A 72,089-nucleotide genomic window follows, 5' to 3' on the forward strand; every position below is an offset into this window, starting at 1 on the left:
GGATGGCCCTAACTAACCCCTCAATACAAAGGTATATAATGAAAAAAAAAACAAACCTCTATGCACAACAGCAACACTTGGATCCCTAAAAAATCAAACATCAAAGGATCAAGAGAATTGTAGCTTCACATGTACAACATGCAAGCACAGTAGCTCTCAAAGATCCCCATAACTTTCCAGCTATTTTTCTTGGGATCCAGGCCGGGTTAAATATTTCATTTAAAGCAAACAAGGGCCTTTTTTGTTCAGGTCCTAACAGTGTTCCAGACAGAATGTACAACAAAGCTAAAGAACTTGAAAATAAAGACACTTGACCAGGATCTCCATGAACCAATCGGATTCAGATCAGTTTGATGAAGGAAGAAAAAGTCACACTGTGATGTCAAGAAAAATCCTGCAACTGCTGATTACATCACATTTGTATGTATCCAGAAAATAGCATCTTGAACAGGACAACCATGCAATTTTTTTTCTTGTATTTACAGAGCACTTTGTAAGAATGCAGATAGCCATGCAATTTTTCTTATATTTACAGAGCTTTGCGAAGGCAACGCACAATCACATGTCTAGGTCATCTGAGAAAACCATCAGGGGTGCCTGATGTTTGGTGATCAGGTGGGTCAAATCATCAGGTAGAGTGATAAAGCAATTGATGGTGTCAAAAATTGCCCAGTCCACATTAAATGAACATGTACACTGATGAGTTTGGTGACTGTTTTATACCAAAATCTACCCAATGCCTCTGAAAAGCAAAGAGATCTCAGGTCCATTTAGACATTTGACTGAACATTCGATAATTCCAGGGGTCTGAGGAAATGAGATCCTCTTTCCCATTCTTTTCAGTATTGTGGTGGAAGGTTGTATTGTAAACAATGCTATGACTGGTCATGTTCGATCCATTTCTGCTGTCCTATCAGTTGCCTCAATGGATAGGTACCTCCTTTTTCTTTTTCTTTTTGAGAAATGAAATTTTCATTGCTGATTAGAAAAAAGAGAAGAAGAAGAAGAAGAAGAGCTAACTCAAGATTCTACAGCAATTCTTCATGGGGATAAAAAACAGCTCAAATCTCCTTGCTTGCAACAAAATCCAATCATATCAGGGAAAACATGAATAACCAACAAGAAAAACAGCGTATTAAGAGAAGCACAGTTCATTTTTTAACCAAAATCAATCAAGATATTAACACAAGTGATGCCAATCAGCAAAATCTGTACTCATTTCCTTAACCAAGGCAATAGAATGAGCAAGGAACGAGTATACAACAGCAGAAAATCAATATCATTTGCAAATCCTCATTTCCTACAACAAAATCCTTGGAAACAGTGGTAAAGAAAAAGCAATGTAGGAAGTACATGCTAATGTGGCATGCTACATCAGCTAATTGCATCACTGGTCCAATGGGCTTTGTTTTTCTCTTTGCATCCAATAAGATTTTATATGTATTTTTATTTCGTTCTTAAAGGATGAATAACAAAACAAACATTGTATAGTTCTTAAAATGTCTGATTGGTTAAGACCTAGTACACTAAATCTGTGTATGCTTCTTGTTACAGTGTTTTGCAGATTGCATTGAAACAATGTCGCGAAACTCATTGCCACTTCTGCTTCAATGAATTTCCAGCAAATAGTATACCATGTTCGTCATGTATGATTTCAATGTATTGCTCCCAGCATTGCCAAGAATAGGCAGGAGGAATACAATCTTGGAACAGTCAGCTCAAAGATACTATGCATGAGCACATATCAGACAAATTTCTGCAGAAGTGCTTGTACAAGTTCTACATCTCTATTAATGTCAGATCCGAAATGTGAATTACATAAACTGAATTTTAGAGTGTAATCCAAGTTCATGTAATTATAAGATATGAATTAGAGATCGACTAAAAAGATATGAATTCATTTTAAAGTGGAACCCAAACAGGTCCTTAGAATTTACATTCAAAAAATCCTCCAGTCTTTTTCCTATTGTGCAGGAGAACCATCTATGCACATAAAATTGCTGGCAACTATTTTTTTTTTTTTTGGTGTATTAAAATCCTCTCACCCCAAACAGGTGACTTTCCTCCCCCAAACGCCAACTGTAACTACGTCACCTGTAACTTACTTACATTGTAAAAAGGAATCTTAGCTTTAGTTGCATTCTGCTTCAAACGATCAAAAGCACCAGCTCTAATTTTTGGGATAAAGCCCTAAAATGATCTGTAAAAATGGATGAATGGCATGGATAAAATATATACATCATGGTGGGGCCATAGATCATGGTGGTGCTGCAGACGAAATCGGATTGCATACTGAGTTACTCAGTACGCTCTTATTGTACTGAGTAAACTCAGTAGGGCCCACCTTAATCCCAAAATCCCTAAATCCCCATATCCCAAAATCCCTAAGGGCCCGTTTGGCCGGTCGGATTGGAAGGGATTGGATGGTATTGGAAAGGATTGGAAGTTAAATCCCGGGATTGGCCTGGCGTGCCAAACAGAGTCGTGATCTAATCCCAATCCCATGGGTCTTAAGACAATCCACTGACAAAACCATTATTACCTTTAAATCCCATCCAATCCACCCTAATCCGTTCAAATTTGCCAGGGACGTGTTTGGCTCCAGGGATTGGAAGGGATGGGAAGGTTTAATCCCGGGATTGGCCGGGCGTGCCAAACAGACTGGATATAGCAATCCAGTGATATAGCAATCCCATGGATCTCAAGACAATCCACTGACAACACCATCATTACCATGCCATCCACCCTAATACCATTCAATCCCTTCTAATCCACCCGGCCAAACGGGCCCTAAATCCCCAATCCCCAAATCCCTAAATCACCAAATCGTTTCAATCGGTCTTGAGATTGAGAGAGAGAGAGAGAGAGAGAGAGAGAGAGAGAGAGATACCTCATGTGGATGTACGAGAGAGAGAGCACCGAGAGAGACAGAAACAGAGAGAGGGCGCGGTGGAGAGCGGACCGAGAGAGAGAGAGGATGCGCGTGAGTGAGAGAGGGCGGCGAGGAAGGGAGGGCGGCGAGGGAGAGAGAGAGAGAGAGAGAGAGAGAGAGAGAGAGAGCCCTCGCCAAGGGAGGGCAGGGGTGAGAGAGAGAGAGACAGAGAGAGAGAGAGAGAGACGAGGGAATGTGGGCGCGCGCAGCTCTTTTGAGCGTGCGCCCAAATTTGGGCGAGATTGGACGGTGCTGTGGGCCCCACCATGATGTGTGATTTTCATCCATGCCGTCCATCCATTTTTACAAATCATATTAGGCTCTATGCAGAAAATTAAAGGGAAATAAATCTCAGGTGGTCCACACCACATGAGAACAATAGTGATTGGATATCCACCATTAAAATCCTCCTAAGGCCCACTGTACTGTTTATTTGACATCAAATCTGTTGATTTGGTCATCCAGGACCAGATGAAGGGAAAAACAAAAATAAGCTTGATCCAAAACTTTTATGCCTATTGATCATATTTTTAATGGTCGACGCTCATTCAACACGTTTCCTGTAATGTGGTCCACTTGAGATTTGCATATATCTCATTTTTGGTCTCATAATGTAAAATTATCTGTAAAAATATATGGACAGCATGGATGAAACACATACATCGTGGTGGGAGCCATAGAGCACTGAACACTAGTCATTGGTTAGTGTCAGGGGAGTAGTCAATCCGTTCTCAAGCGTACAGAGTAAATCCTATGGGGGCCACCATAATTTATTTATTTTATCCACTCCATCTATCCATTTTAACATGTAAAAATCATTGTATGGTCTATTGAACAGGTTGGATGACAAATAAAAATCATTGTAGGCCATAGGAAGATTTCAACGGTGGAAATCATTATTCCTAATGTGTTCCTGTGGTATGGTCCATTCCCATTCGGGCCTTCCATCCGAGAGAGAGAGAGAGAGAGAGAGAGAGAGAGAGAGAGAGAGAGAGAGAGAGAGAGAGAGAGGATAGAGAGTGAGTCTCTCTTACGAGCGGTCATGGGTCACATGGTCTGTGCTCTGTGGGCCCCACCATGATGTATGTGCATGTTTCATCCTTGTCATCCATCTATTTTTCATTTTATTTTATGGTATGAGACAAAAAATGAGGTATATCCCAATCTCAACTGGACCACATTATAAGAAACAGTGTTGAATGAGCGTCGACCATTAAAAACCTTTTGGGGGCCATATAAAGTTATGGATCAATCTGATATTTTCTTTCCCTTCATCTGGGCCTGTATGACCTAATCAACAGATAGGATGTCAAATAAAAGGTACAGTGGGCCTTAGGAGGGTTTTAATGGTGGATATCCAATCACTATTGTTTTCATGTGGTGTGGTCCACCTGAGATTTATATATCCCTTTCATTTTTAGTATTTTGCCCTAATATGATTTGTAAAAATGGATGGACAGCATGGATGAAACACATACATCATGGTGGGACCCATAGAGCACCGACCAACATCCAAAAACGGTTACTCGCCTCGAACATATTTCGTATGAGAAAGATATTGGGCAAACAAGATTGATTAACAATTTGAGTGAATTTTGATTTAAACATCTGAAGTTATTTACTTTTCATGTTTGGACTGATCAGATTGTCCAAAAACAATTAAAGGTTGTTCATAATATCAAAAATATATAAATGAATAGAAAACACAAACATCAGCTTGATCCAAAACTTCTATAGCCACCAAGAAATTTTAAATGGTAGAGGTTCAATCACACTATTTCCTGTGGTGTGGTCCACTTGAGCTTTGGATATGCTTCCTGTTTGTTCTTTAGACCTCAAATTATCTGTTAACATGGATGAATGGAGTGGATAAAATAAATAAATAACGGTGAACCCCACAGAGTTTACTTTGATAAAGGTAACGAGTAATTCACTTAAATGTAGTGAAGAAAGGTTTCCTTAAAACATTCATAATCATATATTGGGCCTGCCTAAATGTGATTCACATATCCAACCCACTCATTATGTGTGTCCCACTTGGATGAGGGGTCAGACCAAGTTTCAACCGCATCCAAAACTCATGTGGGCCCCACCAAGTGCTTTTATATTTTTTAGGATGTCTTCACATAGTTTTAAATGGTATGGCCCACTCGAGTTTCGTTTACCGATGATTTTTGAGATATCTCATAACTGTAAATGGGACACATCAAATCCACGATGTTGATGTTCGACACACATCATGATGAGGCCCACAAAACTTACTAACATCAATTCTTAGGTTCTCACAAGGTCAGTTATAAGTTGGGTCACAATTTTAACCAGAATATTTGGCCCATTTCACATGTCTAGTTCATTCACTCTATTTTACTAATTAATTCTCAATTTGACTAGTTACTCGCCTCAATCAGGCTAGATATATATGAGAAAGATATTGGGCATACAAGATTGACCAACAATTTCAGTGAAATTTGATTTAAACATCTGAAGTTATTTACTCTTCAATTTGAACTGATTAGATTGTCTAAAAACGATTAAAGGTTCAATTAGTGGATGTGCCTAATAATTTAGTAATTTTATTTTTCACAAATAAATTTAACATTTTTTTTTTCAAAATGTATATATTTTTTCTCTTTTAACTAAATATCATTTTTATTATAAATAAATTTAACATTTTTTTTTTACAAAATTTAGTTTTCTTTTTAAAAAAAATATATATTTTTTTACAATTTGTCAATTTTTTCACAAATTTGTTTAATTTTTTAAAATTTATTTTTCAAAATATTATTTTTTAAATCTCACTTTTGTTATAACTTTTTAATTTTTCTTGTCAAAATACAAAATCTGATTGGTGGACTTGGTATGATTTGATGGATGTCGGTCGTCTTTTTTTTTTCTTTTTCTTTTTAGATTCCATTTGGCTTAAACTATATTCCAATTCCTTTTTAATTAACAAGCAGCTTAAACTATATCTAAGCTGTGCAAGTTTACATCTCATTGCTTTGGAGACGAGTTAATAGCCGAAAAATGATAACATGAGAATGGCCTATACTAATGTATGCATTTGGTACCAATTCTTAATGTTGGCAACACCTGACATACATGTACCTCTCCAAAGGTCACACTGATTGAATGATCTTAACTGTCTGAAATTGCCGTTGGATTAATTTGGACCATTTTCTTTTTGACTATCCTGAAGAACATTGACTTGTACTATTCTTTTTAAACATCTATATGCTTCAATCTCCTTTGGTCTGCACTTGTGTTGAAGGGCACATCTATTATGTTGGGTAGAACACTTATTTTAATATCACAATGATTGGATAATCTCAACCATCTGATATTACCGTTGAATTTAGACCATTTTCTTTTTTACCAAGGTATTGAGGAACTTTGATTTGCACTCCTCTTTCTTAAACGTGTATATTTTTTTTTAACCTCGAGTTAACACTCTTCTTCTTCTTTTTCTTTTTTCTTTTCACGTTTACATGTTTTTAATCCCACCTTGTGTATTGTAGGCCACATCCATTTAATTTGGTATAGATCCTTTTTTTTATTCAATTTTTCTTGTCAAAATACAAAATCTAGTTTTCTTTTTTAAAATATATATTTTTTTTACATTTTTTCAATTTTTTCACAATTTTGTTTAATTTCTTTTTTTTTTTTCAAAATATCATTTTTTTAATCTTACTTTTGTTATATAACTTTTTAATTTTTGTTGTCAAAATACAAAATCTAGTTTTCTTTTTTAAAAAAAATATATATTTTTTTACAATTTGTCAATTTTTTCACAATTTCATTTAATTTTTTAAATTTTCTTTTTCAAAATATCATTTTTTAATAGTAATGTTGTTATTTAACTGTTTAATTTTTCTTTTCAAAATACAAAATCTAGTTTTCTTTTTTAATATATATATATATATATATATATATATATATATATATATATATATATATATATATATATATATAAAATTTACAATTTGTCAATTTTTTCACAATTTTGTTTAATTTTTTAAATTTTCTTTTTCAAAATATCATTTTTTCAATATCACTTTTGTTATATAACTTTTTAATTTTTCTTGTCAAAATACAAAATCTAGTTTTCTTTTTTAAAATATATATTTTTTTACAATTTGTCAATTTTTTCACAATTTTGTTTAATTTTTTAAATTTTCTTTTTCAAAATATCATTTTTTAAATATCATTTTTGTTATATAACTTTTTAATTTTTCTTTTCAAAATACAAAATCTAGTTTTCTTTTTAAAAAAATATTTTTTTTTTTACAATTTGTCAATTTGTTCACAATTTTGTTTAATTTTTAAAATTTTCTTTTTCAGAATATCATTTTTTAAATATCACTTTTGTTATACAACTTTTTAAATTTTCTTTTCAAAATACAAAATCTAGTTTTCTTTTTTAAAAAATATATTTTTTTACAATTTGACAATTTTTTTACAATTTTGTTTAATTTTTAAAATTTTCTTTTTCAAAATATCATTTTCTTATCGAAATTTTTTTTTTCAAAATTATCAACTTTATTAAAAGTTCTTAATTTTTATTTCAAAATCTAAATTTTTTTCTTAAACATTGTTAGTTATTTTTCTAAGCTTTTTAACGTTTTTTTTTTTCGAAATTCATAATTTTTTTTTTTGTTTTTAATGTTTGAGTTGAGCATTAGTCTAATGTAGACGGTCTTTGACAGTCTCAAATAACCACAATAAGACGGCTAAGGACCGTCTCTAATAGAGACGGTCATTGACAGTCTCAAATAGGGACTGCTAAGGACCGTCCCTAATGCAGGTTATTTTTCACAGTCCTAAATTACAGGAAAAGACGGCCAACGACCGTCTCTAATTGAGACGGTCCTTGACAGTCTCAAATCACCAGTAAGAGACGGCCAATGACCATCTCTAATAGGGACGGTCTTTGACCGTCTCAAATTCCAGCATATAAGACGGTCAAGGACCGTCTCTTATTCTAGACGGTCAATGGCCGTCTTTTATCTGTAGTTAACGACGGTTTTCGACCGTCTCAAATGATTTGTGGATGTTCAAATTTTCAAGACAATAATAAGGACGGTCAAGGGCCGTCTAAAAGTTTAGAGACGGTTTACAGCCGTCTCTAAAGTGTCTTTAAACCAAGCAATTTTAGAGACGGTCCAGAACCGTCTCTAAATCCGTCATTTTTTCCCATTTTTCACGTAGTGATCTAAGTGGAAGATGAGCCAGGCCATAATAAGTAATATGCACCACTTAAAAACATCAAAATGCGCTTGCAGCTTATCTTGTGATTCAATCAAAAAAAATTTCATCCCTGTAATTATTATGCTGAGTAATCATTATAGTTGGTTGTAGATGTTTGACAGACTTAGGTGTCATATATACATACCAGATGGGCCACAAAATTTTCTAGCTTCATTACTTATTAAAGAAAAACAATATACCAGAGTACTTGGGTAATTTCCATTCTCCAAAAGCATGAACTTTCCCATAAAAATCCCAAATTAGAACTGGTTTATGTTTAAAATTTTAAACTATTTTTAAATTTATAATAATATTTTTAGTTTTAGCAAAATTTTCCTAACAATATCAGAGAAAACCTCGATGTTCAAGAACCTCTTTAGAAATTCTAGAGCCAAGAAGTTCCCAAGAATGAGATTTGTCACTATGAAGAACTATAAATGGACGAGGGCCAATCTTAGATGCATGGGAGAGATGGTGACCATCTGCCATCCAAAATGAAGATTGCAAATGGTAAGGACGGGGATTCCCTGTGAAAGCTGATGGGAAGCTAGGTGGGGCCACCATGATGTTTGTGAGAAATCCACCCCATCCAGCTATTTTTTGCATAACATGTTAAGACATGGGCCCAAAAATGATGCAAATCCAAAACTCAATCGGACTACACCACAGTATTGAATGTCCATTGTTGAAACATTCGTGGGGTCACGAAAGTTCTAGATCAGGCTAATTTTTTGTGTTTTCAGTTCATTCAAGTAGGAATGATCCTACGGATGTTATGGATTGCATATAAATCATGTTGGACCCTAGGGAGGTTTCAACAGCGAGCATTTACCTACCCACATTTTCTTATCATATGGCCCACTTGAGTTTTGGATTTGCATTATTTTTTGGGTCATGTCCTAACATGCTCTAGCAAAATGTATGGACGGAGTGAATTTCCCACAAATATCATGGCGGGCCCCACCAGCTTCCATTGGAAGGAAGTTCTGTGAAAGCTCACTTGATCTCATCGAGATAAATCCATTTTTTTGGCCTTTGATCACTGGACAATTTTTTGGTCCAAATCGATCCGATCAAAGATGGCTTCGATTCCATTGATGGGTTGTCAATGGAATCGATCTGATCAAGGATTTAGGTTGGTAATCGAGGATTAAGGTTTTGAAAAACATGTTTAAGGCTTTTGTGAGTAAAGAAAAATCAAAGGTAGGGTTTTTTCTATAGTTTTTGAGGTTTATTCGCAGATAGATAATGTCTTTCATCTCTTATAACATTGATTATCATAGTAGATTCGTTGTCGCTTTGTGTTGTGGCTTTTTCCCGTAAGGGTTTTTTCATGTGAAACCTTGTGTTCTTTGTGTACTTTATTTATTTGATCTCTTATTGTTTGATTCAAACTCGGGGTTGCTTCCATGGATCTCCTGAAAAAGTGGTATCATAGATAACATTGGGGTTTTAAGGGGTGTTGTTTTTTTTTTTTTTTTTTTTTTTTTTTCAATATGAAAATATGACTTTTGAGGGATTTAATATTAAGTATAAAATGGAGAAGTTCACCGGAAGAAATAAGTTTGAACTATTGAAGGTTAAGATGAGAGGCATCCTAATTCAATAAGAATTGCAACACACTCTCCTTGACAAGGCAAAACATCCTGCATTTATGATTGATGAAGAGTGGGATTAACTAAATGAGAGGGTTACAACCTCGATATAATTGTACTTAGTGGACAATGTCCTGGATCAAAAGACCATCGTAGGGGAATGGACAAAACTAGATAGTTTGTATATGAAGAAATTCCTAGGTAGCAGTCTATATATATATATATTCTTTTTGGAAAGTGGACTCTTGCCACGGAAGTTTCATTAAACATGAACATTTACAAACATTCAGGTGGGATCCAACAAAAAGGCTCCAGACCGCACTTATCATAAGCCACAAGCTATATTATTTTGGGCCTTATAGCTTGAGGATGGAACTAAGAAAATTAAAAGGAAATTCTATAATCTTAAGATGACAGAGGGGCCTGACATTAATGAACACGGACACTTTTAACAAATTTTTATATAAACTAACAAATGTGGATGTTAAGATCGAAGAGAAATATCTTGCCTAGAATATTTTAAATTCACTTCCGCTATATTTCGCGCAAAAAATATGGGAGACACACTGATCCACAGTATGGATACCATCGATGTAGGGACTATCATCTTAACCTTTCATGAGAAGCAGTTAAGATAGAAGGACAACAATAGAGGTACCTCTATGGATGCATTGGTTATTGGGAGAATGAATACTAAAAGGGAGAAGTGTAATTCTCAATCGCGATCCAAATTGAAAGGGAAGGATAAAAAGAAGTACTGGAATTGTGTAATGACATGGCATATGAAGAAGGACTATGGGAACCCTAAAGCTCAAAAGGAAAAAATAAATAAATTAGAGAATGTGCCAAAAGAGGCCAACACAATGCAATCATGCGAGGAGGTGGATGGAGGTGATATCTTGATCACATCCAAATTTGGTTAGCTTAGTAATGACTGGATTTTGGATTCAATGGCCTCATACCACACGACTTGTCACACGGATTGGTTCACCACATACAACGAGTACAATTGTGGGCATGTTTTTATGAGAAATGATAATGTTTGTAAAGTTATTGGAATCAGTTCAATGCGCATGAGAATGTTCGATGGGGTGGACCATATTCTAAAAGATGTTCGACACGTTCTTGAGCTTCCAGTGGGGCGTAAAGCGATCGGTTATAAGCAGATTTACAACAAGAAGTGGGATAGATATAAGGCCATTTTGGTTGCGAAAGGGTATACGCAAAAGGAGAATGTCACCTTTAGTGAGATTTTCACACCTGTAGTCAAGCAGGTGTCTATCATATTTGTATTGGAGATAGTTGTCCAATACAACCTGGAATAAGAATAGATGGATGTGAGAACTACTTTCCTACATGGGGAGTTGGAGAAACACATTTACATGAAGCAACTAGAAGGGTTCAAAGTGAAGGGGATAAGAATAAATTTTGTAGGTTGAGAAGGTTTTTATATGGTCTGAAATAGTCACCTAGGCAGTGGTATAAAAGATTTGTTACTTTCATGATAAGTTATTGATTTACCAAAAGTGAATATGATCATTGCATCTATTACAAGACATTAAATGATGGAAAGTTCATCGTATGAGTATTGTACGTAGATGACATGCTCATTGCTAGCCATAACATATCTGATATCGAAATGTTGAAGACTTAGTTGTCAAAGATATCTGATATGAAAGATTTGGGGGCTGCAAAGAAGATTCTCGGCATATATATTTATATAGACAGACAAAGGAGCAGGCTACAGTTATCACAGGTATAATACCTTGAGAATGTATTTATTAAGTTCGGTATGGACATGGTGAAACCAATTAGCACACCCTATGCTGTCACTTTAAGAGTTCTCATGAACAATGTCCTACTACAGATGAAAAAAATTCGGTGATATCTCGTGTGCCCTATTTGAGCATTGTTGGTAGTCTGATATATGCCATGGTCTCTACGAGACGTGATATTTCATATGTAGTAGGTGTTGTGAGCAGATACATGTCTAACCCCAGTAAACAATACTTGGAGGTAGTTAAATGGTTACTTAAGTATTACAGTAGACTACGTCTTGACATTTGAAAAGTCTGAGGATAAGTTGGTAGGCTATATACGAGGATGCCGATTATACAAGTAATGTTGATAACAAGAGATCAACTTCCATCTACTCGTTTGTACTAGCAGGAGTGGATCGATCAATTGAATGTTGAAACTTCAGTCTATGATAACTCTTTCCATAAAAGTATAGTATATGACGGTGATGGAAGCTTTCTAAGAAGGTGTTTGCTAGAGAGGGATGATAAATCAGTTTGGGCTTCAGAAGATATCTGTGCCAATAAATTGTGACTACGAAAGCATGATCAATTTGGTGAAGAACTCGATTTACCATCCTCGTACTAAATATATTGATGTTTATCATTATTTTATACGACATGTGGTTAAGGAAGGTGAAGTGACTCTTAAAAAGATCCACACAAGCTCGAATCCAGCGGACATGCATACAAAGGTGGTTCCCACAAAGAAGTTCAAGTTCTATGCGACTTCTCTCAGTTTCGCGAAGACTTGACGAAGACAGAGTGTGCATGGGAAGCAACGACAATATTGGAATTATGACGGAGGCAACTAGAGATACAGCTTGAAGCTGTAGTTTGTCATTATTGAAGACATGATGGAGATTGTTATTAGATGTCTTCAATCTATCTGTAACTGGGTTTGTCGATGACATCGACAGACCACTAGATCTCATCGAGAATTTGTCGATCCCTTTAAGAAAATTTCATTTTTTGACCTTTGCTCGCTAGACAGTTTTTGGGTCCAAATCGATCTGATCGAAAATGGCTTCAATCCCATCAATGAGTCATCGATGACACTCGATTTGATCGAAGCTCCCATTAACCGACTTGCACAATTTTGTGGAATTGCATGTTTTGTTTCCTAATTCGATTTTAATCCTATTTAAGGATTTGTAATCGAGGATTAGGGTTTTGAAAAACCTGTTTAAAGCTTTTGTGAGCAAAGAGAAATCTATGCTAGGATTTTTTTTTGTAAGGTTTTCGAGGTTTATTCTCACATTGGTAGGCTCTTTCATCCTTTGTAACATTGATTATCATGGTGGATTCTTTATCACTCTGTGCCGTTGTTTTTTCTCATGACAATTTTTTCACGCAAAACTTTGTATTATCGGTGTGCTTGGTTGATTTAACCTCTTATTATTTGATTCTAACTCAGGGTTGCTTCCATGCATTCCCCCAGCATGCACAAGACAATTATAATTCTCGGATGCATCCACCGGAGTCGATAGAGCTTTAATCTTATTGTTGTTTACACCCACAATAGAATGAAAAGAGGCCAAGTTCACTATTGGTTTCCAAGCTTGATTGGTAGGTGTGGGGCCGTGGCTAGTCTATCTAAGCCATTGATATGACGTTCCCAATCATGTATGGACCATTCCCAGTATATCTTCTCAATTGGTCAACTCTAATCTTCTCTCTGTTAGCATGCAAATACATGGTTAAAAGAAATGAACAAACAAACCACATTCACTGGAGGAAACGCGAAAGATTTGATGGCAAGGATCTTCCACTTTGAGAGTTTTTGAGGGAATTTTCCTTCCATGATAAGGGCCAACAGATCAATGGCTTGGATAGATCAACTATGAATCCCACGTCTATAAACTAATTCCTAACCGGGAACTCAGGCCTCAATTAAAACACACTCTGGCTTCTTCTACGGTTAAGAGTGCCAAAATTGCTTTTGATTGTGAAAAAGAATCCTCTCTTCCATAAGACGTCTCTTTCTCTCTCATGGAAGGAAGCATCTACCTTTCTATTTTCCTTTCCCTTTCATGCAAGAAGGAAGCATCCACTTCTTCATTGCCTTCACATCTATCTCTGGGTAGCATATATAAACATATGCAGTATGAAGCTTTCGGGCTTAATGCAGCACTTAATGCCTCGTTAATTTTAATTGAGTTGCTACTGGAAAGTCACCAAGGAGCCAAATTTCAGGTATGTACATCTATTGAAAAATTCCTCTTTTCTCATATTAAGAGATTTTTTTCACCATGCATTCTCATAAAGTGTGCGAGTGAGATGATCTAGTTGTGTAGGGTTGAGGTGAGCTCCGGAGCCCAACCGGTTAATTATCAGAAATGATTATTTACAAGCACCCGCACCACTCCTTATGGTATAGGATATTTTTAGCCATTGAATGCATTAAATTTATTTTATTTTTCCATCACAGCCATTCAACGCATCCAATGACTGAAAACGCCCTGTACGACGAGGTGTGGTGCAGCCCCCTGCCTGCAGATAAACAGTTCCCTTGGATAAGTGGGTCTGAGTTTCAACCTCGGACCCAATCCACCAGCGTATGGGTTGGATCTGGATCGGTTCCAAGTCCAAATAAGGTGGGTGTGTACAATTTTTAGTATGGTTAAAATTTAGATAATTTTATTAAATTGAGATATTTTCTTTTTCTTAAGAAGTGAATCCGTTAAGATCTTTACCAATCCCTACGTATCTCCTATCTTTTATGTGTTAATAAAATAAAGAGATTTTTATAAAATAAAACCTTGTTAATATAATATTTTTACATCCCTATACCTTTTGAAATTAAGTTTTCATAGAGCCATTTCATTATTTGAGTTATTTGTGAAACAGGTACCTTCCCTTAATTTTCTCTAACTTCACTTTCAAGTATGATTTTTTCTAAAATAACGAAAATGCATGTGAATATAATTAATTCGGTTTTATTATAAAAGAAAATTCCTAAGAGATGAAAAAAAACAAAAAAAAAACAGAGCTTTCTCTTGACCCCATTCAATGGTTGTAACAATGTGGCTGCTGGTGGACCCACTATGATGTATTTGTTTTATCCACACCGTCCATCCAATTCTCCATGCCATATTAGGTCGCCCAAAAATCAAAATTCAGGTAGATCCAAATATCAGGTGGAGCACGCCATAGGAAACAATGGTGATTAAACCCCACCATTAACAACTTTCTAGGGCCCATTGTAATGCCCGCTATAATGTTTATTTTCCATTCAACCTGTTGATTCAGTCACACAGACCTGGATGGAGGGAAGAAACAAATATCAGCTTGATCCAAAACTTTTGTAGCACACAAAAAGTTTTTAATGGTGGGTGTTCATAACCACTCTTTCTAATTGTATGGTGCACTTAAGATGTGGATCTGCCATATTTTAGGGCTTATGCCCTAAAATAATCTAGCAAAATAGATGAACGGTGTGGATTAAACACATACATCACGGTGGGCCCCACAAAGCTTAGTGAGGTCAACACACCTAGGAGACAGGCGGTCTCTAGCACACCACAATATCCATTTCCCCAATTTACTCTTTCCTTGCTAGATTGCCCGCTCCTTGACAAAATTTATAACATTTGAAACTTCTCTATCCCCACCATGATTTATGTGTTAGGTCTGCAGCATCCAACAATTTTACTAGAATGATCTCAAAATTAGGCATATACAAAGCTCAAGTAGGCCACAAGACAGAAAGCAGCGGGGATTGAACAGGTACCGTTGAAACATTCTTATGGTCCTTAGTAAGGTTTACTTGCCATCTAACTTGTGGGTGAGGTTACCTAATAAAGGGAAAACACAAATATAAACTTGATCCTAAAGCCTTTGGTGGCCCCAAAAAGTTTTCAACCCTGTTTTTAGATCTGACACATACATCATAATGGGCTAATGGAAGTTTTATATATCTACTCGGTTTGCTTCTCTCCTTGAAATGTACATCAAAAGTTACAGAATTTCTTATGTGTACCCCATTATGATGTATTTCTTAAATCCACACTGATATAGCATTTTTTTTTTTCAAATTATTCTGAAATATGAGCCTAAAAACAAGGCAAATCCATAGCTCAAAGGGCCCACACCATAAGAAGCAATATGAATTGGATGTTTACTATTGAAAACTTCTCGAGGCCACGAAAGGCTCTGATCGAGCTGATATTTGTTTTTTAATTTCATCTGGTCGGTGTGACCTTATAAATAGGTTAGATGGCAAATAAACATCTTGTTTAGCCCTAGGAAGGTTTCAACTTAGTTCAACCTCCACTGCTTCTAGTGCAGTCCAATTGAACTTTTGGATGCAGTCTGATTGAACTTTGGATGCGTCTCATTTTTGGGCTTATGTCCTATAATGATCTGAAAAATTGATGGACAGTGTGAATCTAAAACATAAATCATGGTGTGGCCGTAAAGAATTTGATATGTTAAAAGTTGTATTGGACACAATCTACACGAATGGGGAAAATCGCCGTCTTTTGTGAGGTAGAACCAGGAATGGATTATTGTGGGGCTCAGTTGATATTTGTATTTTGCATCCATGTTGTCCATCCATTTTTTTAGATCATTTTAGGGAATGGGGAGCAGATTCAATTATCAGTAGAAACAGTGTCGATTGAATGCCCTACCTTAAAAAATTAATTTGGGCGCAACTAAATGCTTCATGTACCATTTATTTGACATCTATTCTATTGACAAGGTCACATAAGCCTGGACAAAGGAAACTAATAAATTTCATCTTGATCCAAAACTTTTGTAACCCATTAATGGTCAATCACCACTGTTTCCTATGATATGGTTCACTTGATAATTGGTGGATCTGTTTCATTTTTTGGGAGAATAATGCTCTAAAATGATCTGCTAAATGATGGATAGAGTTGATGTAGAATACATATATTAAGGTGGGCTCCATTGTCTTGGGTGAGCCTAAGGTCTCAACTAATCCACTCCCCTATTGTCATCGGCACTTGTGTGTACCAATGAGAAGCTTCGTGGTGGGTGGGATCCCTGACTATGGGGCCACCTTGATGCATGTTCCTTAAATCCCTGGCCGTCCAATCACCTTGACAGCTCATTTTAGGGCACAATCCGAAAATTGAAGCATATCCAAAACAATCAGTTGGACCATACCATAGGAAACAGTGGTGATTGGCTGTTAAAAACTATTAGTGGGCACAAAAGTCTTTAAAGTCTTTGATGAAGTTGATATTTGTATGCCCTTCATCTAGGTCCTGATAACTTTATATAAAGGTTGGATGGCAAATAAATGGACATGGATTAAGACCAGGTCGTATCTTTAAGCGTCCAATCAAATCTATGTGAGAGCCCATCCTGATTAATTATCTATTTATCGATGCTGTCCATCCATTTTCTAAGATCATATCAAGGTATGAGGTAGATCTAATGTTCTACTGGACCACACCAAATGGTAAGCTGGACACAGATTTCGTCCGACTCTAGTCAAACTTTTAAGCTTTCGACCAGCTCTGTTTGGGCCCACCGTGATGTATCCATTTATCCACACCCTCCATCACTTTTCTAAGATGATACCTTGAGGCATGGGCTTAAAAATGAGGTAGATCCAACGCTCTAGTGGACCGCACCAGAGATGACTCTTACATTTAATGCAACTTGTCGTTAGTGGCTTTTGTGCATTTAATGCGACCCAAGTTTAAACATGATCTTAGAAAAGAAATGGATGGCGTAGATAAGCATAAATTCATGGTGGCCCCACGTAGCTCTGGTCAGACGCTTAAATGTCCGATCAGACTCAAATAAGCATTTCGGTAGCCACCAAGATGTTTTTAATGGCGGAGATTCAATCAACATTGTTTCTGTAATGTGATACAACTAATATTTGAATCTGTTTCAATTTTGGAATAATGCACTAAAATAAGCTTTCAAAAAGAATTGACGGTGTGGATGTAAGTTGCTAAAATCAAGGTAGGCCCCACAATCAGGGATCCCACCTGATCCCCGGAACCACCGAGGCGGAGCCCGCGTTCTACGCCACGGTCCGTAATAAAGTAGTGGCTGGTGGAAGCGGATTTCCTGCGCTCGAAACCAAAGTGGAGCCCACCCTGATGTTTGTGAGAAATCTATCCCATTCATCCGTTTTGTGAGATTAATTTAAGGCTTGAGACAAAAAAGTGATCAGGATCCATGACTCAAGTGGACCGCATTGAAGGAAAAGGTGGGTAGGAAAATTTCAACCGTTGAAACTTCCCTGGGGCTGACAATTATGTTTACATGCCATCCATACCGTTCGTAACGTCATTCCTACTGGGATGAACTGAAAACACAAATATTATCCTGATTCAACAATTCCGTAGCCTCATAAATATTTCAACTGCAGGCGTTCAATCCTCACGTTTTCAGCACATTTGAGTCTTAGATCCAGTTCATTTTTGGTTTCATGCCCTGAAATGAGCTCAAAAAGCGGATGGGCGGGGTTGATTTCTCAAAAACATCACGGTGGGCCCCACCTAAGTTTCGAGCGCAGGAACTTCCTGCAAAAGGATTTCGCAGGAAATTCGCGTCCGTGGCTGGTGTAATACACCCCACCGACCTGGCCTTGTGTGTTGACATCAGCAAACTTTGTGTGGAGTCCCATCATGAGGCATGTGTTATATCCAAATTATCCATCTATTTATTGAGCTGGTAGGAAGTCTTGAGTCAAAAATATAAAACATATCCAAAGATTAAGTGAACCACATTGCAAACAAAATGCCATGGGGGATTGAACGTCTACCATTGAAACCTTTCTGGGTCGCATAAGTTTTGGATGAATATGATATTTGCTTTTCCTCATCATCAGGTCAGTGTGACCTTATGAAAAGATTTGATAGAAAATAAATGTTACGATGGGCCCTACGAATATTTTGGGGTAAAAATCATTTTTGAGCTCATAATCTAAAATTATCTAGCAAAATACATGAACAGTGTGGATATAACAAATACATCAGGCCCACGAAACTTTTAATATCCTTTTAACCGTTCGTATAACCTGAGTTTGAAGATCGTCGGTGCTCATCTCGTCACGACATATACCCACACCAGCCAATCCATTTCCACAAATCAATGGTATATGCTAGGTTGGTTGTGGGTCAAGTTAAAATGACTTGAGCACAAACACAGCTTGGAAAAGTGTACGTTTCCATTATAGACCGGACGGACTACCCACGTTATTTTACGCGACCCGAAAAAAACCTTATGGCATGTTTGGACGGGCCCATCCCATAGGATTATATTGTATTAGGGTGGATGGCAGGTGATGATGACTCAGTGGATTGCTGGGGATAGCTATATCCAGGGAATCTATCACTGAGTATGTTTGGCCCGCCTGGCCAATCCCGGGATTATGCCTGGCCAATCCTTTCCAATCCGTCCACCCAAACATGTTTCAGTCAAAATAGATGGGATTAGGAGGGATTAGATGGATTTCAAGGTAATGATGGTGATGTCAGTGGATTGCTGGCAATCCCATGGGATTGCCCCAATTCAGGCAAAAGTTCAACGTGCCTGTTTGGCATGCCCGGCCAAGCTTGGGATTGCTCCTTCCAATCCCTTTCAATACAATCTAATACCATCCAGTCTGCCCGGCCAAACAAGCGGTATTTTCATAAAAAAAACACTAACGTCCGTGACTTAAAAATCGCTTTTGGTCAGGTAAGTTTCCAGGGGAGGAAAAAAAAGGGCATTGTACGGACTCGTCTGCAATGCTAATTTTTTCCTTGGAAAATTGATGAGGGTGTGTTGCCCGGTTCATTGCCACCGTTACTTACGAGACAAGGAATTCGAATTTTGCAGGAGAGAACCAGCGTAGACAATGGCAGCTTCTTGGGATGATGATGATCGACGGTGCAAAGGAGGAAGAGGAGAGATTGTGAGCCCTTTGTCACAACGCATGAGGCAACAAATATGGGATTGCTTGAGAGATGACAAGATTTCGGTATTCTCAGTATGGGGGTGGCAGGGGGTAGGGAAGTCACGGATTGTGAGACAGGTGGTCGCGGAAATGGAGGAATCTGGAGAATCTAGCCGACTGTTTGATGTGATCATACGAGTAAAAGCACCAGGGATCGAGAGTCTTGGAGAAAAGATGCTGGAGAAATTCAGAGAAGAATTCGACCATTTGCAGGACCAGATTACAAGATACGGCAGATTAATATTTAAGCTTGAAATTGAGCTTTATAAGAAGATACGGGTTTTAAAGATGTTGGATGCAAAGGGGAGAAGGAATCGATTAATGGAGGTACAGATGGAAATCAAGGAGGCATTGGATATCCCAGAGTCCATACAATTCTCTACAGCTGCTAAGCGTATCAAGGATAAGTTAAGCGGCCAAAGGTTCCTCCTCATCTTTGAAGATGTTTGGGAAAGCTTTGACTTGCAAGAGATGGGAGTTCCAATCACAGCCCCTACCACCACCATTGGCAGCAAAGTCGTCATCACCACTCAATCCCATGAAGTTTGTTCCAAAATGGGAGCCCAATTAAAAATCATGTTGGAGGAGTGGTCTAAAGAAGATGCCTGGGATTTTTTACAGGAAGAGACAGCTGACGTAGCTGCCCGCATTGGTTTCTCAACTGGAGACATGGTCTTGAATTGCTTTTCTTACGTCTCCTTGTTCTGTCGAAATGGATGCTCAATCGATCGAGATTTCTTGATAGAAGAGTATTGGAGGTCAGAGGGTTTTTTAGATGGGTCCTTCAATGAAGAGGAGAATAAAGAAGCAGCTTTCAAGAAAATGGGGAATCTACTGCTCAAAGAGCTGGCAGAGAGATGCATGGTGTTATTGTCCCTGGCGTCATCAAACCCAAATTACCTAACTCTCTTTCTAGAGCAGTCTTCAGAAAATTTAGCGCCTTGGGACTCTCATCCTAAGGAAGCGGAATTTAACGTCTGGCTACAAAAGCAGTTTACATTGGAGGAATCTTCAGGAGGACCATATCATGTGGATATGAATTCTCACGTGAGGCAAGTGATTGATTCTCAAAAGTTACTAGTGAAATACAACTTGGACAGGGAAGAATCATGCCAATGGATCTCATTATCCCACAATCAGGTAGAAACACTCCAATTCAGCTCTCCCAATTGCCCTTTTATGTCGACGTTGTTGCTTAACGATAACGATCGTTTGCAAGAAATCCTAGACAGTTTTTTCAAGAATATGACCAGACTCCGAGTTCTCGACCTTTCTTCTACAAGCATCACTTCCCTGCCATCGTCCATGTCCTGTCTTCATGAATTACGGTTATTGAAGCTTCGAAGCTGCTGCAAGCTAGAGTCTCTTCCAGCCTCTTCTTAAAGGATATGCAGAAGCTCGAGATCCTCGATCTCCATCAAACTCCCCTGACAAAGATGGTGGAAGTATCCTTCCACAACATGCATAGCCTCCGAAGTCTCGATATCTCTGGTGCCTGCAACCTCAGTCGGCTCTCGCTCAAGGGTTGTCGCTCTCTATTGAGACTGGTCAGCCCAGATAAACTTTCAAAACTTGAGTCGCTTGATCTTTCAGGCACGAGAATTGAAGAGCTTCCACACGGAATTTTCAATATTACTAACATGCGGTGCTTGGACCTGTTGGGAATGGAGCATCTAAAGAGGGTTGACTGGAGAAAGGTTGATAGGCTTCCAGAAAAATTAAATTGGGATCGATGGGGCTTGGACTTGCTGCGTGAACAGCTCCAAGACAGCAGCATATATCGCATCTCGGTCAGTGATGCTAGTGTTTTTGAGACTTTGGACCAAAGCTCAAAACTATGGAAATCCTGCTTTCTAAAATTTTATTTCTTGGTCTGTCCCTGCGAGGGAGGGCCCAAGGATATATTTGCTTGTTTTAAAAGAAACCGATTTCTCTACCAACATATTTATATTTGATTTGAGCAGTCTTTGAGTTATGAAAGACGGTTGGAGGTTTGCGGTGGTAAGAATTCCCTATACGGTATTAGAGGATTGCTCTCGGTGATAGAATTCCTTCGTTTAAATGGCAATGTGTTCATTAAGGCATTGTCTAATCTAGGCATGAAGATGGACCACCTTAAAGAATGTTGGATTGAGAAATGCCATCAGTTGGAGTATCTGTTCGTAGGAGGGACGTACGATGATGCGGCAATCTGTTTAGAAAATCTAAGGGTGTCGGATCTTGCCAAATTAAGGAAAGTGTGCCGAGGGGAGTTAGGAAGAGGGAGCTTCGCATGTTTAAAGAATATATATTTAGAATGTTGCCCGAAGCTCATCAACTTCTTCTCTTCTAGTATTCGGTTACAGAATCTTGAATTACTAGAAATAAAATTCTGTTGTAGACTGGAGAAGGTCTTTGAAGACGAAGGTGTGGCGGGGCAAAATGCATTTCCACAACTAGTCGATTTACGTCTTTGGGATCTACGCAAACTCAAAGGCATTTGCGGTGGGCACTTGCCGATGCTGAAGAAGTTGAAGATTCGAGAATGCCCTCTGCTGGAGAAGCTTCCTCTCCATAACACAAATGCTTCTACATCAGAAGTCGAGATCCAAGGTGAGCTGACATGGTGGGAAAGCATTAAATGGGAGGGCAACATCAAGCCAAGCAACATCCATTTCAAAGAATGGTGTCCATCAAGTTAGTGATTCTTCTCTGCTTAAACTATCTCTCTTTTATTTGGAACTTCATTTTTTGCATCATGCACTAATATGCGCTGCGCTTTCAATATGGATGGACGACGTGTATATAGTCACCTACATCACAGTCGGCGCTACACTCCAGGGTCTCACCACTCTGGGATCTCACGCAATCCGCTCCCCCTTTGATGTCAATTACCCATCATGTGACGCCCACCTTAGAAGTGGGTCGTCTATCATGTGTGGCCATCTTAATGTGGAATGCTCATCATGTGGGCCCAATTTCAAAGTGGTCGTACGTTATTTGGTGCTTGCATTATATGTGGGTAATTCATCATTGGGGGCTGATCTTCAATGCCAACTGTCCTCTTGTGGCCGACCTTCGTATGGGTCATCCATCATGTGGGGTTCACCATCAATGTTATTATCCATCATGTGGGGCTCACCTTCAATCTCCACCGTCCATCATGTGGATCCCACCTTTGATGTGGACCATCCAAGTGTGGACCCTACCTTTGATGTGGATCATCCATCATGTGGTGCCTGCATTGGATATGAACCATTCATCATTAGAGGCCGACCTTTGATGTGGTATGCCTGTTATGTGGGCCCGCTTTGATATGGGTCACCTATCATGTGGCCCACCATTAATATTATATGTCTATCATGTGGACTTCATATTTAATATGGATCATCCATCATGTGGGCCTCACTATGGATTTGGGTCATGACCATCATGCGGGGCCACCTTTTATATGGAGTGTCCAATTCTGAGGAGTAGGTCCCTCAATCCCACGCTGTGTGGCCCACCTTTAAGGCTATAATAAGTTTTTAATGGTCAAAAACCATAGTTTCCTGTGGTGTGGTTTACCTGAGATGTGGATTTGCTTTGTTTTTTGGAATGTGCCATGAAATGATGTGTCAAAATAGATGGACACAGTAGATGTATACTGTGGGTTCCACCATCAGGGATCCACCCAATCCATGCTGGAAGGGGGAGTAGAAAAGTAAAAAGTTCAAAAAAAAAAAAAAAATTAAAAATAAAATTCTGATGGTGATGATTAAAGTAACTTCAAAAATAAATTTTTTATTGATAAAATTTAAAAAACAGAAAAAACCAAAAAAAAATAAAAAACAGAGAGAGAGAGAGAGAGAGAGAGAGAGAGAGAGAGAGAGAGAGAGAGAGAGAGAGAGAGGATATATATAGGTAACATAGTGGGTACACATGAATTTAGGACAACCTAGCCTAAGCCGGCTTGAAAATTGATAGGGCCAAGTATCAAGGCCATGCCTACCCCATGCGCTCATTTCCACCCTTACAAAACAAGAAATTTGAATTTTGCAGACAGAGATGGTGCGGAGTCAGCCTCCAAAGACGATCCACGGATTAGAGAAGTGATTGTGAGCGCTTCGTCAGGACACACGAAGAGACAAATATCAGGTATCTACGGCAATTAATTTTTCTATCTTTTCACGAATTTAAAGATTTTCTATCTGGTCCGCGTTAACTTGTATACAGCATAGCGAATCCGCTGGGACGCGGATTTCCTGCTAAAGCCTTTCCCACCAAGTTCCTATGCAGGGAACGTAGGTGGGGCCCACCGTGATGTTTGTAAGAAATCTACACCGTTCATCCATTTTGTGAGATCATTTTAGGATATTAGGCAAGAAATGAGCAGGATCCAATACTCAAGTGGGCCCAAAAGGTGAGAATTGAATGCCTACAATTGAAATATTGGTGGGGCCACATAAGCTTTGAATCAGGCTAATATTTGTGTTTTCAATTCATAACATTAGGAATGAAGGTATGAACAGTATGGATGTCATGTAAACATCACTGTCGACACAGGAGGTTTAACTATGGTAATTTCCGTACCCACCTTCTCCTATGGTGACGTCCAATTCAGGCTTGAATCCGACTTAATTTTGTTTCAAGTTTAAATTCCATTAGCGTGAGTGTGTGGGGGAGTGATGGATTTCACATAAATATCACGATGCCCCCACCTAGGTTTCCACCAGAGTCACTTTGAAAGGCTTTTGCAGGAAATCCGCCCCTGGATATTGGATGGTGTACGGCACACCAGCGATCTGGCTGGTGTGGGTACATTTCGTGCGAAGACGAGTGCTGCCGCTCCATGAGCTGCTCCAAGTAATACGAACGGTTCTGAGTAGATCAAAGTTAAATGGGCTCTAAAATGATATATTTATTGTATTCATACCACAATAATTCTCACCATTAAAACTTACCGCCCGTTATAGTGTTTATTTAAAAGGTTACACAGACTTGGATGAGAAAGGTGACCCCTGGAAGGTTTCAATGATAGACCTTTTTTTAAAAAAAAATTAATCCTCAAAGCATTCTGCAGACGAGCTTGCCGTATAAAGGGACAGTTGGAATATAGCACATACCCCATGATGGGACCCACAGAGTTTGGTGACGTCAACACACCAGCTTGGTGATGTCAACACACCAGCGAAATGGATGGTTTGCGGTACACCAACCAATCCGCTTGCTTCCTTTCAAACGGTGTGGGAAACGGATTCACCTTGGTGATACGTGGGCTCCAAAATAATGTATGTGTCTGTCTATTACTTTCATCCATTTTTTCATATAATTTTATGACATGAACCTAAAACTTTGTTTTTTTCCTAGTCTATGTGACTTAATCCACAGGCTGGATGTCAAATAAACATAATAGTGGGCCCCAGGAGGTTTTTAATGGTAGACATTCAATCACTGCTATTTTCCGTAGTAAGTCCACCTGAGACTTTGATTTGCCTCATTTATGGCTGAAATATTAAAATGAAGTGTAAAATTAGATGAACAATGTGGATAAAACATGTAGATCATGATGGGCATACACAGCACATACACAGCACCGACCACTAGACACCGTGACGGTGGCAGCGTCACTGGTCAAACTGCGTCTGCGAAAGTGGGACGACGGATTTCCTGCTAAAGACTTTCGCAGGAAGGTCAGGGTCCATCGTGATGTTTGTGAGAAATCCATCCTTATCATCCGTTTTGTGAACTTATTTTAATAAATGTGACAAAAAATGAGCTTACAGTACTTAAGTTGACTTAAGTTAGCATTATGTAAGGATTATACGTCCACAGTTAAAATATTCTTGGGGCCATGGAAGTTTCGAATCATGGTAATATTTGTGTTGTCGGTTCATCCCGGTAAGAATGGCGTAATGAATGGTATAGATGACATTTAAACATCACTACCGACCCAAGGAGGTTTCACCTGTAGGAATTTCCCCTACCACCTTTCCCTTTAGTGAGGCCCACTTGAGTCTTGGATCCTTTTAACTTTTGGTCTCTAAGTCTTAAAATGAGCACATAAAACTGATCAGTGTTTGGTGCTTTGTCGACCCCACCATGATGTATGTGTCTCATCCACACGGTCCATCCATTTTTCAAGATAATTTTAAAGAATGAAATCAAAACTGAGGTAGATAAAAATCTAAGTGAACCAGTAGTGTTGATTAATTGAACTCTCACCATTAAAAACTTCTAGGGGTTACAAAAGTTTTGGCCCAAGCTGATATTTGTTTTTCACCTTCATTGAAGTCTGCGTGACCTAATCTACAAGTTGGATGTCAAATAATTGTTACAATGTGCTTTAGGAGGTTTTTAACGGTAGACATTCAATTATTACTTTCCCATGGTGTGGTCCACCTGAGATTTTGATTTGTCTAATTTATGGGATAAATGATTAAAATAATGTATAAAAATGAATGGTGCGAATAAAATACATAGATCATGGTGGGGCCCACATAGCACCTACCATAATCCAGGGCTAGTGGCAGCGTCACTAGCCAAATATGATTACCTACGCTGCCATTAGCCAAATATGATTACCTACAGGCAGGTGCCTGCACCACTCTCTCCTTGTGGTATATGACATTTCAAACCGTTTGATGCATTAAATATTCATTTATTTTAGTTTTTTGCTTTTCTATCACGAACTTGGATTATGTACGGAGTAACTCTACCCTTTAAAATAATAATAATAATAATAATAAAATAAAATCGAGAGCAAACTCTATTGGGCCATCGTGAATGTATGTAGTTTATCCATTCTGTTCATCTGTTTTTCCAGATCATTTTAAGGGTTGAGCCCAAAATTGAAACTTATCCAAAGCTCAAGTGGACCACACCACAAGAAACAGTAGGATTAATGATTTACACGGTTGAAACCATCCTAACGGTGATGTTTATTTGTCATCCAACTTGGTCATAAGATCACAGGGACATGGCTGAAGAGAAAGAAAAGATATCGCCTTTGATCTAAAACTTTGTGGCCCCAAGAATATTTCAAAGGTAGATGTTAAATTCACACTGTTTATGGTGGGTCCACTTGAGTTTTGTGGGAGGCGCCATTTTGCCTAAGCCCTAAATTTTTTTGATAAAAACGGAAAAGATAAAATACATAAATCCCGGTGGGTCCCAATGAGTTTAATCAAGAGAATTTGGTGCTGCTAGACTCTTGTTGAGAAGTTTTTGGAGGGACTGGTGCATACGATAAACCGAGGGTAGACACTTAAAAATTTGAGGTCTCACTTTGAGACAATGAAAACCTACATGGAAGATGCTGAAGATCAAGGAAAATAAAGGGAAGACAGTAATTTTAATTAGAATGGATTTGAAGATCAAAGAAGTGAATGGGAATGAAAGACAACTCCAGTGAGGAGGAAGATTGAATAGGTTGTCTGGTCTGATTCCTATACCTTATTTGTCTTCAACATCAATTTTGATGGTAGTTGGATTTGGTCCTCTGCCTGAAGAATTTTAGCACATCTCTGAAGTTAAAAAGTTGGAATATTTCTGAATTTTAGGATGTGGTCTTGTTTGTGGTTATTGTGGATGCCTTAAGCAAAATGTTGGATTAAGGGCTTCCGCGGGGCTCATTGATGGATTCGAGGTGGATAAAGGAGACTTTTAAGTGTCCCATCTCCATTTTACCAATGATAGAAACCTATTCTGGGATGTGGAGGCGTCGAAGGTGGACAATCTAGGAAGATTATTTGTTGCTTTGAAGTAGTGTCAGGCTTAAAGGTGAATACTCTAGAAGAGTGAAATGTTGGGTGTTGACATTCTTAAGGTGGAAGTCTAGGACCTTGTGTAGGTGTTTTGGTGTAAGGAAGGATTGTTTCCTTCTTCGTACTTGGGGCTCTTGTTCTGTATTGGGAAGCTTGCGAAGCATTTGTGAGACAAGGTGATGAAGAAAAAGGAAAGGAAATTGTCGTCATGGAAACACAAACGCTTCTCTGGCTCTTTTTTTTTGGGGGGGGGGGGAGGGAAGAGGAGAAAGAGTTCATTGGCTTATCTTAACGGCTCTTGGATATTGATTTCTTCTACAGATTTAGATTAATTGGTGTGGGTCAAAGATAAAACTGAGCAATTTACAGTTTAGTGCTTTATAGCCTTCTCATTGGGTCTCCATCCAATAAGGAAGCAGCTCATTTGGTCTTTTGGAACCCCCTAAGGTAGCGGCGTTGGTTTATTGGGTGGGGGTGGAACAAGATGCTAATGATTAATAATCTTCATAGGAGAGGAATGGTGTTAACTAACATTTGCTTGCTATGCATGCATTGCAAGGAGTCAGTCAATCATATCTTATTCATTGCATCTTCGTGAGGGAAGTGTGGGAAAGATTCTTGGGTATTTTTGGGATGGCCTGGGAGATACCAAAATCAATTGAGGGCTTTCTACAGTCTTGGCATGGGGTCAGTGTTGGCAAGAGAGGAAGTAGATTATGGAGATTGATTCTAATGGCCAATTTGTGGGCCTCATGGCGAAGAGGAGCAACTGCTGCTTCTACAATCTTTGTGGGGTAGCATCAGAGGTGTTTAGGTGGGCTGAGTTGAATGAAATGGAGTGGGCTTCAATCTTAATTGATCTAGACGATTGTGATCTATCTTGCATTTCTTGGGCTTCTTTATACTTCTTTTGGCTGTTTTAGCTCTTATCAATAAAATCATATCTTTTTTATTAAAAAATTTTTTTTTTAATCCTAGAAATCGCAAAGTGTTGAATGTGAGTTTTATATTTGTCAGGTTCAGATATGCCGATTCAGATTAAAAGATAATGTTTTGAACAGTTGGAAGTTTGGCGTCTAGAAACTTGTTTTTCATTTTGTGGCCAAAACAGGAGTGATTTCAGGAGGGATCGGGAGTAGGAGCATAAGGAAAATCACAGAGTGAGGACGGAGGTCGAAGCTATGGATCTTTTGTCCATTAGGGGACCAAGCTTCAAATATATCACCAAAATGCAAAGATAGGAGAAAGCAAAAGCTAAGAAAGAAACTATTGATGGCAGACTAAGAGGGAGCTGTTGAAGATTTGTTTGAAGGTTAGTGTTGATTTCAAAGTCTACTCCTTAGAAGATGTTTCTGCATGGGTAACTTCATGATGTTGCTGGGTGGAGTTACAAAAATGTTGCTGGGTGGAGTTACAAAAATGATTTGGTGATCTGTGTTGTTACTTCTATCTTCAAAATGGTGGTAGATATAGTTCTCAGTTGGTGGTAAGAAAGAGGGACTGTTATGGAGCATCATCTATTGAATGCCTTTTTTGGTTCCTCTAAAGCAATCATGTGGCATAGGATGTGGGGTATCACGTTGATGGTACAGGAGGAGGGGGAAGAAGCTTGGAAAAGAAATTGCCACTCCTTGACAGAAAAAATGGAGCCCACCATGTTTGTAGCTTGAATGAAATTTACTAATTTGATATAATGCATCTGTAGCTTGAATGGAAAAGGTAAAAGAGTTGTGCTTGTAGGCTATTTAGACATGCTTTTTCTTTTTCTAACTTGCTATTAATTATCCTTTTTATTTGATGTCTAACAGCTCTTCTCAGCTGTATATATTCCAAGGACCATCTGAGTTGATGCCACTTGTAAGTCTGAGGATATTACTGTTCATTTTCTATGAAGATATAGTTGATATTTGGTGTATTAGGGCATACTAAACGAGTTACACGAGTCACGAGCTTGCATGCAGCTTCATGGGATATCCTACCTGTAATTGTGATTTGAATTTTTTAAGTTCTTTTGGGGATGTGTGCTGGTGCTTGATCTGAAGGGAAGAAATTGGTTTTCTTTTGTTTTTCATTCTTGTTTCTTTTTCATTTTCTTCTCAAAAATACAACGCCACCACCTACTCTGGAATATCGTATTTTGTTTTGAAGTTGAAGGGGTACAGGTTATGGATTGTGGTTTTGCCAAGAACCCTTTCATTTTTTCACCTATTTGAGGATTTTTGGGAGTGCTCATTTTCTCTAATTGTGATTGTTAGTCAAGGAAGTGGAAACTTTTGTCTGCATAGTTATAATTTTTACACTTGTATGCTATTTGTTTTTTTCTGTTCTTATGTTTTATACAAGAAGAAAGAAAAGTAAATGTAGTTACAACAATGGCTCAGAACAAAAGCCAAGGGCCGAAGACAAGCTCAAAGAAAAGAAAAGTAAAGAAACCAAAAGGCTACAAAGGACACCACCAGACTTGAAAAGGATTCTATCTTCTTGTGATTCAAGATTGCCGTACTGTCCTCCATCTCACCTTTATCTTTGAACTATTTGCCCTGATCATTGTGGTGTGTTATATCATTCGTCTCTATGTTAGTTTTGCCTATGTGTCAAAGCCTGCCGACTTGACCGTGAATCCATCTATTGATATTTGCATCAATGCATCTGTCAATCGATAATTTGATCTGTTCATGGATCTATCTCTAGATCCCTTCATCAAATTCCAATATTTCTAGAGCCCTTGATCAAATTCTGATCGATTTGCAATCCATCATATCTGCCATCTTTTTTCATCATTGTTATTTGTGATATCTTGTTCAAGTACTTTTTCCAGGGGATTTTCAAGTTGTTCTTTCTTTTCAAGAATCACAGAATCTCCAAGGGCTATCAACATGTCAGGCTTGGGTTCCGTCAGGCTCAGATTTAGAACTTTTCTGAAAAGAACTTCACTAAAATCACATTTCCGAAAGTGTTATTGACAATAAACAAGTTCCCAAGGGCATGAAACTTTATTTGAAACCAAAATTGACAAGAACTGTGTAGAAAGAAAAGCAAATAGATGCAAACTTTGTATGAATTGAAGAACATACAAATCTGATGTGACAGTATAGAAGAACATATGCTGTGCTCAGATAAATGAAAGTCTGAATGCAAGCGATTAGTGTACTGTTATTTCGAAGAAACTTTCAAATGTGTTTTTCATTCGAGGCCAGAGTTCCTGTTCAAAATTAGTTTATATATGTGGGGTTCATGGTTGATCTATCCGAGCCATTGATTTGTTGGCCCCCATCGTGGATGAACAATTCCCCCAAAATCTCTCAAATGCATTAACGATGTATTTGCATGCTGACAATAGGAAGGTTAGAGTTGACCAGTTGGGAGGTGGGAATGTTCCATCCATGCATCACCTCTTGTGGGACAATCCCATCTCTCTTCAGGATCAGATCAGCATCACCAAGATTGGAACAAGAAGGCTTTTGGGAACATCTTCCAAAATGTTAAACAGGAAGAAGATGTAATCACCTTAGCGGAACAGGCCCTTCTCTCTTCAAGATCAGATCAGCAACACCTCTTGTTGAAAGATGCCATAGCTCACCTGGGAAAAACCCTCTTACAAAAAGAGATTTATTAGAAGAAAAAATCCCACAACGAGTGGCTTCAGGAGGGTGACGGCAACACAAAAATTTTCCTCCATTCAGTTATGGAAAGAAGACAACAAGCGATGATACACCAAATCAAGTCAGAGTCAGGTATCATCCTCTCATCCCCGGATGAAATTGAATCAAAAGTGGTTCACTATTTCAAAGATTTGTACTCAGCTGATAGTAAGCCTCGGTCATGGGAAATAGTGGAATCTATCCCACGATTAGTCATGGATCTAGACAACGTGGAGCTTAAATGGATCCCAAACTTGGAGGAGGTTAACGTAGCCGCTTTTAGCATTCCAGGAGATAGTGCTTCCTGTTCAGATGGCTACATGGGCAGTTTCTTTGCCCTATGCTAGGAAATAGTTGGAGCAGATGTTCATGTGGTAGTCTGTGATTTTTTCGCAAGAAGTTTATTCCTGAGAAGCATAGGCAACACGCTTATTTGCATCATCCCATAGATCCCAAACCCTACCAAACTCTCAGAGTACAGACCGATAAGTCTATGCAATTGCCTCTACAAACTCATAAGTCATATCCAAAGTCATAGTGACCAGGCTAGCTTCAAACCTCCCTAAACTGACATCAGAAGAGCAAGGCGACTTCGTTCAAGGCCGAAATATATCAGAACATATTGCTCTAGCTGATGAATTGCTGGTAGAAATAGACAGAAAGATTAGAGGAAGGAATGTTATTATCAAGCTAGATATGCAGAAGGCATATGATAGAATGGAGTAGAATTTTGTTAATTGCATTCTTCTCCAGTTTCAATTCGCAAGCGACTGGTTAGCCATGGCGAAAGGGTGCTGGAAAGACATGTGGCTCTCAACATTAGTAAATGGCAAAATGCAGGCTTCTTTCAACCTTTACGAGGTCTCCGACAAGGAGACCCTCTTTCTCTAGCTATTTTCATCCTAGTGTCGGAGGTCCTGAGCAGGGGACTCCATCGTCTTTTCCAACTAGGTATTTGCTCTCCTTTTTATGTTCCTCGCTCATGCCCCTTGATTTCTAACCTTTTATTTGCAGACGACACGATTGTATTTATTAATGAAGGTAAAGCATCTATTCAGAATCTCATATGCTTTCTTAAGAAGTACGAGGCTACCTCAGGCCAATGGATCAACTCTAGGAAAAGCTGCTACATTGTCTCGAAAAAAGCCCCACAATCCTGAATTCATACAATCACCATCTTGCCGGCTTTAGGCAAGATAAGCTTCCCATCATGTACCTTGGAGTCCCTATTTCGAATAAAAGGCTAAAAGCTCTCAACTTCCATCATCTCAAGCACAAAAGCTTATAGGAAAACAGCGGAATGGAAATCAAGAACTTTGACTCAAGCCGGGAGGATTGTGCTAATTAAACACGTGCTTTCAAGTCAACCCATCCACACTTTAGCAACAACCAACATTCTAGCCTCCATATGCAAAGAAATGGAAACTATGTTCGTCATTGTTGTCAAATGCGATCGCATACGTGCATACTGTTGATAAAATCGCATATGCCATCATGGCATATGCGATCTTGGCAGGTATGCCATGGCATACTTTTATATGCGACTAATATGCAATCGCATATTTCCCAATAGCCAGGAGCGGAGGAAATTTTTTTATTTTTTATTTTTTTCAATTTGGAGAACTTTTGCCTATAAATAGGCACTCATACCCCCTCCATTTTCACTATTCTTTACTCCAAAGCTCTAAATCTCTTACTCTTTTTCTCTTAAACCTCTCTCTCTTACTCTAATTTCTCTACAATTATTTCAATTATGTTTATTTTTTGTATTTTATAAGCTGTGCTTACTTTTTGTGAATTAAGTTGTAAGTTATAACTTGTAAGTTGTTTTAAGTTATCCATTTATCAGTGAAATTTCTTTGTTCGAAGTTTATAATAATTAGTTATCTTTTAATGTAGCCTGTTGATTGTTTTGTTAAAATTTATATAATATAATATAAGTAATTAAATATCAAACTTAATGAAACACTCAAACTATTAATGAAATAACCCAATCCAATCATGTGTACTAATCAGACAAGTTTTTCTCTATTTATTTTTTATTTTTTATTTTAAAGAATTTTTTCAAAATTTTTTTTTTACTTTTTTTTTTTTCAAAATTTTATTATTTTTTTAAAAATATGCCATGGCATATGCGATTATGCGATCGCATATGCGAATTGATAACATTGATGTTCGTAGACTTTATGTGGGGAGAGATAGACAATAAAAAGAAACATCACTGGGTTAGCTGGAGCAAGATATGCTACCCCAAAAAAAAGGTGGCTTGGGCATCAGGAGGCTCCGAGAGGTCATGGCAAACTTCCGCATGAAAATGTGCTTCTCCACTCTCAAAGGGCAGTCCTTGTGGGCAAATTTATCCAAGTTAAATACTTCTCCCGTTTCATTCAAAACCCCACCTCAGCCATGCGCTTTGAATCCAAGGTGTGGAAGTCTATTGCTAGATACCTTCTGTTGATGCCGAAATCTGGTCATGGTACCTCACCTCCTGGTAGCCAGAGTATCTGCAATTTACTGAAGAACAAGAGAAGACATAGGGGGTGCCAATTAAGGCCGGGAACCTTTCGATGCCTAAGTCATGATATGGACTTACAATAGGCATAATAGAATCAGAGTATTTGTCGTACCTTTTATTGTAGATGAGGCTTTTATTTATAGCCTTTGGTCCCAGAGATGTATATGGCAATAACTCTTGGATGGTGATTGTGTATTATGGAAGAGATCTTCCTCCAGACGTGTTGTGATTGACTTCCTAAGATCCTCGACGAATATCTGAGATGATAATCCTATCTTTATATATTGTAGTGTATTTGTATTCTGAGGCGGTGGTTGATATTTGAGGCCGAGGTCTTTGGTCGAGGCCGAACTCCGACGTCGAGGTCTTTGGCTAAGGCCAACCTCCGAGGTCGAGGTTATCCCTTGAGACCGTGGTCGGTACCACCTTGTGTCGGCTTCCAAGGCCGAGGTCAGTATTTGAGGCCTGTCATTGAGGCCGAGGTAGAAAATAGCCAACACTAAAGGTCAAGGTGATTTTCTGGACCTCAAGCAATCCATAGTCATCCGGTCTAGCTGCTCGGCTCATCTGTCTCATACCTCTGATCAGTCCATTTTTATCTATAATACCTTCCATTCACTATCCGCAGCTCCAGGTGGATGATCGGGAAAGGAGAGGCAAACCTCTGGAGGGAAAACTGACTAGGAAATGGGCTACTTGCATAAGTGGATGGCGTTAGAGTTCCGGTTGATGTCCTTGAAAGTAAAAGACCTTCTCACTCCTAATGGATGGAATTTAGCCCTGTTAGCAGAACATGTGTGTTCCCATCTTCTTGCTAGGATGGCAATGAGCAAAATAAGCATATCAGATGACGAAGATGAGCTGATCTGAACATCATTTCCATCACAAAAATTCACTATTAAATCAGCATGGAACGTTTTATGTAAAGTCATAACCAGGATTGGGCAAAATGGGTGTGGCAAAGCTTATCCCGCCGAAAATATCCATGCTGGCATGGAAGGCGTTGAAAAGAGCGATCCCAGTCGAAAAGGTAGTGCAACGCCTTGGCGTTCACACATTCTCAAAATGTGTATGCTATGAGTTGCACTATGGGCAACCCTCTTAGGGAATCCAACCATCCTTCTCATTACCAGTCACGGAGCAACATAACAACTCTGATGTTGTTCGTGTCATCCCCGTTCCAACACGCAGAGCGGACAACACCTCTGAAGGAGTCAACAAAGAAACACAACCCATCCCAGTTGCGCCTCCTTTCCAGATCAGTAGTTCATCCTTAGGGATTGATGAAGAATCCATCGATCACCTTTTTTGCAAAGGTAGACTAGCAAAAGAGGTGTGGTCTTTCTTCAGCCACATTTTTTTTTTTTTTAATGTTCACGAAGGTCATATCCACTCTCTAGAGCAAAGGCTAAGCATATGGACCAACAAAGCCAGTGATAGCTTGAGATTTCTCAGACTACGAGGCCTATCCCCAAGCATCATTTTGTGGGAAATCTGGTTGGCTAGAAATGCGAATAGATTTGATAACAAACCCATCATTGCATTAAAAGTTCTTGCTAGAATCAAAAGCTGGCTTGGGGAGTTATCTCACCAAATGCCAGAGGACGGTTTCTGCCCTTTCCTTCAACAGGTGGCCCTCCAGGTGCTGGATAACACATTCACACAGGGAAGGCGAAGGAAACCTCACTATCTCATACGGACTCCGCCGATAGAGGGATGGGTGAAGCTCAATGTAGATGGATCGTCTCAAGGAAACCCACGAGAGGGAGGAGGAGGATGGGGGAATTTGTAGGGATCATCAAGGCAACCTCATTTTCGAATTCCACCATTACTTTGATTGAGTTACAAACACGGAAGCGGAAGCGCGAGCAGTTTTGAAGGGGATCAAGCGATGTTAATCCCGAGGGCTTCAAAGGATCATCATTGAATCAGATTTCAAAATCATTTTCAGAAGCATTACAAATCCGCAATCAGTGCCTCATTGGAAGATTTGGTATGATATAAAAGTGATCTGTCAGGAAATTGGAGGTATTAACCACCAGTTCAGTCATATTTTCAGAGAATCCAACTCGATAGCGGATTGCTTAGCCGCTTAGGCAGCAGTGGAGCCCCGGACTGGCTGTACAGGCTCCGCTCATCCCTTCCAAGGGAGGCGAGAGGTATGTTTATGATGGACAAGGCAGGCTTGGGAACCTTTCGCTGGGGATAGCGATCTCAGCCGTGGAGTCTTGTTTCCTTGCCCTTTTTCTGCCCTGTACTGCAATTTGTCATGGCTAAAATAAGGAATGATTCCCTAAGGCTGGGCCGGATGTTGTTTTGTTTTGTAGCACCTACAGCAGGCGTCTCCCAGCTGCCCAGCTGTTTAATTTCTCCGGTCATTTGATTAGTAATCCCGTGAAGAAATTATAGATTGGTTATGTTGATCCCTGTCTCAAGCTCCTACCAGTTGCCTCTTTCAACGAAGATCTCGGTGCCAGTCTCGAACCCTGAGGTGGTTCTAGTTATTCGTTCGGATTGCTCTTTGCATATATCCCGTAAGCTGCTGTATCTAGCCCTGTTGTTTGGTTAAGGAATGTTGTGATAAGTAATTGTATGTTGTTTTGGGGAAGGTTGTTGGTTGGTGGCTATATGTTGTGCTTTGTTGTTTGGGAGTTGTTGAGTAGTTTGGTGGGTGGAGTTGTTGTTCTTTGCTGGAGGCAGTGATCTGTGCAGTTGGTGTTTTGGGAGGCTGCTGCATGTTTGGTTTTGTGTTGTGAGTGGTGGTCTGTGGCTGCTGGTTTAAACACAAAGTGCATCAGGTGGAGCTAGAGAGATATGATGAGCTGTTGAGTGCTTGGCTGGCCCCAGTGTTTTGTTCATGCCGTCTGCTGGAGCAGGGGTCATTGGGCTAGGCTGAGAAGGTGGCTCTATAGGTCTGGTGGGCTGTCAGCTAGTTTATGGGCAGTAGTTGTGGGCTATCAGCTGGTTTGGGAGTGGGCTGTAAAGTGGGGTAAAATGTCGGTAGTTGCTTTCTATTAGAAATAAATAGTTTAGTGAGGTGTAGAGTGGAAGTTCGGAGGGCTTCGGTTGATTATAGGTGGCAATGGGAAAGAATGCAGAGGCAGAGTGAAGCATTTTGTGTTGGTTCTCAACATTTTGGTAACGGGAAGCTGTTTCTTGGTGGGGTTGAGTCTATATATGATATCATTTGCTGCAAAACAAAAAAAAGAAAAGAAAAGAAAAGAACAGAAAAACGATCCCCAATTGATTTTGGGATATCCCCATCAAAAAAAAAGAAAAAAAGAAGCACCTTGTATTTATAGACTTGGTAGCAGCAACTAGCTGTGGGAATGATTGAATCCCAATCAGAAGAGGAGCAGAGAATGTCTCTTTGTTGCAGGTAGGCGAGGCTGGTGTGAATCTTTATTTTCTTCAGGGTGGCTATGGCATTTTGTTTTCTTCTTTCGTTTTGCTGATTAAGAGTTATGATAGGTGAGGCCCAATGTTTTTGTGGAGCCTACCCAAAAGTCCTGTTTGTACATCCTCTATTCATATTAACAAAGTTATAGGGGGTGTGATCCCACTTTCAGGAAAAAAAAAGGTTTCAGAGAAATGGTTCCTTCCACATAATGGGATGAAAGTAGCTCAGGCCTGTTTCCATTGCAATCCTCATTTTGGATGGCAGATGGTCACCATCTTTTCGGTGCACCTAAGATTGGCCCCTGGCCATTTATACATCTTTGTAGTGACAAATTTCTTTGCTCCGGAATTTCTCAGGATATTGTTGCGAAAATCTCACAAAAAATAAAATTTTTATTATGAATAAATAAATATTTTAGGATTTTAATAATGAACTAGTAAAGTTCAACCTTGTTGAGAAGGAAAATTGTCAAACTTTCCTCTTGTATTGTTTTTCTTTAGAAAGTAATGAAGTCAAAAAAATTCATGGCAGCCCCGCAGTTTGTGTATGACATTAGCATGTCAAACATTTGCAACCAAACATAATAATTGCATGGACCAAAAATCTTTCTTTAGATGTTTTTAAGTGGTGTATATTATTTTGTTATGGTGCCTCATCATCCTTTTAGGTTGACCAAATGTTTGGTTCTACTCAACACCATGAGGTATTACATCTGTTGGACAGCTTGGATATTATAAAAATATGTAATGGGCCCCATAATTTTCTACTTCACCAATTTCTATAAAAAAACAAGTGCAATGTGGGCATTATGGTAATTTCAGTGCTAAAAAACAGTCATTTCGGTAGGTAGGGGCATTATTTGGTAAATCCTAATTTGCGAGGAATTGTGGTAAAAATCCATAATTAAAATGTGAGATCTGTCTCAAACAACTACCAAAAGTAGAAAAGACCAAGGGATCACTTGGCACCATGGATTTGGGGGGATTTCAAATCTCCTAATATGTTTGGTACCATAAAGTAATTGGGGGTTTCAAATCAAGGGGATTCAAATCCCCTCAAAGAGGGGGGTTGAAATCCAAGGTGGAAGCTTGTATTACATCTAAAATCCTTCCAAGAGTTGCATGTGCAACATGTGTGTCACTTGGCTATTAATCTAGTGGGCACATGGCTCACTGATGATATCCCAAAACAATTAGATTATCAACTGCTTCACTATAATTACTTTAATAGGATAATCTGCTCTGTCCAAACATTGCCCATTTAAATCAATAGTTAAAAATCATTGGTTAGTCACTCGGATGTGATCCTGTGCTTCGGGCAAAGTATATATTTCAATGGGCTTATTACAACCATTGTGTCAAAACATTACATACGTACACTAATTAGAGATATTAAAGTTGATTTAGTAATTAAATTCAAACCCCTGTAAATATAGCATGCATGACTACTTTTGGATTACAGGGATTCTGAATCCAGGGTGCCAAACACAACGGGCAGATTTCAAATCCTGGGGGTTCCAAATCCAATCTCCCAAACAGGCCATAAGGGCCTATTTGACTGACTCACTGGTTAAAAAAAATTGCAAATTGGCCATGTAATGGGACCCAATTTCCAGACCTACCTCAACTTAGCTGACGAGAAAATGCTGGCATCACTGACTGAGATGCGACGTCTACTGCTGTCTTGGAGCTATTTGTGCAACGAATTCAGGCCACATGGGCTAGGCATGGCCTGCAAGCTTGGCCCTATCAATTTTCAAGCAGGTTTATAATTAGGCTCGAGTCATGTTAGACCAATCCATCCCGACCTGACTTCAACCGGATTTTCTCTCTCGCTAATGGATTGCCTATTACACAATCCAATTTTTACCGTGTGGAACTTTGCTGGCCCATTGTGATTTATGTGTTAGATCCAAACAACCCTAAAAAGTAGGCACATCCAAAGCTCAACTGGACCACACCACAGGTAGCAGTGGGAGTTGAAAGACTAATTTACAACTATAGTGTGGCCCATTTGAGCTTTGGATCTGTCTCGCTTTTGGCCTCGAGTCTTACAAGGTATGGAAAAATGGATGGACAATGTGAATCTAATACATACATTATGATGGGGGCCATGGAAGTTCCATATGTCAACACTCCGGGTTTTCTTCTCTCTTGCAAGCAACTGAATTTATCGATGCATGAAATGTATGCATTTCTTATATCCACACTGTTCATCCATTATTTTCAGATCATTCTGAAAAACAGGGCAAGCCAACACTCAAGTGGACCACACCACAAGAAATAGTAGGAATTGATGCTACCGTTGGAAACTTCCTGTGGCCACAGAAGGCTCTGATCAAGCTGATATTTGTGTTTTAACTTCATCCAGGTATGGGTGACCTTATGAACAGGGTAGATGAGAAGTAAGTGTCATGGTTGGCACCAGGAATGTTTCAACGGTAGTTTGTTCAATCATCACTTCTTTCTATGGTGTGGTCCACTTGGGCTTTGGATGTACCTCATGTTTTGGTTCATGTTCTAAAATATCTGTAAATATTGATGAACAGTGTGAATTTAACACAAAAAATCATAGTGGGGCTTGGAGAAGATTCACAATTAAAACTTGCATTGCGTAGCAGGCAATCTATCCTGGAGAGAAATTCTGGGTATTTTGTTACTGGAGTCACGAGAAATGACGCGTTCCAACCAAAAGAAATTATGAAAATAATACTCGACATTAAACAGTACAGGAGAAACATTGAATGGTTAGGATCTTACAATCTAGAAGACTGCAGGGGATCCCCCATCAATAGTGGTGCCCATCAGACCCAACAATTTGGTTAGTGCAAGTGTATAGGATCACGTGCATCAACTATGTATATGTTGATGCTCAGGACCCCTGCTCTAGGGCTATCCCACTTTGATACTTAAAGTTTTGTTAGGTTTCTGTATGAGTAACTAATAATATGCCCCTATGAGATTGACTAATATCATCTATTCATCATTGAATTTCCTAATTTATCTTGGTCTTGGGAACATCTTTATGTGTTGGTGGGAAATTTTTTAAGCATTTTGTCATATTTAGCAATAAAGTTCTCATTTGACAAAAAAGACAAGAAAATACTCAATGGGACTGGATTACTGATGATACCATATGAATATGACAGTTTTCATCTCTAAGCACACTCCAATACCTTGAGGGCTTGGATTACTGATGTAAGTGCCATCAAAATTCAATTTTCATACTCCTACCAAAGGAGGGTGATGTAGGGAAGGACATGATGGGGTGGATTCCTCAGAGTCCTTGAATCCACGAGGGATAAAATAGAAATAAATTTGAAAAGAAATTGATTGATGATAAAAATAAAAAATAAAAAATTAGTAAATTCTAATAAAAGAAATAATTTCTTTTCGAATAATTTCTAATAAATTCGAAAAGAAATTACAATCCTTTAAATAGTGAACTCGAACCTAAGATGAAGTTTTAGAGTTAAAACTCCAACTCAAACTCCCTAAAAACGTGACTTACTATAAGTAGTAAAATTATTATTTATAAACAGTGATGATTCCTATTAGACTTCATGGTTTTTGGCCAAAAATAGTAAGTGTCCAATTTAGCCTAACCACATTATTCTCCTAATTTTTCTAAGCCCTTTTCATGTTGGGCACGACATCAAAAGTTATGATTGAACTAAAACTTACTAAAAAAATAAAATAAAATGGACTTTTGACTGTGGATTTGAAATCTCGCAAAGTGTGGGCAACCCAGCATAATAGGGTCAGTTGGCTAAAGTAGCTTATCTTATCCTAATATATATATGATATGTCGAAAAACTCATCCCGGTTTGTGAGATACGATTGTTTTAAGGTTCTGACGGTCCTGCTCACTTCTGCCTTTAATCAGGCCTTATCTGGTCCATCTTGGCCATGAAAGTGTCCGCGTTAGAGAAGGTCCCATGCAGTGATTCTCCTAAAAACTGGAGATGAAAGGGACCAAATGATTGTACTTTAATTCTTTCCAGTAATGCCTGGGAGGGTACTGCTCCCTAAATGCAGTAATTCCACTCCTTGCAGATTTTCCAACAAAACACTAGAGAGAAGGAATCAAGAGTACTTTCCTCTTTCCTTTAAAGGACTGTTTCTGCAATTACTTGAGACTGCTACAACCTTCTCCCTCATAGTCCATGCAATTCCAAAGTGATTGGAAAAAAAAACAGTGCAAAAACAAGCCACTGAACAATGGAGGAATAGGTGAACTGATTCCTCTCCTTTTTTGCACTTGTTTGGGAAGCTAACACCTCTTTTCTTTGGATGGAGCTTTGCTAAGTGCACACGTGTGTGCAATAGAGCTCATGTACACGCCACTCATGTGCCAGCATGTCATGATAGGTTCAAGATCGAATCCATCCATCAGAAAGGAACCACTAGATTGAGGCCCCATCCTGAGAATCAGGTTGATCCACTAGTCAGGTGGGTCACAGTCTGCAAGACAAATGAGCTACTCTAAAAAAAATGGATAAAGTTTTCTAACCCATCCACCTGTTTCTAGTATTGGGGCCCGCTTGATGAGTGGACCAGATTTATTTTTGGTAGAACATGTAGAAGGTCGGACCAATCTGATGGATGGATTGGATCTCGCACCTATGTGCCATGCTGTCAGTCGTCATCCTATGGAAGAAACAAGCAGAGGCCCACTTCCTTGTCTGACAAATTCCTCCTACAAGGGGGAGACCAAACTACTACATCCGGATGATGAAGAAACATTGAGCAAGGGAGAGCTCCCTATCTGGGGCAAGACTTGCTAACCTCGGTAACTCCTCCTGGAAGGACCTCTCTCCGATCCACAAGTCTTTCCAGAACTGATTTGCTGCCTGTCAACACATGAGAATCTGACCCTCTCCTTAAACTTGTCCACCACTCTACAGACTGCATTACACAGCCCAGAAGTTCTATATAAAGACGTCCTTTACCCACCAGCCCCTTTCCTGGAATCTTCCCCAACTTCTGGGAGAGTGACCTGCTTTAGTTTCCCTAACAGCTGGTGAATTCCTCAGCCTTTGTCTTTAAGGTTCCTTGTGAATGTCAAGTTTCATTCCAGTCTACCATCAACTGACACTTTTTTCTGCAAGGTGATTTTGAATAAACTTGGGAAGTTGGCCCCCAGTGACAACCCATCCATACTTCTTCACATTCCTGTTTCTTCTTATTTCTTTTTTCCCTTTCCATCACCCTAGTTCAAGTCGTGTTGGATCTGGTTGTCAAGGTCCTCAGTTTGGGTTCGTATTGGAAAAGCCAGCCTGATTTGATATCAGGTTGGATTCGGGTTGAGCAAATTCAGGTTGGATTAGGATGTGTTGGGAATAATTACGTCTATTTGGGTTGGGTGGGGTCTGGTCAGGTTGGGTCCAGTTGGATCAAGTATGGTGTAAGTTGGGTTGGGTTGTGTTGGGTTTCTGTCCTGTTTCTATCCGTCGCTTTGATTTGACGGAGGGAATGGCGATGATTTCAGTGATATTGGAGCCGACGCTGGCATTCAGCAATGGGAAGAGGAGATGCAGGAGTTTGTTCTGGAAGGTTCGGGCAGAGATAAGGAGGCAGGTGAAAGCGCGGTCGAGGAGAAGGTTCAGCTTCAAATATGACCCTTTCAGCTATGCATTGAATTTCGATAATGCTGGGTCTGGATTCCTCTGTTGAATTAGATAATAGAAATTGAAAATGGTAGAAATAGGGTAAATGGGTTTTGTCTTGGGTGGGTTCTGTTTTTGCTTCTTGTATATGGAGTTTTTTTTCTTCTTTTCAGGAACGAGTGTAGGTGAGGTAGCTTTTGTACTGGGATTTCTATCTCGATTCTCCTGGGTCTTGATTTTTTATTTTTTATTTTTCGTTTTTTAATCTTTTCTTTTCTTAATATCAGTAATGGGTTATGTCTAAAAAAAAAAAAAAAAAGGTCGGGTTGGGTTGGGCTGCGACTTGGGTCCTCTTGAGGTCAGCTTGGGCTCAGTTTGACCCCCAACCCGGCCCAACCTGATCGAGTTGCACTCCTGATCCTGACACCCTTTTTAGCCATGCATTTTGTCCAACGTTGTGCTCATGTGTTGTTGCTGTTTTAGGAATATATTCGTACAGTCAACTCTTCCAACCATCTGCTGACATTAATTACTTATGTACCAGTGATCAATGCGACTGTGCAACTTCAGAAGGAACTGTCTGCTCTGCAATCTGAATTGGATCGGATCCAATTCTTACTGAAAATTGCTAATCCGACAAGAGAAGCTGCTCGGAGGAGGGATTCAAAAGCCCAGACATCAAAATCTAACCAGCCAGATATTCCTGTTTCCAACGTCACAAAAAAGGCTTTTAGTGGAGCAAAAGAAAAGCTCTACGCTAGCAAAGCCTGCAAATGGTTCCTCCCATAAAGATAAAAGTCTTACCTTAGAAACAAGTAAACCTCCGGAAGGTGATAAAGATGTTAGTGACGGCATAGAAAGCAAAGTGGCCACATACACGGTCACAAAGCCTATATGGCTTGGTGCTACAGAGGACATGTAAGTGAAAGAGAAGCAACATGTACATGATGAAGCGCCACAAAAAATGTATGAATCTGACGACTTTGTTGACATTTGGGAAAGTGGCATTTGATACTATGGACTGACAACAACAAGAAAAGATACTTTGATTTCTAACCATCATTCATTCATTCCACAATAAATATAGGTCAACAGTTAAGAAGTAGAAAAAAAAATTTAGCTCCATGATTTAATGTTGAAGAGAGTATATACTGTTTAATCTTTTATCATGAACAAAATAAAGTAATTTACCTTTTACTAAATGATTCTTAAAATGCCCCCAGCAATTTAGAAACATAAAATGAATGCCAAGTGAAGCTTAAAATAGAAGAGAATAAGTATAATTTGAATTGTAAATTGTAAGATTTAAATTATAGAATCGTAGGATTCATATAAAGAGGGATTCAAGGTGAGATTCAAATAGTTTTGCTTAAGATTCAACTCAAATCCTAAATTGCAAATAGTAGGATTTTGATGACTATGCGCTTGTTTAATAAATGTGACCAATCACATTGAATTCATGCAGAACAATTGGGCGATGAGCGAACCTCATTGAATGACCGTTATGGTTACTGATGCATAATTTTATCGTGGCCATTGCTCATTCCAAACTGATCAAAAGATTTCAATGAATTGCTCAGAGTCACATTCAAATGCATGTTGGATGCACTGGTTGCAGATGTAGTGAAGTGGCTAACCATTTTGAACCCTTGCAATGATCCTGAGCATCTAAAGGGTACCGTACATTGTAGAGAACAGCTGGTTGAAGTTGTAAGCTTGTGAAAACCGTTATCGCTGCTCATGGAAGATAAAAAGTGGAGGATTTCATGGTCCATATGCTTCCTTTTGGACCTCTCTATAAACAGCAGCTATGAAAATGGAAGATTGTAAATTCAGATGTTATGCATCGGTTGAACCTTTGTATCCATTCTGTGGGATCAGTACAAAATCAATCTGAAATTGAGGGAAACGATTCTAACTACATTTGTTTTCATCTTTCAACAATGCCATTTTACAGTTTTTGCATGTGGACTGGAGCATCCGGAGTTAACGGATTTGATCTTAGGTTGTTATGCACAATTGAAGTCTGAATGCAAGTGATTAGTGTATTGTCATTTCAAAGCAACTTTCTAGTGTGTTTTCATTCGAGGAGGCCGAGTTCCCTGTTCAGAATAAGTTCATAGATGCAGGGTTCATGGATGATCTTTCCAAGCCATTGATCTGTAGGCCCCCATCGTGGATGGACAATTGCCCCAAAATCTCCCAAATCAGAAGATCCTAGCCATCAAATCTTTGGCCTTTCCTCCAGTGAGTGTGGTTTGTTGGTTCATTTCTTTTTAACTACAGGAGGTTAGAGTTCACCAATTGGGAGGATATACTGAGAATGGTCCATCCATGATGGGGGACGTTAGATCAATGGCTTGGATAGATTAGCCATGGCCTCACACTTACCAACCAGGTTCGGAAACTAATAGGGAACTTGGCCTCTTTTCATTCTAATGTGGGTGTAAACAACAAAACGATAGGGATTTGATTCTTTAGTATAAATACTGAGATTGAAAGCTCTAGCTACTAGTATGGATGAATTTGGTAATTATATTTGTCTTGTGCAATCGGATTCCAGAGGAATGGTTCCTTCCACACAATGAGATCAAAGTAGCTCCTACTTGTTTCCACTGCAATCCTCATTTTGGATGGCAGACGGTCACCATCTTTTCGGTGCATCTAAGATTGGCCCTTGGCCATTTATAGGCCTTTGTAGTGACAAATCTCATTATCGGGAATTTCTTCTCTCTAGAATTTCTCAGGATATTGATGGGAAAATCTAGCTAAAATTGAAATTTCTCATATAAATTAATAAATGTTTTAGGATTTTAATAATGACTAATTAAGTACGTCCTTTTTGAGAAGGAAAAGTACCGAAGTACCCTATTTATTGTTTTTCTTTGGAAAGTAATGAACTCAGAAAAAAAAAAAAAAAAAAAAGAAGCGGCCGCCCCACATAGTTTGTGTATAACCTTAGCATGCCAAACGTATTCAACCAAACATAATAATCACAAGGACCAAAAATATTTTTTTATTGAATCACTAGTGGGCTGTGATTATATTTTGATGTTTTTAAGTGGTGTATATTATTTTTTATGGTGTGCCTCATCCTCCTTTTAGATTGACGAAATTTTTGGTACTTCTAAACACGATAGGAGATTACATCCATTGGACGGCTTGGATATCATAAAAATATGTAATGGGCTCCAAGAATTTCTACTTTACCAGTTTCTAAAGAAACAAGTGCATGGTGGGCATTATGGTAATTTCAGTGCTCTATTTGTGTGGAATTTTGTGGTAAAAATCCCTAAATAAAACGAGAGATGTCAACATCAAAGGACTCGCCGGTTAAGACTGCAAATCGGATATGTGATGGGACCCAATTTTCAGGCTTAACTCAGCGTACAGATTTTCTCATGACCCAACCCGAACTTTTATCCAACAGTGCCTATTTCTCTGGATTTGATAAACATGATTAAGAGAATGATATAAAGAATTAAGGATCCCCATCATGGAACAATTGAGTGGACCAGTCGGGATTGGGATGATCCTGGCCCAAGTTTCAGCCTTATCCATGGTTGGCTAAGGTCATAAGCATATGCCTCTCTCTCTCTCTCTCTCTCTCTCTCTCTCTCTCTCATATAATAGAAAATTACATCTAAATTAGGGAACATAACTGAAACCTGAAAAACCCAACCAATTCATGCAAAGCAGAAAGGCCCCATAACAAAAATCATCTAACACCTCCGCGAGGAAAATAAAAGAAAAAAATAAATAAATTAAGTGTCCTTACTGCTGCAAGCATGATTTACAAAACAAATCCAGTACTTGTTTAACTTTCCGAAATTCATGCTAAAGAGTAACACATCCAATTTGTTCATGAAATTCATAATTCGAAGCCACTACGACTAAGTCACCTAAGTCCTATGGAACACCCTCTTTCTACCACAGCATCGCACAAATAAAAGAGAATTACAATAGTTCAATAAGAGAATAATAACATAATAAACAGATCCTAGTTGAAGCAGAAAAGAATCACTTGGTTGACGGACACCATTCTTTGAAACGGATGTTGTGTGGCTTGACACTACCTTCCCATTTTATGCTTTCCCACCATTTCAGCTCACCTTCAATCTTGACTTCTGCTGCAGAAGCATTTGTGTTATGGAGAGGAAGCTTCTCCAGCAGCGGGCATCCTCGAATCTTCAACTTCTTCAGCATCGGCAAGTGCCCACCACAAATGCTTTTCAGTTTGCGTAGCTCCCAAAGACACAAATCAACTAGCTGTGGAAATGCATTTTGCCCTGCCAGGCGGTCTTCTTCAAAGACCTTCTCCAGTCTACAGCAAAATTTTATTTCAAGTAATTTGAGATTCTGTAACTGAATGCTCGAAGAGAAGAAGTTCACGAGCTTCGGGCAACATTCCAAATATATATTCTTTAGGCATGCGAAGCTCCCTCTTCCCAACTGCCTCCGGCACACTGTTCTTAATTTGGCAAGATCCGACACCCTTAGATTTTCTAAACAAACTGCTGCATCAATGTCTGCCATTCTTCCAACGAACAGAATCTCCAGTTGATGGCATTTCTCAATCCAACATTCTTTAAGGTTGTCCATCTCCATGCCAAGATTGGACAGTGCCTTAATGAACGCATTGCCATACAAATGAAAGAATTCTATCACTGAGAGAACCCCTCTAACACCGTCTAGGGAATTCTTACCACCGCAAACCTCCAGTTGTCTTTCATAACTCGAAGACTGCTCAAATCGAGTATAAATATGCTAGTAGAAAAATCGGTTTCTTTTAAAATCACGATATCTATCCTTGCGCCCTCCCTCGCAGGGACAGACCAAGAAATGGAATTTTTGAAAGCAGGATTTCCACAGTTTCGAGCTTTCGTCCAAAGACTCAAAAACACTTGCATCACCGACAGAGATGTGACGACTGCTGCTGTCTTGGAGCTGCTCATGCAGCAAGTTCAAGCCACATCGATCCCAATTCAAGTTTTCTGGAAGCCGATTTATCTTTCTCCAGTCAACCGTCTTGAGATGCTCCATTCCCAACAGGTCCAGGCACCGCAAGCTAGTCAGATTGAAAATTTCGTGTGGTAGCACTTCCATTTTCGTGCCTGAAAGATGAAGTGCCTCAAGTTTTGAATGTTTATTTGGGCTGACCAGTTTCACTAGAGAGCGACAACCCTTGATCGAGAGCCTGCTGAGGTTGCAGGCACCTGAGATGTTGAGACGTCGGAGGCTTTGCATGTTGTGGAAGGATACCTTCACCATCTTCGTCAAGGGAGTTTGATGGAGATCGAGGATCTCGAGCTTCTGCATATCCTTTAAGAATGAAGGAAGAGCCTCTAGCTTGCAGCAGCTTTGAAGCTTCAACAACCGTAATTCACATAGGCAGGACATGGATGAGGGCAGGGAAGTGATGCTTGTGAAAGAAATGTCGAGGACTCGGAGTTTGGTCATGTTCTGGAAAAAAGCATCCGGGATTTCTTGCAAGCGGTCATTATTGTTGAGCAACAATGTGGAGAGAAGAGGGCAATTTGGAGAGCGGAATGGGAGTGTTTCTACCTGATTATTGGATAATGAGATCCATTGGCATGATTCTTCCCTATTTAAGCTGTACTTCATTAGGAACGTCTGAGAACCTGAGAATTCATATCCACATGATATTGTCCTCCTGAAGATCCCTCCATTGTAAATTGCTCTTGTAGCCAGTCCTTAAATTCCCCTTCCATAGATTGAGCTTTTGATGAATCTGCCCAATAATATTCATCCCACCTCTGTAGATAGGAGTGTAGCCAATTTGGGTTTGATGACACCAGAGACAGTAGCACCATGCATCTCTCTGCCAGCTCTTTGAGCAGTAAATTCCCTAATCTCTTGAAAGCCGCTTCTTTATTCTCCTCCTCATTGAAGAATCCATCTAAAAAGCCCTCTGACCTCCAATACTCTTCTATCAAGGAATCTCCATCGATGGAGCCTCCATTTCGACAGAGCAAGGAGATGTAAGAGAAGCATTTGAAGACCATGTCTCTGGTTATTGAGAAACCAATGCTGGCAGAAACATCCGCTGCCTCTTCCTGTAAAAAATCCCAGGCGTCTTCTTTAGACCACTCCCCCACCCTGATGTTTACTTGGGCTTTCATTATGTTACAGACTTCTTGGGATTGAGTTGTGATCACCACTTTGCCATCGATGGTGAAAGCAGGGGCCATGGCTGGAACTCCCATCTCTTCCAAGTTGATGCTTTCCCAAACATCTTCTAAGACGAGGAGGAACCTCTGGCCGCTTAGCTTAGCCGAGATTTGTTTAGCAGCAGCGTAGAAGTCGATGGACTTTGGGATATCCAATGCCTTCTTCATTCCCATCTGTACCTCCATTAAACGATTCCTTCTCCCCTTTTCATCCAACGCCTTTAAAACCCGTATATGGCTATACAACTCCCAAGTACTCAATCTTTGGTCCTTTTTTGTCAGACGGTCCAATTCTCCTCTGATTCTCGCCTGCATCTTCTCAGCAAGACTCTCGACTCCCGGTGCTCTTACTCGTATGATCACATCAAACAGACGGCTAGATTCTTTGGATTCATCCATCACCGCTGCAACCACCTGTCTCATGATCCGTGACTTCCCCACACCCTGCCATCCCCAAACTGAGAACACTGAAATATTGACATCTCTCAAACAGTCCCATATCTGTTGCCTCATGTGTCATGACCAAGCACTCACAACCTCTCCTCCTTGTCTGAGCCGTCGATCATCACCATCCCTGGAAGCTGCCCCTTCCTCTGCACGATCACTTTCTGCAAAATCGAATTCCTTGTTTGGTAAGGGTGGAAATGATGAGAGCATGGGCCAGGCACGTTCTGCGCCCTATCAATTTATTGATGTCTGAAAATTACGTGGGCCCACAACGATGTATTTCTTACATCCACTTGAGCTTTGGATATACCTCATGTTTCGGCCCATCCTCTGAAATTATCTATAAATATTGATGAACAGTGTGGATTTAACACAAAAAAATCATAGTGTGACTTGGAGAAGTCAACATATGAATTATCTGCAACCGGGTGAAAGAAGGGTGGTGGGAACTTGTTTTGAAATGTCAATTTTGAAATTATGTTAAGATGCCCGCCCACCAATATCAGATGGGTGGGAAATATGTGCACACCTCCTATTAAGTGCAAACCGTGCCATGCAATCCATTTCTCTCACAACGAAAATGCCCAAAAAACTCTACTTCCAAATAGGCCATAGTTACATTGCATCTGGACCGTTAGTCAACAAAATGTTGCAATACCATCATTTCATTGCATATTAAAATCCATTTCCGTAATCATTTTTCAACTTTGCCATATTGTAGGGCCCAAACGTCTTCTTGGATAGGACTGTCAATGGGCCGGGTTTGAGGTTGGCATCTGTTCGTATTTTGAACTGTTAAAGCCTGACAATTTGGCCCTAATCAAAATTTTGATTTTGCTGGAATGAGCCCGGCACATTGACAGCACTGTTCTTGGGCTTAAAACATAGTATTAAAGCTCATCTTAATAGGAACTACAATATTACAGGTTAGTCGGATATGGTTGTTTGAATACTGAGTTCAGCTGTTACGGAGGCCATATTTCTTCCCAATTAATGGTTGCATACCCAAACATAGGAGCCGTATTGATTCTACAAACAAGAAGCTGTGGTAGTTTCTCTGATTTACTGAAACCGGCGAAATCACAAATTCCATGGTTGATCGTCCATCATCACAACAATATTAGCAGGCAAGTTGTGTCCTCCTTGCTCTGCTAAGGGCTTGTTTGGATAAGAGGAATCCACAGCCAAGTCACGCTGGGCCTAATGGATTTTTGGGTTTTGGCTTGGGCTCATTACTTTAAGACCATGCATACTTCAACCTTGGGCCTAATGGTGCCTGGCCCGGTCCAGCCCATATGGCCACTTGCAGCAAAAAGGCCCTAGAAGGATTTGATTGGGCCACGTGTGCTGTTAGATATAGGTGGGCTGGTGACCCATGTGGAAGGATTTGATTGGGCCATGTGTGCTGTCAGAGATAGGTGGGCCATGATGTTTATGTGAAATTTACTCTGACTATATGATTGGAAACAATGTATAAGGACAACGCTCACCATCCAAAATGTTTCCCTTGGTGTGGCTCACCTGAATTGTGGATGGACTTTAATTTTGGGCTAAGGGGTCAAATTTTGGTGTGGCATCCAACGGTTGAAGTGGATTTCATATAATCATCATCGTGGATGGTAGACAATGTAAAGATCAAGTCCTAAAATGATCTCAAATAATGGATGGACGGGGTGGATTTCTCACAAACATCAAGGTGGGCCCCACCAAGAGTAACGTGAAATGATGTGGAGAGTGCGGATTGTCTGCGTTGAAGATAGTAAAATTGAGTGCGGCTGCTTCTGATTGATCCACGTCATCACTGGATTTCTCTCTACCCATAGATTGCGTGATACACAAGGTGACTTTTAACGTCCACAATGATTTATGTTATAGATCGAAACAGATAATCAATTTTTACAGATCATTCTAAAGAATAAGCCATAAAACAAGGCACATTCAAAGCTGAAGTAGACCACAACATAAAAAATAGTGGGGATTAAACCACCACCATTAAAACCTTCCTAGAGTTCATTGTTAGGTTTTTTTTTCCATCTAACTTCTTCGTAAGATAACATATACATGGATAAAGGGAAAAAAACAAAATACTAACTTGATTAGAGTTTTTGGTGGCCCTAAGAAATTTTCAACAGTAAGCGTACAATTCTCACTATTTCTCTAGTGTGGCCACTTGAGCTTTGATCTACATCATTTTCTGTTTAATCCCATAAAATGGTATGGAAAATGAATAGACGGTTTGGATCTAATACTCCCCATCTTCTTCTCTGCACTTGGAATGTGCTGCACCACGGGAGCTGACTAGGTGAGACCCGGGCTTACCCAAGACACAGCGGTAGTTACCATGGTGCTCACCTTGACTTGTTTATTTTGTATGCACTCCTTTCATCCATTTTTCCAGATAATTCTAGGGTATTATAGAAACAATAAAGTAGATCCAATTATCAGGTGGACCATATCATAATAAACAGTGGTGATTAATGATTAATAAGCCACAAAAGTTTTATGTCAAGAATATATTTGGTTTACCTCTTCATCCAGGCTTATGTGAACTCATCAACAGATTGATGGAAATAGAAGAAACGGAAACATTAAGTTGAGCCCTAAGAAGTTTTTAATGGTAGCGTCTCAATTATTATTGTTTCCTAGAATATAATCCCGTGTCAATTATCATTGAAATCAGATAATGGGTAATTGGATCTTCTTAAGTGTTGGCATCAAGATCTAAAATGATCCAAAAAACGGATGGACAGAGTAGATAGAGAATACACAAATCAAGCGTGGTAAGGCTGCACCGTCTTGGGTGAAGCCCGGTCTCAACTAATCATCTCGCGTGCACCACCTAGTAAGCCATCGAATTTCTTGGAGTGTGAAATTTATGCAGGCCATGCTATGATATATTTCTTAGATCCACACTGTCCGTTCATTTTTTTCAGATCATCTTAAAATATGAATCCAAAAACATTGAAAATTCAAAGCTAACGTGGACCACCCTACTGAAGACAGTAAGAATTCATGCTACTGTTGAAAACTTATTGGGGCCACAGAGCCTTCTAATCAAGTTGATATTTGTATTTTAACTTCATGCAGATATGTGTGATCTTATGAACATGCCAGATGGAAAATAAGCCTCACAATGGGCCTTAGGAAAGTTTCAACGGTAATTTGTTTCACCCCCACTACTTTGTGTGGGGTGATTTACTTCAGCTTTGGACGTACCTCATTTTAGGATTATGCTCTATATTTATCTGAAAATATTGATGGACAGTATAGATCTAGCACAAAAATCATGATGAGACCCAGAAAAAGTTCCACACACTTCAAGAGTTGTGTTGTGTAATGAGATAGAAATCAGTCGTATCTCGTTAGCTGAGTGACTGAGTCATCAGAAATATCGTGGAGGAATTAAAAGCAACAGCTACCACTGGAAATTTTTGTGCCTTCAACACAGACGATCCACACTTTGCAACTTATCCCACTTCCGACACCTTCCAAAAATGGTTTACAGTGAAAAGATAGAAAAACCAATAGATGTAGATACCCGGTATTTGCCTCCTCTTATGTCCTGCGTTCACAATCTCTCCTCTTCTTCTAAGCTATCCATCATCTACCATTACCTCTGCAGGATATATTTCTGCAAAATTCGAATTCCTTGTTTTGTAAGATTGGAAATGAGTGCATGGGCTAAACATGGAATAGTCATTTTAGACCGACCCATCGGGACCAAACTTCATATGTAGCCGTTATGTCACCAATATATATTTCTAGACTTGAAGGGCCTGTTTGAATATCACCTATACCTAACAAGTAACCCTTTTTATTATTATTATTATTTGTTTATATATATATATATATAAAGCTTTTAGCAAATAAAAAATTTATTTTTGGAAGTTAGTTTGACTAGCACTATTAGATTTTCTTTTTCTTGATTAGCACTATTAGATTTTCTTAATTTTTCTTTTGTTCTTTTTTTTTCGGAAGTTTTTCTACTTTTCTACTCCCCTTCTCCCGGCACAGATTTGGTGGATCCCTAACTGTGGAGCCCACGATGTTGATGCGTGAGCCTTACATCCACGGTGTCCATCCAATTTTACACATCACTTTAGAGCAAGATCCAAAAAATGAAGCATATCCAAATCTCTAGTGGACCACACCACAGGAAATAGTGGTGATTGATCATTAAAAACTTCTTCTCGACCACCAAAGTTTTGGATCAAGCTGATATTTTTGTGGTCCCTTCGTTCATGTCTTTGTAACCTCATCAAGAGGTTAGGTGGCAAATAAACATTCGCACATCCCCCAAGAAATTTATGGTGGGCCACACAGTAAGGGATCCAAGGACCTATTCTCTAGAATTGGACACTCCGCATAAAAGGTGGCCGCGTATGATGGAAAACCCATATAAAAAATGAGGCCCACATCATGGATGATCCACATCAAAGATGGGCTTCATATGATGGATAATTAACATTGATGGTGGGCTCATATGATAGATGACTTATATGAAATTGGGCTCCACATAATGGGCATCCCACATCAAAGGTCAGCCTCTAATGATTAATGGTTTATATCCAAGGTAGGGCCCGCATGATGGATGACCCACATCAAAGGTAGGGCCCTGACGCAGGGATGAACATGATGAGGTCGATCCACGAAGCCTCTCTGGACTCCTCACAGAGACTTCTCGAATCCACGACGAAAAAAAAACAAGAAATTAGAAATAATACTCTAGAAAATTTGTAAATTGATTAATGATTGAATAAATGAATTTACATCCTTTAAATAAGGATACTAAGCCATGGAAGAAGTTTCGGAATTAAACTATAGCTAAAACTCCTAGAAATTGCGAGTTACTATAAATAGTAAACTTACTATTTATAGACAATCGTGATTCCTACTAGTGCGCATGGTTTTCAGCCAAAAATAGTAAATAGTAAGTGTTCTATTTGGCTTTAGCATGCTGTTCTTCTAATTATTCTAAGCGCTTTTAATGTTGGGCGCAACTCGCAGATCCCAACGGATGAAGAGTTATAATCAAACTAAAACTTATTATAAAAAATGAAATTAAAATAGGAATTCGACTGACGATCTGATGGTATTTCGCAAATTCGGCTTGGGGAAAATCATATATGGTACATCTGATAGCTCATTCCGGTTTGTGAGATACGTTTGTTTGAAGTTCTGACGATCCGGGTCACCTCCATCTCTGATTGGGCCTTTTCTGGTCCATCTTGGCCATGAAACTATCCATGACCCGCTCTGCATCAGGCCCACACTATAAGGTGGGATCCACATGATTGACAACGGATAGAGGACCACATGATGGATAATAACATTGATTATAAGCCCCACATGATGGATGACCCATATCAAGGTGGGCCATATGAGGACAATTCACATCGAAGATCTGCCCCTAGCTAGTGATGAATGACCAACGTTTAAGGCAAGTCCCACATAATGGACAGCCCATTTTGAAGTTGGGCCTGCATGATGAATGGTCCACATTAAGGTGGCCACGCATGATGGACGACCCACATCCAAGGTGGGCCTCACATGATGGGTAACCGATATCAAAGGGGGAGCGGATTAGGTGAGACCCCATATCCACTGAGGTGGGTGGGACTCCTATGGTATCGACTGTCATCCACCGTCCGTCCATATTGAAAGCTCATTTTAGGGCATGATAAAAAAATGATGCAGTTCCAAATCCAAGATGATCTACATCCAATAATTTCTTTCTAAAATTCATAATTCGAGGCCACTAAGACTAAATCAAAGTTCAATGGAACAACCTCTTCTTTCTAGCACATAGTAACCCAAATAAAAGAGAATTACAGTAGTAGTTCAGGAAGAGAAGAATAACACAGCAAACAGGGACAGTTTAAACAGAGAAGAATCACTTACTTGATAGACAACATTCTTTGAAACGGATGTAGCTTGGCTTGATACTGCCCTCCCATTTTATGTTTTCCCACCATTTCAGCTCACCTTGGATCTCAACTTGTGTTGCAGAAGCATTTGTGTTATCGAGAAGAAGCTTCTCTAGCAGTGGGCATCCTCGAATCTTCAACCTCTTCAGCATCGGCAAGTGCCCACTGCAAATGCTTTTCAGTTTGCGTAGCTCCCAAAGATATATATCAACTAGCCGTGGAAATGCATTTTGCCCCACCTCGCTGTCTTCTTCAAAGACCTTCTCCAGTCTACAACAGAATTTTATTTCAAGTAATTTGAGATTCTGTAACCGAATGCTCGAAGAGAAGAAATTGATTAGCTTCGGACAACATTCCAAATATATATGCTTTAGGCATGCGAAGCTCCCTCTTCCCAACTTCCCCCGGCACACTGTTATTAATTTGGCAAGATTGGACACCCTTAGATTTTCTAAGCAAACTGCTGCATCAATGTCTGCCATTCTTCCAACGAACAGAAGCTCCAATTGATGGCATTTCTCAATCCAGCATTCTTTAAGGTTGTCCATCTCCATGCCAAGATTGGACAGTGCCTTAATGAACGCATTGCCATACAAATGAAAGAATTTTGCCATAGAGAGAACCCCTCTAACACCATCTAGGGAATTATTACCACCGCAAACCTCCAGTCCTCTTTCATAACTCAAAGACTGTTCAGATTGAGTATAAATATGCGGGTAGAGAAATTGGTTTCTTTTAAAATGACCATATCTATCCTTGCGCCCTCCCTTGCAGGGACATACCAAGAAGTGGAATTCTAAAAAGCAGGATTTCCACAGTTTCGAGCTACGGTCCAAAGATGAAAAAACACTGGCATCACTGACCGAGATATGACGTCTGCATCTGTCTTGGAGTTGTTCATGGACCAAGCCCTAGCCACATCGATCCCAATTCAATTTTTCTGGAAGCCGATCTATCTTTGTCCAGTCAACCGTCTTGAGATGCTCCATTCCCAACAGGTCTAGGCACTGCATGCTAGTCAAATTGAAAATTTGGTGCGGAAGAACTTCCAATTTCGTGCCTGAAAGATCAAGTGCCTCAAGTTTTGAAAGTTTATCTAGGCTGGCCAGTGTCATTAGAGATCGGCAACCCTGGAGCGAGAGCCGACTGAGGTTGCAGGCACCTGAGATGTCGAGGCGTCGGAGGCTTTGCATGTTATTGAAGGATGCCTCCACCATCTTTGTCAGGGCAGTTTGATGGAGATCAAGGATCTCAAGCTTCCGCATATACTTTAAGAACGTAGGAAGACCCTCTAGCTTGTGGCAGCTTTGGAGCTTCAACAACCGTAATTCACAAAGGCAGGATATGGAGGATGGCAGGGAAGTGATGCTTGTAGAAGAAAGGTCGAGGACTCAGAGTCTGGTCATGTTCTTGAAAAAACTGTCTGGGATTTCTTGCAAGCGATCATTATCATTAAGCAATAACGTCGAGAGAAGAGGGCAGTTTGGAGAGCTTAATTGGAATGTTTGTACCTGATTGTGAGATAATGAGATCCATTGGCATGCTTCTTCTGCATCCAAGTTGTTTTTCACTAGGAACGTTCGAGAACCAATAACTTTCCTCACATGAGAATTCATATCCACATGATATTGTCCTCCTGAAGATTCCTCCATTGTAAATTGCTCTTGTAGCCAGTTCATAAATTCTGCTTCCTGAGGATGATTGTCCCACGGGTATAAATTTAGTTTTTTACTCTGCTTTATAAAGAGAGAGAGGAAATTTGGGTTTGATGACGTCAGGGACAATAGAACCATGCATCTCTTCGCGAACTCTTTGAGCAATATATTCCCCTGTCTCTTGAAAGCCACTTCTTTATTCTCCTCCTCATTGAAGAATCCATCTAAAAAGCCCTCCGACCTCCAATACTCTTCTATCAAGGAATCTCGGTCGATGGAGCTTCCGTTCTGATACAAAAAGGAAACGTAAGAAAAGCATTTAAAGACCATGTCTCTGTTTGAAAAACCAATGCTGGAAGCCACATCAGCCGTCTCTTCCTGTAAAAAATCCCAGGCATCTTCTTCAGACCACTCCTCCACCTTGATCTTTAATTGAGCTCCCATTTCATAACAGACTTCATCGGATTGAGTGGTGATGACGACTTTGCTGCCACTTGTAACCGAAACTCCAATATCTTTCAAGTCAAAGCTTTCCCAAACATCTTCAAAGATGAGGAGGAACCTTTGGCCGCTTAACTTATCATTGATAATCTTAGTAGTTGTAGAGATTTGTATGGACTCTGGGATCTCCAATGCCTTCTGGATTCCCATCTGCACCTCCATCAACTGATTCCTTCTCCTATTTGCAACCAACTGGTCGAAAGCATATTCACCATGGAAGCAATACCAACGCTGCATAAATTTTCCTTTTTCTTTGATTCTATACGTCATTATCTTCTCTCCAAGACTCTCGATCCCCGGCGCTCTTACTCGTATGATCACATCAAACAGACGGCTAGATTCTCCGGATTCCTCCATTGCGGCGACAACCTGTCTCACGATTCGTGACTTCCCCACTCCCTGCCGTCCCCATACTGAGAACACTGAAATATTGTCGATCTCTCAAGCAATCCCATATCCGTTGACTCATGCGTTGTGACAAAGCGCTCACAACCTCTCCTCCTCCTTTGAGCCGTCGATCATCATCGTCCCTAGAAGCTGCCATTGCCTATGCTAGAGCTCTCCTGCAAAATCCGAATTCCTAGTCTCGTGAGCAAGGGTGGCAATGGGCCGGGCAACGCAGCCCCACCCATCACCAACCTAGTACATGCCGATCTAATCCTTGATTAGTCCACCCATGCATATTGAATGCAGACCATTGATTTGTCGGGAGCGGATTAAGTGAGACCCATATCCACAAAGGTAAGTGGGGCCCCTGATTGTGGGGATCACAGTGATGTATGTGCCTTAAATCCACACCATCTAACCATTTTGAAAGATCATTTTAGGTATGATCCCAAAAATGAGGCCAACTCAAATCTTAGGTGGACCACATTACAGGAAACAGTCGTGATTAAATCTTCACCATTAAAAACTTCATGGATTCCAGGGGACTGTTTATTTTCCATCCAACATGTTGATGAGGTCAAAAAAACCTAGATGAAGAGGCCACACAAATATCATCTTGATCCAAATCTTTTGTGGCCCACAAGAAGTTTTTAATGGTCAATCACCACTGTTTCCTGTGCTATGGTCCATCTGAGATTTAGGACTGCTTCATTTTTTGGACGATGCCCTAAAATGAGATTTCAATACGGATGGACGGTGTAGATGTAGTCACGTGCATCACCTAATTCGCTCCTTGAATTGAGTACGGATATAGGTGTAGAATGCATGGACCTCGCTTCTCAGGCGAACCACAGTACAGGAAATGATGGTTATTTAATGTCCACCGTTAAGAACTTCCTGGGGGCCACATGAGTTTCGGATTATGCTGATTTTTTTTTCTTTAATCTTAGTATTTATAACCTAATCAATATATTTGATGGCAAATAAATCTTAAAGTGGACCGTATGATTTTTTATTTTTTATTTTTATTTATTTTTTATTTATTTTTGGGTTAGCTTGTCATTACACTCCCATATGTCAGCACACACACTCCAAGTGGACCGTATGATGCTTTCAATGGTGGGTGTTCAATTACCACGATCTTGGTGTGATGTTGTCAACCTGCGATTGGTATCTACCTCGTGGCCTAAAATAATTATCTAAAATGGATGCACGGTATAGATAAAACACACATCATAGTGGGCCTCACAAAGAACCCTATTGGCAAGGTCCGTAGACAATCGGGTCCCCATGGGAGGTAGTGGATTAGGTGCAACCCGGTCTCATCGGACACGGTGCTGCCCTGACTGTGGGGCCTACCTTGACGTATGTGATGTATATCCATACCATCCACGTATTCGCATATCATTTTAGGGCATGGCCTAAAAATTAAGCATATCTAAATCTTAGATGGAATATATATGAAAATTACATGGGTTGGGCTGAGCTCATTAGCTTATACCTTCTTTTTTTTTTTTTTTTTTTTTGATATAATAGAAAATTACATCTAAATTAGGGAACATATATGAAACCTGAAAAACCCAACAAATTCATACAAAGTAGAATGGCCACAGAACAAAAATCATCTAACACCTCTATCAAGAAAATAAAAGGAAAAAAATTAAGTCCTGCTTACTGCTGCAAGCATGATTTGCAAAACAAATCCGGTACTTGTTTACCTTTCCCAAACTCATGCTAAAGAGCAACACATCCAATTTGTTCCTGAAATTCATAATTCAAAGCCACTAAGACTAAGTCACCTAAGTCCAATGGAACACCCTCCTCTTTCTACCACAGCATAGCACAAATAAAAGAGAATTACAATAGTTCAGGAAGAAAATAATAAAATAGTAAACAGATTGTAGTTGAAGCAGATAAGAATCACTTGGTTGACGGACGCCATTCTTTGAAACGGATGTTGTGTGGCTTGACGCTGCCTTCCCATTTGAAGTTTTCCCACCATTTCAGCTCACCTTCAATCTTGACTTCTGCTGCAGAAGCATTTGTGTTATGGAGAGGAAGCTTCTCCAGCATCGGGCATCCTCGAATCTTCAACTTCTTCAACATTGGCAAGTGCCCACCACAAATGCTTTTCAGTTTGCGTAGCTCCCAAAGACATAAATCAACTAGCTGTGGAAATGAATTTTGCCCTGCCACGCTGTCTTCTTCAAAGACCTTCTCCAGTCTACAACAGAATTTTATTTCAAGTAATTTGAGATTCTGTAACTGAATGCTCGAAGAGAAGAAGTTGATGAGCTTCGGGCAACATTCCAAATATATATTCTTTAGGCATGCGAAGCTCCCTCTTCCCAACTGCCATCGGCACACTGTTCTTAATTTGGCAAGATCAGACACCCTTAGATTTTCTAAATGGACCGCCACATCTGCCCTTCTTCCGACAATTAGATACTCCAATTGATGGCATTTCTCAATCCAGCATTCTTTAAGGTTGTCCATCTCCATGCCAAGATCGGACAGTGCCTTGACAAACACATTGCCACGCAAATGAAAGAATTCTGTCACTGAGAGAACCCCTCTAACACCGTCTAGGGAATTGTTACCACCGCAAACCTCCAGTCGTCTTTTATAATTCAAATACTGCTCAAATCTAGTATAAATACGCTGGTAGAAAAATCGGTTTCTTTTAAAATGAGCATATCTATCCTTGAGCCCTCCTTCGCAGGGACAGACCAAGAAATGGAATTTTAGAAAGTATGATTTCCACAGTTTTGAGCTTTGGTCCAAAGACTCAAAAACACTCGCATCACCGACTGATATGTGACGTCTGCTGCTGTCTTGGAGCTGTTCATGCAGCGAATTCAAGCCACATCGATCCCACTTCAAAATCTCTGGAAGCCGATCTATCTTTCTCCAGTCCACCGTTTTGAGATGTTCCATTCCCAACAGGTCCAGGCACCGCATGGTTGTCAAATTGAAAATTTCGTGTGGGACCTCTTCCAATTTCGTGCCTGAAAGATCAAGTTCCTCAAGTTTTGAAAGTTTAACTGGGCTGACCAGTCTCACTAGAGAGCGACAACCCTTGAGTGAGAGCTGGCTGAGGTTGCAGGCACCTGAGATGTTGAGACGCCGGAGACTTTGCATGTTGTGGAAGGATACCTCCACCATCTTCGTCAAGGGAGTTTGATGGAGATCGAGGATCTCGAGCTTCTGCATATCCTTTAGGAATGCAGGAAGAGACTCTAGCTTGCAGCAGCTTCGAAGCTTCAACAACCGTAATTCACACAGGCAGGACATGGACGAGGGCAGGGAAGTGATGCTTGTGAAAGAAATGTCGAGGACTCGGAGTTTGGTCATGTTCTGGAAAAAAACATCTGGGATTTCTTGCAAGCGATCATTGTTTTTGAGCAACAATGTTGAGAGAAGAGGGCAATTTGGAGAGAGGAATGGGAGTGTTTCTACCTGATTATTGGATAATGAGATCCATTGGCATGATTCTTCCCTATCTAAGTTGTACTTCACTAGGAACGTCTGAGAACCAATCACTTCCATTACCTGAGAATTCATATCCACATGATATTGTCCTCCTGAAGATCCCTCCATTGTAAATTGCTCTCGTAGCCAATCCATAAATTCCCCTTCCATAGATTGAATCTTGGATAGGTCTACTGGAAAATATTGTTCCGCCCACCTATTTAGATATGAGGTTAGGTAATTTGGGTTTGATGACACCAAAGACAATAACACCATGCATCTCTCTACAAGCTCTTTGAGCAGTAAATTCCCCAATCTCTTGAAAGCTGCTTCTTTATTCTCCTCATTGAAAAATCCATCTAAAAAGCCCTCCGACCTCCAATACTCTTCTATCAAGGAATCTCCATCGATGGAGCATCGGTTTTGACAGAGCAAGGAGACGTAAGAGAAGCATTTGAAGACCATGTCTCCGGTTATTGAGAAACGAATGCTGGCAGCAACATCGGCTGCCTCTTCCTGTAAAAAATCCCAGGCGTCTTCTTTAGACCACTCCCCCACCCTGATGTTTACTTGGGCTTTCATTTCCTCACAAACTTCTTGGGATCGAGTCGTGATCACGACTTTACTGCCGCTGGTGATAGCAGAGGCCATGACTGGAACTCCCATCTCTTTCAAGTTGATGCTTTCCCAAACATCTTCTAAGACAAGGAGGAACCTTTGGTTGCTTAGCTTAGCCGAGATTTGTTTAGCAGCAGCGTAGAAGTGCATGGACTTTGGGATATCCAATGCCTCCTTGATTCCCATCTGTACCTCCATTAAACGATTCCTTCTCCCCTCTTCAATCAACCCCGTTAAAAGCTGTATCTGCAACTCATATGAATGTTTCAATTCTTCTCTGATTCTCGCCTGCATCTTCTCAGCAAGACCCTCGACTCCCGGAGCTCTTACTCGTATGATCACATCAAACAGACGGCTAGATTCTCTGGATTCATCCATCACCGCTGCAACCACCTGTCTCATGATCCGTGACTTCCCCACACCCTGCCATCCCCAAACTGAGAACACTGAAATATTGTCATCTCTCAAGCAATCCCATATCCGTTGCCTCATGCGTCGTGACCAAGCACTCACAACCTCTCCTCCTTGTCTGAGCCGTAGATCATCACCATCCCTGGAAGCTGCCGTCTCCTCCGCACGATCACTTCCTGCAAAATCGAATTCCTTGTTTGGTAAGGGTGGAAATGAGAGCATGGGCCAGGCACGTTCTGCGCCCTATAAATTTTAAAGCCGGCTTGGGCTCAAGTCATTTTACACCGATCCAGCACTTTGGGTTTTCTTCTCTCTAGCAAAGCAACAAAATTTATTGAAATGTGTGAAAATTACGTGGGCCCACAACGATGTATTTCTTACATCCACACTGTTCATCCATTTTTTCGGATCATTATGAAAAACAGGGCAATCTCCACTGCGAGGTTAAATGGGAAGTAAGCCTACGGTTGGTGCTAGAAATGTTTCAACGGTGGTATGGTCCACTTGAGCTTTGGATGTACCTCATGTTTTGGCCCATGCTATGATATTATCTACAAATATTGATGAACAGTGTGGATTTAACACAAAAAAATCATAGTGGGGCTTGGAAAAGTTTCACACTTAAAACTTGTGTTGTGTAGCACGCAATCTATCCAAGGAGAGAGATCCTGCTCAATTTTGGTCTGTCCTAAAATGATCTCAAATAAGGGATGGACGGGGTGGATTTCTCATGAACATCAAGGTGGGCCCCACCTAGAGTAACGAGAAATGATGTGGAGAGTGCGGATTGTCTGTGTTGAAGACAGTAAAATTCAGTGCGGCCGCTTCTGATTGATCCACGTCATCGCCGGTGACTCCACCTAACAACACGCTAGCTGGATTTCTCTCTACCCATAGATTGCGTGATACACGAGGTGACTTTTAACGTCCACAATGATTTATGTTTTAGATCCAAACAGATTATTAGTTTTTACAGATCATTCTAAAAGAATGAGCCATAAAACAAGGCACATCAAAAGCTGAAGTGGACCACAACATAAAAAATAGTGGGGATTAAACCACCACCGTTAAAACCTTCCTAGGGTTCATTGTTAGTTTTATTTTCCATCTAGCTTCTTCATAAGCTAACACATACATGGATAAAGGGAAAACTAAAATATTAGCTTGATTAGAGTTTTTTGTGGCCGTAAGAAATTTTCAATAGTAAGCGGACATTTCCCACTATTTCTATAGTGTGGCCACTTGAGCTTTTATCTACATTGCTTTCGGTCTAATTCCATAAAATGGTATGGAAAAATGGATGGATGGTTTGGATCGAATACATTCAGCATGATGAGGCCCATAGAAGTTCCATATGCCAATACTTTCCGTTTTCTTCTCTGCACTTGGAATGTGCTGCACCATGGGAGCTGATTAGGTGAGACCCGGGGCTTACCCAAGACAATGCGGTAGTTACCCTGGTGCCCACCTTGACTTGTTTATTTTGTATGCACTCCGTTTATCCATTTTTCCAAATAATTCTAGGGTTTTATAGAAATAATAAAGTAGATCCAATTATCAGGTGGACCATATCATGATAAACAGTGGTGATTAACAATTAATAAGGTACAAAAGTTTTATATCAAGCCTATATTTGGCTTACCTCTTCATCCAGTCTTATATGAACGCATCAACAGATTGATGGAAAATAAAACAAACGGAAACATTAAGGTGAGCCCTAAGAAGTTTTTAATGGTACGTAACATGCTTAATCACCATTGTTTCCTGGAATATGGTCCACGGGATTATTGGATCTTCGTAAGTTTTGGTATCATGATCTAAAATGATCCGAAAAACCGGATGGACAGAGTAGATAGAGAATACACAAATCAAGGTGGGCTCCTTGGTAAGGCTGCACCGTCTTGGGTGAAGCCCGGTATCATCTAATGGGCTTGCGTGCACCGCGGAGTAAGCCATCGAATTTCTTGGAGTGTGAAATTTATGTAGGCCGTGATATGATATATTTCTTAGATCCACACTGTCCGCCCCTTTTTTTTTTTTTCAGATCATTCTAAAATGTGAATCCAAAAACATTGAAAATTCAAAGCTAAAGTGGACCACGCCACCGAAGACAGTAAGAATTCATGCTACTGTTGAAAACTTCTTGGGGCCACATGAGGCTCTGATCAAGTTGATATTTGTATTTTAACTTCATGCAGGTATGTGTGATCTTGTGAACAGGTCAGATGAAAAATAAACCTCCAGTGGGCCCCAGGAAAGTTTCAACTGTAGCTTGTTCAATCCTTCATGTAGGGTTATCTACTTCAACTTTGGATGTACCTCATTTTAGGTTTATGCTCTATATTTGTCTGAAAATATTGATGGACAGTATAGATCTAGCACAAAAATCATGATGGGACCCAGAAAAAGTTCCACACATGTTAAGAGTTGTGTTGTGTAATGAGATAGAAATCCGTTGTATCTCGTTAGCTGAGTCATCAGAAATTACGGGGAGGAATGAGAAGCAACAGCAATGGAATTTTTTGTGCCTTCAACACAGAGGATCCCCACTCTGCAACTTATCCCACTTCCGCACCTTGTAAAAATGGTTTACTGTGAAAAGATAGAAAAACCAGTAGATGTAGATGATACCTGGTATTTGCCTCCTCTTATGTCCTGCGTTCACAATCTCTCCTCTTCCTCTAAGCCGCCCATCATCATCGTCTACCACCGCCTCTGTCCGATCTCTTTCTGCAAAATACGAATTCCTTGTTTTATAAGAGTGGAAATGAGTGCATGGCTAATCATGGCATGCAAGCTTGGCCTTATCAATTTTCATGCCGGCTTGGGGATAGGTCATTTTAGACCAAGCCATCCGGACCAAACTTCATATGTAGCCGTTATGTCACCTATATATATTTTTAGACTTGAAGGGCCTGTTTGAATATCACCTCACAAGTAACTCTTTTTTTGTTTGTTTGTTTGTTTTGTTTTTTCTAACTTATAGCGATAAAAAATTTATTTTTGCAAGTTAGTTTGGTTAGCACTATTAGATTTTCTTTTTTTTCTTTTTTTTTTCCAAACCTTTTCTACTCCCCTTCTCCGGGCACAGCTTCCGTGGATCCCAAACTGTGGAGCCCACCATGGTGATACGTGAGCCTTGCATCCACAGTGTCCATCCAATTTTACACATCATTTTAGAGCAAGATCCAAAAAAGGAAGCAGATCCAATTCTCTAGTGGACCACACCACGGGAAACAGTGGTGATTGATCATTAAAAGCTTCTTCTCGACCATGAAAGTTTTGAATCAAGAGGTTAGGTGGCAAATAAACATTCACGCATCCCCCAAGAAATTCACGGTGGGCCACACAGTAAGGGATCCAAGGACCTATTCTCTAGAATTGGACACTCCACATAAAAGGTGGCCGCGTATGATGGACAACCCATATAAAAAATGAGGTCCACATGATGGATGATCCGCATCAAAGATGGGCTTCATATATATGATGGACAATTAACATTGATGGTGCGCCCAGATGATAGATGATTCATATCAAAGTGGGCCCCCACATAATGCGCAGTCCACATCAAAGGTCGGCCTCTAATGATTAATGGTTTATATCCAAGGCAGGGCCCGCATGATGGATGACCCACATCAAAGGTAGGGCCCTGACGTAGGGATGAACATGATGAGGTCGATCACCTTCTTCAGACAACTACTTCGAATCCACGAAGCCTCTCTAGACTCCTCACAGAGACTTCTCGAATCCATGAGGAAAAAAAGCAAGAAAATAGAAATAATATTCTAGAAAATTTGTAAATTTATTGATGATTGAATAAATGAGTTTACACTCCTTTAAATAGGGATACTAAACCATGAAAGAAGTTTCAGAATTAAGCTACAACTAAAACTCCTAGAAATCATGACTTACCATAAATAGTAAACTTACTATTTATAGACGGTCGTGATTTTTACTAGTGCGCATGGTTTTCAGCCAAAAATAGTAAGTGTCCTATTTAGCTTCAACATGCTGTTCTCCTAATTATTCTAAGTACTTTTAATGTTGGGCCCAACTCGTAAAGCCCAACGGATGAAGAGTTATAACAAAACTGTAACTTATTATAAATAGTGAAAATAAAATTAAAACAGGTATTCGACAAACGATCCGATGGTATTTCGCAAATTCGTCTTGGGCAAAATCATATATGGTATATCTGATAGCTCATTCCGATTTGTGAGATACGTCTGTTTGAAGTTCTGACAGTCTAGATCACATCCATCTTTGATCGGGCCTTTTTTGGTCCATCTTGGTCATGAAACTATCCGCGACCTGCTCTGCATCAGGCCCACACTATAAGGTGGGATCCACATGATAGACGATGGATAGAGGCCCACATATGGATAGTAACATTGAATATAAGCCCCACAAGATGGATGGCCCATATCAAGGTGGGCCATCTTGAGGACAATTCACATCGAAGATCTGCCCATAGCTAGTGATGAATGACCAATGTTTAAGGCAAGTCCCACATAATGGACAGCCCATTTTGAAGTTGGGCTTGCATGATGAACAGTCCACATTAAGGTGGCCACGCATGATGGACGACCCACATCCAAGGTGGGCCTCACATAACGGGTAACCCATATCAAAGGGGGAGCGGATTAGGTGAGACCCCATATCCACTGAGGTGGGTGGGACTCCTATGGGTTGACTGGCATCCACCGTCCATCCATATTGGAAGCTCATTTTAGGGCATGATCCAAAAAATGAAGCAGTTCAATGGAACGGCCTCTTCTTTCTAGCACATAATAACCCAAATAAAAGAGAATTACAGTAGTTCAAGAAGAGAAGAATAACACAGCAAACAGGGATAGTTTGAGCAGAGAAGAATCACTTACTTGAAAGACAACAATATTCTTTGAAACGGATGTAGCTTGGCTTGATACTGCCCTCCCATTTTATATTTTCCCACCATTTCAGCTCACCTTGGATATCAACTTCTGTTGCAGAAGCATTTGTGTTATCGAGAGGAAGCTTCTCCAGCAGCGGGCATCCTCGAATCTTCAACTTCTTCAGCATCGGCAAGTGCCCACCGCAAATGCTTTTCAGTTTGCGTAGCTCCCAAAGACATATATCAACTAGCTGTGGAAATGCATTTTGCCCCACCTCGCTGTCTTCTTCAAAGACCTTCTCCAGTCTACAACAGAATTTTATTTCAAGTAATTCGAGATTCTGTAACCGAATGCTTGAAGAGAAGAAATTGATTAGCTTCGGACAACATTCCAAATATATATGCTTTAGGCATGCAAAGCTTCCTCTTCCCAACTTCCCCCGGCACACTGTTATTAATTTGGCAAGATTGGACACCCGTAGATTTTCTAAACAGACAACTGCATCAATGTCTACCATTCGTCCAACTATCAGATACTCCAATTGATGGCATTTCTCAATCCAGCATTCTTTAAGGTTGTCCATCTCCATGCCAAGATTGGACAGTGCCTTAAGGAATGCATTGCCATACAAATGAAAGAATTCTGTCACTGAGAGAACCCCTCCAACACCGTCTAGGGAATTCTTACCACCACAAACCTCCAGTTGTCTTTCATAACTCAAAGACTGCTCAAATCGAGTATAAATACGCTGGTAGAAAAATCTGTTTCTTTTAAAATCACCATATCTATCCTTGCGCCCTCCCTCGCAGGGACAGACCAAGAAATGAAATTTTTGAAAGCAGGATTTCCACAGTTTCGAGCTTTCGTCCAAAGACTCAAAAACACTTGCATCACCGACCGAGATGTGACGACTGCTGCTGTCTTGGAGCTGCTCATGCAGCAAGTTCAAGCCACATCGATCCCAATTCAAGTTTTCTGGAAGCCGTTCTATCTTTCTCCAGTCAACCGTCTTGAGATGCTCCATTCCCAACAGGTCTAGGCACTGCATGCTAGTCAGATTGAAAATTTGGTGCGGAAGCACTTCCAATTTCGTGCCTGAAAGATCAAGTGCCTCAAGTTTTGAAAGTTTATCTAGGCTGGCCAGTGTCATTAGAGAGCGGCAACCCTTGAGCGAGAGCCGGCTGAGGTTGCAGGCACCTGAGATGTCGAGGAGTCGGAGGCTTTGCATGTTATTGAAGGATGCCTCCACCATCTTTGTCAGGGGAGTTTTATGGAGATCAAGGATCTCAAGCTTCCGCATATACTTAAAGAAGGTAGGAAGACCCTCTAGCTTGTGGCAGCTTTGGAGCTTCAACAACCGCAATTCACAAAGGCAGGATATGGAGGATGGCAGGGAAGAGATGCTTGTAGAAGAAAGGTCGAGGACTCGGAGTCTGGTCATGTTCTTGAAAAAACTATCTGGGATTTCTTGCAAGCGATCATTATCATTAAGCAATAACGTTGAGAGAAGAGGGCAGTTTGGAGAGCTGAATTGGAATGTTTGTACCTGATTGTGAGATAATGAGATCCATTGGCATGATTCTTCTGCGTCCAAGTTGTATTTCACTAGGAACTTTCGAGAACCAATAACTTGCCTCACATGAGAATTCATATACACATGATATTGTCCTCCTGAAGATTCCTCCATTGTAAATTGCTCTTGTAGCCAGTTCATAAATTCTGCTTCCTTAGGATGATTGTTCCACGGATATATATCTAGTTCTTCGGTCTGCTTTAGAAAGACATTTAGGTAATTTGGGTTTGATGACGTCAGGGACAATAGAACCATGCATCTCTTCGCGAACTCTTTGAGCAGTACATTCCCCAGTCTCTTGAAAGCCACTTCTTTATTCTCTTCATCATTGAAGAATCCATCTAAAAAGCCCTCCGACCTCCAATACTCTTCTATCAAGGAATCTCGGTGGATGGAGCTTCCGTTCTGACAGAACAAGGAAACGTAGGAAAAGCATTTAAAGACCATGTCTCTGTTTGAAAAACCAATGCTGGCAGCAACATCATCCATCTCTTCCAGTAAAAAATCCCAGGCATCTTCTTCAGACCACTCCTCCACCTTGATGTCTAATTGGGTTTCCATTCCATAACAAACTTGATGGGATTGAGTGGTGATGACGACTTTGCTGCCACTTGTAACCGAAACTCCAATATCTTTCAAGTCAAAGCTTTCCCAAACATCTTCAAAGATGAGGAGGAACCTTTGGCCACTTAACTTATCATTGATACTCTTAGCAGTTGGGGAGATTTGTATGGACTCTGGGATCTTCAATGCCTTCTGGATTCCCATCTGCACCTCCATAAACCGATTCCTTCTCCCATTTGCAGCCAACCGCTCTACAACACGTTCACACCAAACACTGCGCTGAGTAAACTCTCCTTTGATTATATCCGGCATCTTCTCTCCAAGACTCTCGATCCCTGGCGCTCTTATTCGTATGATCACATCAAACAGACGGCTAGATTCTCCAGATTCCTCCATTGCGGCGACCACCTGTCTCACGATCCGTGACTTCCCCACTCCCTGCCATCCCCACACTGAGAATACTGAAATATTGTCATCTCTCAAGCAATCCCATATCCGTTGACTCATGCGTTGTGACAAAGCGCTCACAACCTCTCCTCCTCCTTTGAGCCGTCGATCATCATCGTCCCTAGAAGCTGCCATTGCCTATGCTAGAGCTCTCCTGCAAAATTCGAATTTGTAGTCTCGTGAGCAAGGGTGGCAATGGGCCGGGCAACGCACCCAGATCAATTTTCCAAGCTGTGTTTGTGCTCAAGTCATTTTAGCCCCACCCATCACCAACGTAGTACATGCCAATCTAACCCTTGATTAGTCCACCCATGCATATTGAATGCAAACCATTGATTTGTCGGGAGCGGATTGAGTGAGACCCAGATCCACCAAGGTAAGTGGGACCCTGATTGTGGGGATCACAGTGATGTATGTGCCTTAAATCCACACCGTCTAACCATTTTGAAAGATCATTTTAGGTATAACCTCAAAAATGAGGCTAACTCAAATCTTAGGTGGACCACACTACAGGAAACAGTCGTGATTAAATCTTCACCATTAAAAACTTCATGGATTCCATGGGACTGTTTATTTGCCATCCAACATGTTGATAAGGTCACAAAAACCTAGATGAAGAGACCACACAAATATCATCTTGATCCAAAGCTTTTTGGCCCACAAGAAGTTTTTAATAGTCAATCACCACTGTTTCCTGTGCTATGGTTCATCTGGGATTTAGAACTGCTTCATTTTTTGGATCATGCCCTAAATTGAGATTTCAATACAGATGGACGGTGTAGATGTAGTCACGTGCATCACCTAATTCCCTCCTTGAATTGAGACGGATAGAGGTGTAGAATGCATGGGCCCTCGCTTCTCAGGCGAACCACACTACAGGAAATAACGGTAATCTAATGTCCACCGTTAAGAACTTCTTGGGGGCCACATGAGTTTTGGATTATGCTGATATTTATTTCTTTAATCCTAGTATTTATAACCTAATCAATATGTTTGATGGCACATAAATGGTATGTTGCTTTCAATGGTGAGTGTTCAATTACCACGTTTTTGGCATGATGTGGTCAACCAGAGATTTGTATCTACCTCATTGTTTATTTCTGGCCTAAAAAAATTATCTAAAATGGATGGACGGTATAGATAAAACACACATCATGGTGGGCCCCACAAAGCACGCTATTGGCAAGGTCGGTAGGCAATCGGGTCCCCATGGTAGGTAGTGGATTAGGTGCGACCCGGTCTCATCGGACACGGTGCTGCCCTGACTGTGGGGCCTATCTTGACGTATGTAATGTATATCCATACCATCCACCTGTATTCGCATATCATTTTACGGTATGGCCTAAAAATTAAGCATATCTAAATCTTAGATGGACCAAAACACAGAAAATGATTGTGTTTGACCATTAAAACTTCTTGTGGGCCACAAAAATTTTGGAGCAAGCTGATATTTGTTTTTTCCCCTTCATCCAGTAATATGTAACCTTATCAAAAGGTTAGACCACATGGATATGTAATAGATGCATCAAGGTGGGCTCCACTATTAGGGTTGAACTGTGTTGACTAATGCGAGGGTCGCACGTACTCCACCACACATCCTTAGTTGGTAGGTTAGGTGAGGCCCACCGTGGGGTTTGTAAAAAATGCACTGTCCATCCATCTTTTCATATCATTTTAGGTTATGACTCTGAAATTGAAGAAGATCCAATGCTCAAGTGTATCACACTAGGTGAATCTATTTTACGGATCTAAGATCGTCCACCGCTGAAACCTTCTTAAAGCCCACTCGCAATTCAAATCTACTATTGTCTTTTAGTTCATGGCCTAAACTGAGTGTACAAAATGGAAGGACGGTTTCGATCAACTATATATGTAATGATGGGCACCTAGAGTCCTTCGCATATAGTCCCCCAACTAGTAAATTCATGAAAATAAGTGCGCTAAGGGCAAGATGGTCATTTTCAATTCTTCACAACGTTTTTTTATCCCCTAATAATTTCAGCTAAGCGCTTTTCTCACCGTGTTCCTAATTATTCTTTATTTTTATAAAATATATATTAATAGTATTTACATCTCGTTACCTATTTTTTTCTTGTTAAGCAAACATTGTGGCCATTTTGGTTATTTTAGGAAAAATGATTCTTTAAAATGAAGGTCGTGAGAGAAAGCTAATGGAAGGTACTAACTTGATAGTAAATTAATTAATGAAGTAGTTTAATGAAAACTTAATTTAGAAAGGTACTTGAGCATTTATGTCGTGGAGATTTTTAGCTGAAATTTTTTCATTTATGTGATAATCCAATTACATGCTTTGACCCTTCATAGTAAAAAGCATAGGTATCAAATTCAGTGTGTTTAAGAAATCCACTCTCATCATAAGTTGAGTGACCTAATTTCAAGCATAGGTATCAAAAGCAAACCCCATCCATTATTCAGTGGAACGTACAATTGAAAACATTGTACACAGGGATGCGCGCCTTTAAATTGCTTCCCTTTAGTGTGATTAACCTTAATCAAATATGTTTTTGATTTTTATGCCCTAAACCTAAATGTTTTTGTAGAATCTAATGGTTGGAGTGGATTTCTTATAGTCATTATGGTGGTCGCTATAAAAATCAAGGGTGGACTTCTCTCC

The 72,089-nt window shown here is 39.9% G+C and overlaps 3 protein-coding genes and 1 long non-coding RNA gene across 5 annotated transcripts; 3 read left to right on the forward strand and 1 right to left on the reverse strand.

Annotated features, from left to right (window-relative positions):
- Positions 1-19,401: 19,401 nt before the first annotated feature.
- LOC131217375 (disease resistance protein RPS2-like) lies at positions 19,402-20,883 on the forward strand. The gene has a single exon (XM_058212290.1). It carries the CDS (start codon positions 19,402-19,404, stop codon positions 20,881-20,883), a length of 1,482 nt encoding a protein of 493 aa, XP_058068273.1.
- Positions 20,884-20,888: 5 nt separating this feature from the next.
- LOC131217376 (putative disease resistance protein At4g19050) lies at positions 20,889-23,633 on the forward strand. The gene is made up of 3 exons (XM_058212291.1): positions 20,889-21,290; positions 21,465-22,092; positions 23,521-23,633. The coding sequence occupies exons 1-3, from the start codon at positions 20,889-20,891 to the stop codon at positions 23,631-23,633; spliced, it is 1,143 nt and encodes a 380-aa protein (XP_058068274.1).
- Positions 23,634-28,625: 4,992 nt separating this feature from the next.
- LOC131258059 (uncharacterized) lies at positions 28,626-43,354 on the forward strand. Of its 2 annotated transcripts, none has more exons than XR_009177837.1 (3): positions 28,626-29,081; positions 29,571-29,723; positions 42,933-43,354. It is a non-coding gene; the product is annotated as an uncharacterized LOC131258059 (long non-coding RNA). The 2 variants fall into 2 exon arrangements; XR_009177838.1 differs by having other exon boundaries at positions 29,606-29,723; positions 42,933-43,352.
- Positions 43,355-46,408: 3,054 nt separating this feature from the next.
- On the reverse strand, positions 46,409-55,507 carry LOC131217377 (probable disease resistance protein At4g27220). Its single transcript, XM_058212292.1, has 5 exons — positions 55,012-55,507; positions 49,114-49,187; positions 48,031-49,023; positions 47,225-47,953; positions 46,409-47,131 (listed from the first exon to the last, which is right to left on the reverse strand). Exons 1-5 carry the CDS (start codon positions 55,505-55,507, stop codon positions 46,409-46,411), a joined length of 3,015 nt encoding a protein of 1,004 aa, XP_058068275.1.
- Positions 55,508-72,089: the final 16,582 nt, after the last annotated feature.

Source organism: Magnolia sinica, chromosome 10 (assembly GCF_029962835.1).
Source record: "Magnolia sinica isolate HGM2019 chromosome 10, MsV1, whole genome shotgun sequence".
Classification (NCBI taxonomy): domain Eukaryota; kingdom Viridiplantae; phylum Streptophyta; class Magnoliopsida; order Magnoliales; family Magnoliaceae; genus Magnolia; species Magnolia sinica.

Coding starts and splice junctions, on each gene's coding strand:
- LOC131217375 (XM_058212290.1), top strand. CDS start 19,402: ATGGCAGCTTCTTGGGATGATGATGATCGACGGTGCAAAGGAGGAAGA.
- LOC131217376 (XM_058212291.1), top strand. CDS start 20,889: ATGCAGAAGCTCGAGATCCTCGATCTCCATCAAACTCCCCTGACAAAG. Junction 21,291..21,464: donor GCAGCATATATCGCATCTCG/GTCAGTGATGCT, acceptor TGATTTGAGCAG/TCTTTGAGTTATGAAAGACG. Junction 22,093..23,520: donor ATCAGAAGTCGAGATCCAAG/GTGAGCTGACAT, acceptor TGAATTTTGCAG/ACAGAGATGGTGCGGAGTCA.
- LOC131217377 (XM_058212292.1), bottom strand. CDS start 55,507: ATGGAGATGGACAACCTTAAAGAATGCTGGATTGAGAAATGCCATCAA. Junction 49,188..55,011: donor AACACAAGTTGAGATCCAAG/GTGAGCTGAAAT, acceptor TCGATTTTGCAG/AAAGTGATCGTGCAGAGGAA. Junction 49,024..49,113: donor TCAGACAAGGAGGAGAGGTT/GTGAGTGCTTGG, acceptor TGGGGATGGCAG/GGTGTGGGGAAGTCACGGAT.